Source organism: Arachis hypogaea, chromosome 12, assembly GCF_003086295.3.
Source record: "Arachis hypogaea cultivar Tifrunner chromosome 12, arahy.Tifrunner.gnm2.J5K5, whole genome shotgun sequence".
In the NCBI taxonomy this organism is placed as follows: Eukaryota; Viridiplantae; Streptophyta; class Magnoliopsida; order Fabales; family Fabaceae; genus Arachis; species Arachis hypogaea.
In genome coordinates, this window is record NC_092047.1 from 4,083,703 (window position 1) to 4,144,650 (window position 60,948).

A 60,948-nucleotide genomic window follows, 5' to 3' on the forward strand; every position below is an offset into this window, starting at 1 on the left:
GGAGAATGAAAGGCAGTTAGCCAACTCAGTCTTCAATTATCTTAGTTAGCTCACACACACAGAGTTAGTTAGTCTAATCAGTTAGATTTCTATTGGCTCAGTTAGTTAAGCACGTATGGTTCACAATAAGTGACAGTTGTGCTATAAAGTGCTCCTACTAAAGACTTTGTGAATCTCTTTAATTTTACCATTCTTAAAAGTCAATAAAAAACAAAATTCTCTGCTCTCATTTCTTCTTCAACCTTCAATCCTTCTCTCCTTAATCTTCTTCTTTAAATCTGATAACTTTACATTTATATAGTAAATAAATAGACATAAAAAAAACTAGGACTTAATTGCAATTAATATATGTTACTATAGTACTATAGTCAAATTAATTTCTTTAACCATTTGATATATTTTTTCTATTTCTTTCAAACTTAAATTCGAAATTTTTGTCTGGTAAACAGTTCTTTTTAAATTGACCTAACCAAATTATTGGTTGCAACCGACTATTAATTAATATTCACAAGTAACTATTGGAATTTATTCCACTTGATTATTTCTTAATATATATATATATATATATATATATATAAAATATAATTAATTAATTAAACATATGTACAACTAAGTTGATCCTTCACCAAATGTACTTATGTTTGTTGGTGCCTTAATTATTAATATAATGTATAAGATTATTAATTAATGTATTAATGTAGGGATAGGATTAGACAAACCTCTCAACAAAGGTTTGTAGGCATGTGCGCAACTGTAACTGCAATTCTGTTACTTATTCCTTCTTTATATAATTTGTTATTTAATTTCTTCTAAATAATTTATAACGAACAAAAGTTCACATGATTACCATTTAATTGATTAATGCAATAATAATTGTTTTAGAAAAAATACTCTTTATATATTAAAATTCAGTCACAAAATTAGTTAATATATTTGTATATATTTATAAATATCAAATTATATATTTTTAAATTAAATAATTAATTATTAGAATAATTAAATTTATAATTGAAAAATAAGCAAATTATTTAAAAAAGTATAACAATTTTTTAAGAAATATTAAATATATACGTATTTGTGTACATTTATAAATTAGTCAAGTTTTAATAATAAAAGTTGTAATTTCATGAAAAAAGCCTCACATAAAATTGATTCTCAATTGAAAAAAAAAAATACTAATATTAAAGTTTTATTATTGAATATTCAACTAATTTAATTAAAACCGAATGAAAAATTTAATTGAATATAACTTTTTTGTTAATAATTTTTTTTCTATTAATTTGCAAAAGTTTAAACTTGAGATTCTAATATTTAGATATATTATACATAATGATAATTCTTTTAATCGGTTTAAATTTTTTAGACAAATAGTTTCAAAAGATAATATCGTTGTTATTAAAAAAAAATTAAAATTTGATTTTTATCATTTTAAAATAAAAAATTCGCATAAGATAAAAGAAAAAAAAAAGAAAAATTCAAATTAAAAGACATTTAAAGTTTAAAAAAAAGACACATATGAAGTCAATTTTTTTAGATAAGTGACTTTAATTAGAAGAATTATAATCTATCTAGACTCTTGTAGGTCACACAAACTTGGTTCTTGTTATATAATAAATTAATAAACTTAGTCATTGTTATTTTATTCTTCAACTTGTCTATTATATTTATGTATCGTAATGTTAAAAAAAGGTCGCCATTCTAGGCACCTGCTTCCCTGTTTATCATCCTATACTAAACCTAGCTACACCCTTCAAACTACGAACCATGGATTTTATTTATTAATTAATTGCATTTTTCAATATTTGTTTATTTATTAATTTATTGTGAAGTTCTTAGCAAGTTGTGCTTAAATTTAATTGTGAAAGCTAAGCATGCCACCCCCTCCCTTTAGTTTATACTTTATCAATAAAGTAATATAACATGTCACTTTCATGAGATGGAAAAAATTATTAGTTTAGTATAAATAGAAAACTACTATATATTGTGTGTGTACATATAATATTAGAATAATATTTAAAAAATAATAAAAAAATTACTTTAAATAATTTAAAGTTAATATTTACTAATTATTATTAAAATAATTATTTAATTTTAAATGTAATAAATATATAATTATAAATGTTATATACATAAATTTATGAATAGATATATCAAATAAAATAATTTCAGGTATTATTTTTTTAGTATTACTGTATAATTATCAATGGAAATTATATTATACATATTTAAATTTTCATAAACTTATCATGTGGTCCAGTGATAACTTTTGCTTCTTTTTCTTATATACTTGAAATCCAGCTTCCTATTAAAATATCTATATATATTATTCTATGATGATCATATAATGAAGATAAGAGAATTAAATAATTAAATGCAGTTGGGAATAATTATCTAAACAGAACAAAAAGTGAGTTTATAATTCTTATTTTATCTTGTGGTCTAATATCTTGACATGAACAGTGATTTTTCTTATTGTTTATTCTTCTTTGCTTTTTTTTTTTCTTTCTTTTTTCTTTTCCGATAATCTTATTTAATTTGTGCATAAACTATTGTTCTCTCTCTCTTTCTCTCCCTCCTTTTTTCTTAGCTTGTTTGTATTGCAAAAATGTAAATATGATTATTAATTATTTATACACACCCCATTTTTGGCTAAACACATTTATCTTCATCTTGTTTGAACGTAAATTAATATTGCATAGTACAAAAATGTACATTTGATATTGCTTAGTGGAAAAATGTGCATTTATTTTGTACGCACTATTTTTACTTACACACATTCAAGGTTCATATACGTGTGTCTAAGTTCTAATGATATCTTTTAATAATATCTCTCAAAATGTAGAGATATAACTATTTATATCTATTTATTTATTTATTAATTTAATTTTTTTAAGATAATTAATATCATAATATAATATCAGAATTTTAATAACTAAAAAAAAATTATAATCCCAAAAAGAAAATTTTTAACATAAGACATAACTTTTTTATATGTATTTTTTGTTTCCGGATGCTACACAACACATCCATGTAATCATGTAATAAAGTTGGCCCAACACCAAAAAAATTCATACCATTAAATAAAATGTGAAATACACGCGCCCAACACACACGAAATCGTTCTTGCCCAACGCTTCTTCTCTTCTTCTTCTATTCTCCCCCACGCTTCTTCTTCTTCTCTTCCGCGCTTCTTCTCACGCTTGTTTACTCACGGAGCGTCTTCATCTTCTTCGCCTTCTTCTTCGCGTTCCTCTTCCTCCTCCTCATTCTCCTCCTTCTTTTTTGTGTTCCTTCTTCTTCTCGTGTTTTCTCCGTATCGTCATTCTTTTGTTGTTGTTGCTGCTGTATTTTTTTGTCTTTTTCTCCTTCTCTCTTTGGTGAAGAAGCAGTAGAAGGTGAGGAATGAGAATTTTGAATAGTGCAGAATAAACCGAACACAGTACTCATGGTGAATCGAACACAGTACTCATGGTGAACCGAACACCGTACTCATGGTGAACCGAACACTGTACTCATGGTGAAACAATTGTATAAAATCAAATTCAAACAACTTTCTGCAGAATGAACCGAACACAGTACTTATGGTGAATCGAACACAATACTCATGGTGAACCGAACACAATACTCATGGTGAAACAATTGTATAGTAACTGAGTGAACGAAACATAATCCATTATATAAAATCAAATTCAAACAGCTTTCTACAGAATGAACCGAACACAGTACTCATGGTGAAACAATTGTATAGTACTGAGTGAACGAAACATAATCCATTATATCAAATTAAATTCAAATAACTCTGCCTACAATTTACATATTATCAATTCAATTCAATTCAATTCAATTCAATTCAGTATACCTCCGTTCATTTTGATTCGTTTCAGAACAGTAATCCATATCGCTCTCCATTCAACTGATTTGAAGTTGAGTCATTCATTGTTTCGATTCAGAAGTGTAGATCGAAGAAGAAAATGAAGAATAATAGGAAGAAGATAAATGCAATGTAACCAGATCGAAATAAGAAAACGAGAAGATGAACGCAACCAGAGGAGAACGACGAAGGCAATGCAGATCAATAAGAAAGAAGGCGAACATATGAGAAGAAGAAGAAAAAGAAGAAGAAGAATGTTTATGTTGCAGCAGAAGGTTTACGTTGAGCAAAGCTTTAGGTTGCAGCACGTTATATGTAGCACGTATATGACAAACGAGTGAGGGATGGGAGATGCGCGTGTGAAAGAAATTACTTGATTAACAACCATATAAAAAATACATGGATGCTGAGCTTTTTCGTTTTTGTAAAAAAATTACTTGGTTATCAATTTAACCTTTTGTAATAAATAGTATCAGTAATTCATTATATGAATCATCAAGTTGATAAGTGTTTTAAGAAATACGATTAGAAATTTAGATGGAGATAATATAATTTAGTTTAGGTAGAATGTGAAAACAAGAGAAATTAAATATTCAAGGATTTAGATATTAGCTAGAAAAAAAAAAAGAGATAATAAATAAGTCCTTGACCAATCATGAGTTAAAATAAGTTGCAAAACATAATATTCTCAAAAGTTAAAAGGGTTAATTTTAAAATTTCAAAAATTAAAATCATACTTCAGTCCAAGTTTTCTCCACCTCTTAAGAACACATTCACAATTCATGTATGTGTCTAACTAACCGTCCTAAATGACGCCTTTAATTAATAACAATATTTCAATTAATATTAAAAAGATAATTATTTATATATTCTTATTCATTATTTTAAATTTGTAGAATAAATAAATTTATAATATATAATACTAAAATTTTGATAACCAGAAGATTTAAAATTGATCTTTATTAATCCAAAAATAAAATAAAAGCCTGCAAAATTTACGTAAATGCAAAGATAAACAAAACAAATAACCAATTGGGGGAGTATAAATTAAATACGTGAAGTGAGTTGCTAATTAACTGATCAAGAGACAACATAAGAATTTATTTATTTTTACTGAAAAATAATTATTAAATATTAATAATAGTTTTTTTCATTTCCTTACTTCTTTCTGGGTTTCTAGATATTGATTTTTTTTTAATTACTAATGTTTACTTTACTAATAACTCTTTTATGGTTATTGTTAAAATTTTTTCATGTTATTTTCTAAATAATTTCTTCCAGTCATATTAATTATTACACCTATTGCATATGCATTGACAACCAAATCTCAATAAGTGTGAAAAATGCTAGAGAGGAAAAAAAAAATCAAGTTCTAAAACATAAATTATGTTTTTTTATTTGGGATTTAATTTGTGATGTAATTTCTTTTATCTATTTCCTTATTGTGTAGAGTGAAAGCTAATATAATTCGATCAGATTTAGGAAATAATTTTTAGTTAATTTGAATTGAATGAAATATATTTTGTTGTTAAATAGGCTAAAATTGTATTAATTTGTATTAGATATATAACTATTTATATATTTTTATTTAGTAGTTTAAACTTTTGAAATGTGTAATTTTTTATATAGTATCGGAGTACTATAAATTAAAAGGTTTAAAATTTAATTCTCGTTATAAATTTTGTTTATCATAAATAAAAAATAATTTAAACTTTAAATAAATAATTTTATGATAGGATGAATAAAACAATGGTTCATATAATTGGATTTTTTGTTTATTTATTCATCATCATCATCATCATCATCATATAAATCTAAATCCTTGACAAAATGTTTAATTGGAAATTATATATGAATTATTTTTTGCTATGTTATATGACCATGTTTTTTATATGAGGATATTGGTTATCTTTATTTTAAATTTTTAATGAAGACAGTGATATTGATATCTTTGAATACCTTTAAATATTTAGTGGTTATTTAATTTTTGCCACACATAATGATCCGATCATATTTTTCGGAAAGATATATTTTTAGTTTCATTAGATAACATATATATTGGACTCAGAGGCATCTAGAAATGAGTGGCATCAAAAAATAAAATGAAATTGGTATTATTGATAATTTAGCAAAATATTAGAATAATTTTTTTGGCCATTAAATATTTCGATACACTATATTGGCCATTTGAACATCGTCCAGTTGTGTTTTGGGCCAAAAAAAAAAAAATCAATAAATTTGTTTTAAATCAAAGTTTAGGATTTTTAATTAAATATTTAAATAATATTAATACCTTTATTTTGTTTTTTGGGTAAAGCTATACGTATTTTTTACTAGAAATAATCTTATTTGAGAAATTACAATTACACATAGGAATTAACGTCTTTTGGAAACTATATCCGCCCAAAATATCCTTTTCCAAAAAGAGTGACATTGATTAGGAAAATGAAAATATTTACACTGATTTGGATTTCTTAGCGAAAATTCTCCAATTATGATTATTTGGTCCAAAAAGCAAAAGAAGAAAGAAATTTTTTGTTATAACTTTTTTTTGTTAAATATCATATTTTAAGATTTTCTTTCTAAAAATTTAAAAACATACTATTAAATCTTATTAAGTTTTAAAAATATTTATTTTATATTTATTAAAAGAAAAAATATTAATTTAATCTTCCACAATAATAAATGGTGGAGACTACGTTATGTCATTATATCAATTTATCACGTAAAACTTAACTGTGGTGTTAATATGTATCATTAACTACTATGAGTTGGTCGAGTAGTTAGCTCACTCGTCCGCTTAAGCAAGTGTCAGGAGTTTGAATCTCGCTTTATGCATGCAACAATAAATGTTTTATTGTCTAAAATTATATTGTTTTCATACTTATTTGACAGCAATAAGACAGACCATTGTATATAATTAAATATATAGACAATTCTATTTCGTTTTGTGGAGGACTTAATTGATACTTTTTTTCTTCTTCAAAGACTAATTAGTTTTAGGTGAAAATTTTCGAAAATCTAATTGTCACTTTACTCAACTCTTTATTATACTATTTTTAAAAATTATTAATCAAAATATATAGGATAAAAAAATTAATATAAATTAAAAAATTTATTTATTCCAATCAAATCAAATAATTAATATAATTTATTCGTTATAATTAATTTGGTCAAATAAAATATTAAATGATTTGATCTTTATCTTAATTAGATTAAATAATTAATTAATTAATTAATTAATATATATAAATAAATAAAATAAAATAAATTAACAAATACTTTCAAAAATATATATACCAAGTCAACTATGCTTGAAAAAAAATTCAATTTTAATAATTAATAATATATATATATATATATATATATATATAATAGATATATTTTTTATTTTATACTAAAAATGTTATTTATACATTAAAAAATCAGTCACTAAAATTAATTATTAATGTATTTATGTATAAATATATGTGTGGTTTAATTTATTTTTAATATATATTTATATTCTAATTTCAATATATATCTTATATTGGTGGCTGATTTTAGTGTACTCGGAAACATAGTATAGTATATTATATATTATATATATAGAGGCATACCCACTATGAGAATCTTGAGCTAATCACACACTATAACTGCCTCTCTGCCAAGTAACAGAATACACCATTTCTATCTTCAGATTCACTTTCCCTCTCTCTCCTTCTTCAGATCCATCCTTCACTCTCTTTAGGTATGTTAACTAACTTTGTGTGTTTCATCATCATCTCCTGCTTCTTCTCTCTCATAAAGTTCCTGACACAAACACACACTTACCACACTCTTCCTCAATTTGAGGAAGATTATCTCATCACATATTCATTCTATGTATATATGTTCTGTTTTTTCACAAAAAAGCATAAAAAAAACAATTTTTTCATCTGGGTTTTGCTCATGGAGTCATGGGTATTCATTAGATGAAATTCTAGTACTAGTAGTAGTACCACATCATAAGTTTTTTTCTTCCCCTAATTTTTCCACTCTTTAGTACTATTATTTATATTTATGGCTACTTTTCCAGAACCAAACAAGACATGCTTTCGTTGACTTTTTTCTGTTTTAATCTTTTTCATTAAAATCTTTCAAAAAAAATAAAAATTTTATTGTAATTTTTCTTGTTTCTGAAACAAGTAAACAACCCTTTGAGTTTAAGACACTGAAACAGAATTCTGAATTTTCCAGCTGTCTATGATTCTCTCTCTCTCTCTCTCTTCTCACTAAAGTCTAAATCAGTTTCTGTTAGTTTTCAAAAATCTTATCTTTATGGATTATGGAACACTACTTTTTAGTCTTTTCCCTTCTACCTCAGCAACAAGGACTATCTTGGATTTTCCTTTGACTTTATCTTGTTACAGTTTATCTGTCACTCAAAATTACAGTTCTAATAATTAATATCTGTCACTGAAAATTACAGTTCTAATAAATTTTTTTTTTTGGTTGGTATTCATATAATGAATTTTCTTTTTTCAATATACCTGAAATGATGAACTTGATTTGATCTTTGAAAGAATTTTAAGTGTTAGTGCTTGACAGAACTTTTATTTATTTATTTATTGATTTATTTTTTTGTTGTGTGACTTCATCACTAGACAACTTGGTTGTTTCCTTTCATTTTCTTATATTCATTTTCTAATATTATTCCAAATTTCTCAATCTATTTTTGTTCTTTCCTAAATGGTTCAAATTACCACAGTGTTCATTTTGTCATGATTATGAAAAAAAGAAAAAGAGAATATGCAACATTAAATAACGACCATAAAATTTTAAAGAATTCAAAAAAAAAAAAAAACTAATTAAGAAAAAAGATATAATATGAAATTGGTGCAATTTGGCCCTATCTAAATGTTTTTCCCATAATAACATAGATTCACAAAATGTATGTTTTTTTTGTTTTTTTGGTTTTGTTGTGTCTATTCACAAAATGTGTGACTCATAGTTTGGCTTTTTCTATGTTATCTATTTGCCCACTTCTCTTTAAATATTTATAACTAAATAATTTAAAAAATTAATAAAATTTTATATATTATTTGTCTTTTTCACATAATTGAGTGCTCCTCTCTCTTTCTCTCTCTTTATTCAGGGACTATACAATACTTATAGTAGAAAAATGTTAGAGAAAGTTGAAGGTTTCAACATGGAGAAAGTAATAGAGGAATTTGAGGAAGTTACTAAGGATGCTGGTAGAGTTCAAATTGAAACTCTTAGGAAGATTCTTGAAGATAATTCAGAAGCTGAATACCTTCAGAATTTAGGACTTAATGGAAGAACTGATCCTCAGAGTTTCAAGAACTGTGTCCCACTTGTTACTCATAAAGAGCTTGAACCTTACATCAATAGAATGATTGATGGTGATCTTTCTTCAATCCTCACTTCAAAACCAATCACAACTATGTCTCTAAGGTATATATATCTTGATTCTTTATTCATTCATTCATTCATTCTCCCTCTATCTTTTAGTTTTCTTTTATTATTCGTGTTCCAGAAATATTTACAATTGCCCGGTTTAGGCTTTAGAAGCAGTTGCAGATATTTCTGGAGCACGAATACGGCTCGTACTAGAATTTAATTTATTCTTGAAAAGGCTGAATTTGGGTGTTAAATTCTGAGTTTGAAAAGGGTTATTATGATGATGATTTTGCAGCTCTGGAACTACTCAGGGGAAGCCAAAGTTTGTGCCATGGAATGATGAGCTTTTTGAGACCACAGTTCAGATATATAAAACCTCTTTTGCCTTTAGAAACAAGTAATCAATACTCTCATTCCTCTTTAATTTAAAACCCTAAATTCAATAAAATATCACACATATTACGTGTATACAAAAAATTAGCTACTAAATCAGTTAGTATGTATCTGTGCATATAAACATTTTTTTCACGCATTTTTATTATATATTTTTATTTTAATATATATTATATACGGATAGTACCATAAAAAAAAGACAACAAGATATATAAGTATCCTATAATTGCCTAACCTAATAATTATATTAATGACTGATTTCATGACTTGAACCTATAACTTTAAAGTTACACAGAAACAACTCAACCGTTGAATTTAGTTGATACAATTTATTATGATCATATTATTAATTATTGTCTCTATTTGGTATTGAAATTTGGAAATGACTATGAATTATTATTATTATTTATGAAGAGAATTTCCAATCACAAGTGGAAAGGCCTTAAGCTTCATATACAGCAGCAAGCAATTCAAGACCAAAGGAGGGTTAGCAGCAGGAACAGCAACAACAAATGTTTTCAGAAATTCAAGATACACTGTTGCAATGCAAGCACTAAAATCACAATGTTGCAGCCCTGAAGAAGTGATATTTGGTCCTGATTTTCACCAATCACTCTATTGCCACCTACTTTGTGGCCTAATCTTCTGTGATGAGGTTCAATTTGTGTCCTCAACTTTTGCACACAGCATTGTCCATTCTTTTAGGACATTTGAGCAAGTTTGGGAGGATCTTGTTGCTGATATAAGGGATGGTGTCCTTACCGAAAGGGTCACTGTCCCTTCCTTGAGGAATGCTATGTCCAAAATTCTCAAGCCTGATCCCAATTTGGCTAACATCATCCAAACAAAAATCATGGGGTTAAGCAATTGGTACGAATTTTATTCGCAAAATTTTTTCGTAAAATTTAGGTTTAATTATTCTGTGGATCTCTATAGTTTTACCGGATTTTCAATTAAGTTCTTATAATTTTTTTCTTTTCGGTTAGTTCCCTATACCATATCAAATTTTGTAATTAAGTTCGTATCGACAAAAACGCGAAAATTAACAGAATATTCCGTTAAACAAAACGAATATATCTAACACTTGACGGAATATTCTGTATAGTTTAACAGAATACTATATTAATTTCAATATTTTTATCATAGTAGGGACTTAGTTACAAAATTTAATATAGTATAAATACCTAATTAAAAATATGATAAAACTATAGGACATAAAATTTATGTATTTGATATAAAACTTACATTACTATTTATTTATTTTTTTTTTGTGATTTTTAACTTATTTTTTAAAAAAAATCTCATATTTAATATTTTTAGTAATATTTGTGCAACATAGTTGACTAATTTTTTTTTTATAAATTTATGTATTTGTGCAACACAGGTATGGATTAATTCAAGAGCTATTTCCAAATGCAAAGTATGTGTATGGAATAATGACAGGGTCAATGGAGCCATATTTGAAGAAGTTAAGGCACTATGCTGGTGACCTACCACTGTTGACTTCTGATTATGGATCTTCAGAAGGTTGGATTGCTACAAATGTGAATCCAACATTGCCACCTGAGTCTGCCTTGTACACTGTTCTTCCTCAAATTGGATACTTTGAATTTATACCTCAAAATAAGGCAGACTCTGATTTCATTGATGTGGAACCTCAGCCTGTTGGACTCACTCAAGTTAAGGTTGGTCAAGAATATGAAATTGTTATCACCACTCCAGCAGGTACTTAATTAATTCTTCTCTACCTTAGCTTTTATTATTATTATTATTATTATTATTATTATTATTATTATTATTATTATTTTAGTCCTAACATTTGTGTTTAGTTTTAATTTATTGTCTAACGTTTAAACTGTCTTATTTTTGTTCTAAATATTTTATTTTATGATATTTTTGTTTGTTGATCAATTTTTTAAATATTTTATTATTATTTTTTTTTTCCTCTTTTTTTTTTATCAATTTCATTCTTAAATCACTGGTCCAGAGTAAACAACTTAATTAAGTTACTTTTGAAGAAATAATTTAAATAATAAATGCTTATATTAAAAGTAGCTTATAAATAAGTTATTTTGTGTTTGATTTTTTAGTTCTAAAAGTATTTATTTTATGATAAAAGTGATAAAAAGTTTTTTATTATGAGAGAAGTCATTTTTTTTTAACTTCTCCTTAAGCACCAAAATAGCTTTTTAGAAAATTACAATTTTGCTTTAAAAATTGTACCAAACATTAATACTACACCTTTTCATAAGTTAAAAGTTAAAAAAAGTCACTTATGAACCTATCCAAACGGGCCCATATATAACTACCATTATAACTATTACAATTATGATTGTTATAGTTATGTAAAAGACGATAATAACAAACGAAAAAAATTGCTTTTGAAAAAAAAAATAAATAAATAAAAATAAGATATTTGAGATAAAAATATAATATTTTAGCTTTCAAATAACATCTTATCCTAAATTATTATTATTATTGAATTTTTGGGTTTCTAAGTTCTAATTATTGAGATTTGACTTTCTGACAATGCTTTTTATCTAAGATGCTTTGGTGGTTTTTGTTTTTTAACTTTTCTTGTGATATGCTTTAATACTTGATTCTAATTTCTAAATATGGATATGACCAACAGAATATGAAATCATGTCCTTCTGATATAGTAAGAAACAATCAACATAAGAGTACATACCTAAAACCTAATCATATTAATGTAACCTAGGTAGCATAGCTTTTAGCTTTGGTTGTTGGCAACTAACTAATTTTGAATTTTATTGTCCTTTGTTTTTCATAAATCATGCGTACTAATTTCTCCAATTTTTTTAGCATTATCTTGGATTTAAAGTAATAAATTGTTTTGCCATTTTAAGTAAATTTATAAATCAATATACTTAAAATTGAATTCGGATAATTTACCAAACAGAGTCAAAACGACAATAGTTATTGTGAACCAAACAAAAATTAACTAATTAATCTTAAAAAAAAAACTTTTCACATAACATTCATATGGCAAATATATGCCTAATTATGCTTATTACTAATGTTTATTTATGTCACGTATTCTCTTGGTGGGAAAAAAATTGAAAATTTTCACCTTAGTCTAATATCTTAACCTAGAATTATGCATGATTTTAAACGAATACGCAAAATTTATGCAAATTAACATAAAATAAATTAATTCTTAGTCTGTCGAGTTAAAAAGTACTGTAGAAAAAAAAAAAATCATTTTAACAAGTTATTAATCTTGAAATCTTTGCTTGATTTTTCAGGCTTGTACAGGTATCGACTCGGCGATATTGTTAAGGTTATGGGATTCTACAACTCATCGCCGCAACTAAAATTCGTCCGGCGGAGCAGCCTTCTACTTACAATCAACATAGACAAGAACACAGAGAAGGATCTTCAATTAGCTGTGGAAGAAGCATCAAAGTTTCTAGCTGAAGAAAAATTAGAAGTTGTTGATTACACAAGTTATGTTGATGTGTCCAAAGATCCAGGGCACTATGTTATAGTTTGGGAAATTAGTGGCGAAGCAAGTGAAGAAGTTCTTAGTGAATGTTGCAATTGCTTGGACAAATCCTTTGTTGATGCAGGGTATACTAGCTCTAGGAAGGTCAATTGCATCGGCGCCCTCGAACTCCGAGTCGTCCGGCACGGAACATTCCAGAAGATTCTAGAACATTATATAGGGTTAGGATCTGCTGTTAGTCAGTTCAAGACACCAAGGTGTGTAGGGTCTAACAATGCCAAAGTGTTGCAAATATTGAATGAGAATGTTGTGAACAAGTACTTTAGTTCTGCTTTCAATAATTGAAATCAATGAATGAAATATATTTGGGAAAATATCAATAGCTATAGCAATCAAAATTATGAAATAATAATATTAATAATGAAAATATATTATTCTTATAGTTTTCTTACTTTATTGTGTGATTTTTTTCTTAATTTCTTATATTACTTTTGTCACATTTTTAATTTTAAAAAAAAATTATTTGTCGTTGGTATCTTTTGAAGTTTTTTCGGTTAGTAATATAAATGTTTGAATACTATTTTAGTAATTTATTTTTTTATTATTTTTTAAACTTAGCTCCAATTAACAAACCAAACAATTTACAATAACTTATAGAATATTTTCTGCCACATTAATTTATCAACTTTGTTATGGTCTCTATAATACAAGCAATGGTTGACAATTTGACATAATGCATTGAAATACACATGCAAGGTTGGCATGATTAAATCAGAAATACTTTAATAATATTAGACCAAAAGTCATATTGTTGGGAACAAGGGTGAATGATCATATGAATATGGACCCTATATGCATGCTAGACTTCCAAACCAACCAAAAAAATAAAATAAAAATAGCAATAGAAATTATTTAACAAGATCAATGTGATAATAGATAAAAGATAAAATATATTTTTTGTCTTTAAAATTTGTTAAAAATTTTAAAAATATTTTAAAGTTTTATTTTGTTTTGATTTTGTTTCATAAGTTTTTAATTTACATCAAATATATTTTCGATGGTTAATTTTTTAAAAAATTTAAGATTAATTCAACAATAATCTCACAAGAACAATTTTTAATACAAGAAATCAAATATAATTATCATATATTATTGTTGAATTGGTCCTAAATTTTTTTAAAATTAGTTATCAAGAATATATTTAATACAAATAAAAAATTTTAAAGATCAAATAAAAATAAAATAAAATTTAAAAATATTTTTAACAAACTTCAAAAATAAAAGATATACTTTATTCATAGATAAACTTTGGTCATATGAGACACCAAAAAACCTTGATCATATGAGCTAAATGATCTGTTTTCCCTCCTTAGATTAGACTATTAACATTCAGATCTTATTATTAAGATTTTGATGAATATAATTGGCTTAATTAGTCTCATAAAAAAATAAAAGATTCTCTTAATAATATATTTTTTTATTCTCAATTATCTATGTTTTATTTTTTGATCAATCCCATATTGGTTCATTTGAACTATATGACTCTAGGACAATAAAAAAAAATTAAAAATAAAGGTACTACATACTAGAATCTTCATATTCATTACATAAGATGACTTTTTTTTTTTTTTTTTTCAAAATGAATACACTTTTTTGCATTATAATTAGTAGTGGTCTTTCCAAGTAACATCTGATTTTGATGTGTGGATATGTCACTCTCCACTAAAGAATAATGCATTTGGTATTTGCCCTCAAAAATTGGGTAAGTCCAAAAGAAAATTGGATAAATTAAGGAAGATATATATTTTTTTTAAAATAAATGTCCAAATGCTTCATTGTTCACTTGTTCCTCTCATCAACCAAAGCAAATATTGGAGGATGAAAAAGTGGAAAGAGGAGACAAACAAGCTTGCTTAGACAAAGTTTATTATTATAATATTAATTAAACGGATTTTCAAATTTCTTTCTCCTTTAATTATTGTGGATTAAACACTTGAACTAGACTTGTGAATTGTGATTAACCAATAAGGTCCACCCCACAATTACACGTGTCACCTGATCCCAACAAAGTACAAATAAATTTTGTATTATATTATTATTATATTCTCAATGTACCTTTCATTGATTGAGACATTTTTACTTTGATTAGAAGGTGGAAAGTGTTGAGAACATTAGTGATGAAAAGCATTGAAGTGGATCTTATAACAAAGAAGATAAAATGGTGGAACTGTGAAGTAGGCAACAATAGTGGCGCTTATTATTTTTTCTATATTGTAGGGGTGTGTGTGTCACAAAATTATGTGAGGAGAGATGTGATTTATACTGTTGTGTACCTCTGTTTTTTTTATATTGTTTAACTTTTTTTAATAAATCGGTACCTCTGTATTTTTAATATTAAAAGATTTTTTAATATTAAAATCAAACCGTTTAATTTATATTTTTGAAAATTAAAAAAATTACATTAAAATTGGATTTAGTTTTCAAAAATAAAAAAATTTAAAGTTATAAATCGAATCTTCTAATTTGTAATTTATTTTTCCTCTTTAAACAAAGAATAAAAATGATTATGAATTCATTATGATATATATACATATACCGTTATATAAATATAATTTCGACGTATTTTTTTATAGATTTTATAACTAAAATTAATATGAATATCATTGTATCTATATTAATTTATATATATATATTCCATATATCATATGAGATGCTCGAAAGATACTATTCCATTAATTGAGTCACAGGTATCTAACATATTGATATCTAACCATTTTTTGTAAAGTGGTGATGGAGGATATAACTTGTACAAATCTTTTCATTTTTTAATTTGATTTGATCCATTTATTCATAGAGCTATTTACTCTATCGCAGACATCCGGAAACACCTCTAACAGAGAAACAAAAATACTTGTATAAACCATCAAAGTAATTTCATCCCCAACAGTAAAAAGATTATTTGGAATCCCCTGATTGATTAGAAGATCTTTTCAATTGGCTAGAATCCGTTACTTGAATGAAATTAGATCTTTATTTGAATCTTTCTTTTTTTCAAACGGAACGAACAGAGATAGAATTGGAGCAATTCTCTAAATGCCTCTTTGAATATTCTTCAATGTGTCGACTATTCATGAAACGTGAGATGCAGATGAATCAGATTGTCCGATTTGATTAAAATTAATTTAAAAATTAACCACAGTAGTATTGTTTCAAAGTGTACTGTATGTTGTCCTTATCATAAGGATATTTATTTTCTTTTTCTAAAAAGGAAAAATATTTGGGATATTGGCCAAGGCAAAAAGTTTGTTGCAATAACCTTTGAAATTGGCTTTTTAGTCATATAAAAGATTATTTTGATGATGAACAATTTAGGGTTCTCTAGATATATATCATGTAGTTTCTAGCAATTTTAGAATTCCTCCTCCTTTTTTTCTAAGAGATAGGATTGTATGTGCTGCTACATGATTATGTTTGAAATAAAGCAACTTTTTGAGGATATTCTTTCCAATCACGTTTTATATGACTACCAATATTAACGTGACATCAGGTGGAAATTAAAAAGAAAAAAGAAAAAAAAAGAGAGAGAAACATAAAATATTCATAAGTATAAATAATGGATTGGTCCAGTAGTAAAAAAGTAGAAGTTATAATAGTTGCAATTTTTTTTTATAAAAATATAATCGGTGACAAAGATAAAAATTATATGAATATGAAAAAGAAAGATATATTTTATACATGGAATATTTTCCATTATAAAAATGATAATTAGAGATTGTGATTATGAATAATCATACTTCACTACATTATTTTGGTTGATGTGATTAGTGTACATATGAGTCCTTATATATTTGATAAAAACAAAATATATATAGCTGTTTATTATTTAATTTTTACTTAATTTTTGTATATCCCAATATTCAAATAAGTGGATTTGTCATTTTTTGGGACAAACTTGAGGCAATTATTAGCATTTGTATAGTATATGTACTGGATGCCTCCGATACGGGTTGAGAGATGGATCAGAAATTTGTGGGTCGAGGCGGATGTCAGATTATTTGACTGGAGCAATGAGAGATGGTACTTGCAAAGATACTCCGACACTCAAGTCAGAATGGACTTAAGAGGTATAAGGTGTGTAGAGTGAATGACATACCTGAGGGGGCAGGGGCTCCCCTCTATATAGGTGATGGTGATTGTATTATCTTATTTTATTTGGTTAAGATAAGAAAAATATTTGAATTTGATTGTTGGTTAGAAGCTCTAGTGAGCCGGTTCTGGACTTTTCAGAAAGGCGAAGCGGGTCGAACTCATGTAACCGGGTTCGGAGATTGTTCTGGGTGTGGAATCTGTGGGTCGGATCCGTATCAGTATATATATATAATACTAGACCCCTTTTAGATGTAGATGATACCTCTATGATTATGATCCCTAATAGTATTAATTTGTATAATAATAATAATAATAATAATAATAATAATAATAATAATAATAATAATAATAATAAAACCCCCTTTTAGATGTAGATAGATGATGCCTCTATGATTATGATCCTAATCATGCACATGTTATAAGAATCTAAAAGTGGTTATATATATAAATTAAAATTTTTCCCAAACTAAACCATATGGTATGATGTATTTTACTATTTTATTTTGTTTGTCCCGTGACACCCATTATATATATATATATATATATAACTTTGGTGTTGATTGGAGGAATCAATCTCCAATTATTAAGATGAGCAAAGCATTGATGAAGAATTCTGAAGAAGAGAAAGAAGAAGAAGAAGAAGTTGTTATTGGAGGAGTAGTAGCTTCTCCATTATGGGATTGTGGAAGCCCTTTATATGATTCATTTGAATTGGCAACACTTTCTCATATTATTGATAGGCATACGGTTGTTTTGCCACATCTTAGTGGATCAAAGAAGGCAATTAGCCACGGTTTTGATGAAAGTCATCATCACCATGATGAAGTGAAGAAGATTTCAATTGAAGATTCCAAAGGTTCTTCTTCTCTCAAGTCAACAAGCTTTAGTGAAATTTTGGACAAGATCATGGGGAAGAGAAAAGTGATTAGAGGAGGGAAGAAGAAGGGAAATAATAATAATTATTATTATAATAATAGTAAGCCCAAGAAAACCAAAAATGGTTTTTTTGGCTTATACAATAAATTTGTTTCTAAGTAGAATAAATATGAGAATATGTGTTGTTAATCTTCATTCTTAATGTACTTTATCTTTGAATTTGTACTATATAAATCATATAAGTAATACATATATATAGGTTTCTTTTAAGTCTAATTTTGTTCTTAGAGGCCTTTGTATGATGATATATTCACCATTCTTATTATTAAGAAGATTCAAGTAAATGTGTCATTTTTTGCAATCAAACATCTATTATTATTATTATTATTATTATTATTATTATTATTATTATTATTATTATTATTATTATTATTATTATTAGAGTAAAGGATTAAATTGATTTTTTACGTTTGGGTGTAATCCTGTTTGGTCCTTAAACTTTAAAGTGTCCTATTTCAATCCAAAAAAGTTTTATTTAGCTTCAATGTAGTCCCATCATGGGGTCAAAGTTAAATAATTAACGGAATGTCCTACATAACAGAAATACAAGAACAAGGTCGATAATCTGGAAAACAAGTACAACCTCTAGAGGCACAAAATTAACCGTAGATGCATCAATACATTTATTTATCATTCTCTTTAGTTCTATAAATATTTCATTTAAATTATAAGAAGAATGATAAATAAATATATTGATGCATCTACGGTTGATTTTGTGCCTCTAGGACTTGTACTTATTTTTAAAATTATCGACTTTGTTCTTATACTGCTGTCATGTAGGACATCCGTTAATTATTTAATTTTGACCTCATAGTAGGACTACATTGAAGTTAAATGAAACTTTTTTGGATTCAAATAGAATACTTTAAACCTTAAGGAATAAAACAGGATTACGCCAAAACATAGGAGACAAATTTAGTACTTTATTATTATTATTATTATTATTATTATTATTATTATTATTATTATTATTATTATTATTATTGTCAAAATTCTACTAATAAATTTAGATACTACCAAAATAACTAATAAAGAAAAAGAAAAGAGGAAATGCACTCTCCCTTATCTTCTTCCTCTTCTTTTATCTAGACCTATCCAATGGGTATGAGCATGCTTATTCTATCAATATATACACATGATGATCATGAGTGTCTCTTTCACACAACATTGTGGGATGCACATTTTGTTCATCAACTTGGTTATATCTATCATCCCTGGCCGGTATATGTATCCAGAATAATTCAGATTTCAGAGTGTATATGAAAAGTCAAATCAAATTTTTTAAAAAAGTAGTATTGTTATTTTGTGATAGACATCTATTTGAATATAAAAATGTGAGAACTTTGGTCACCAAAAAAAAAAACGTGAGAAATTTAGATGCTTTATTAGTACAATAGTTAGAATTTTGAGTTAACTTATAAAAACTTTTATATTATGATGATTTTAAATAATTTAACTAATTTAAAATTTTTTTATTAAAATAAATAATTTTATAATTTAAATCTTATTACAATTTTATGTTTTATGTATTTAATTAATTTTTTTTATTTACGTAATATCTCAATTTTCACTACTATTATTAAAAAAAATGTTGTAGGTGGGAAATAATAATTTAGGATAATTAATTCAAAAATTTCCCATTTATTTATTTAAAATAATGTATTTAAGAGAAAAATGAGTGTCTAAGAAACATTTTTCAGAATTAATTAGAAAAATATTTCAATAATTATTGAACCAAGTTGTTTTTATTTGTTTCATGCTTAATTTGTGTTTTTTGCAATATGGAAAAAGTGATCACTATTTAGGAGCAGTGGGTGGAAGTCACTATTTAAATGGTGGGCGACAATGGACTCATCATCATATGTCCCATAATTATAATGCCAGAAGCAGAAAAAAACATACCCAAATTACATTTATATTCCTGTCACATTCCTAGTACATGTTTTCATTTCAGTTGTAGATATTTTTGGAAAATGTATAAAGAATTAATTTTTATATTAGCTAATAATATTAATTAAACTTTTTTAGTTTAAATGACTTTTAAGTTTTAACTTCTCATTTTTTGGAGGGTTAAGATTTAAGATATGGTTGATACCGAAAAATAAAGTTGTGATAATGGTATTTAAAGTGATGTTAAAAGGAAGAAAAAAAATATAAGAATAGAGATTGTAATTTAAAGATATTTTAAAAAAACTTGGTTAAAGTTGATTTTCAATAATTTTTTTTAATTGAACTCTAAACAATTTGTTCCGGCCCGGTCCAGTAGGAATTAGGCCCCGACCCGGGCAGCCGATCCAACGAGCCTATTGGATTCGAACCAGGGAGCCGACCCAACACCTCCACCCCTCCAGCATAGCACCTCAATTGGGGGGAAGGAAACTTTTTAGAAGGCGAGTCTGCTCCTGTGGGACCTGTCCTAGATACGGAGTATATAGGGGGAGGGCCCTACTCCTCCCCAAGGTACGTCATTACCCCTTCACTTTTATTGCTATCTGTACGAACTCCGACTTGGACGTCGGAGTCTCTTTGCAGGTGGCTCCTCCTTCACCCTGGCAGCTCGAGAGGTCGCACGGCTGTTCCACTCGCCCTCCGGAGTTAGACCAAGAGTCCCAACCACGTTCTAGCATCTCGGATCTCAGTCCCCCACCTTCCCTACATGCATTCGATATACCCGACCCGTTCGACAACCGACAACACGAGCACAATTCAATGTTTTTATTCAAAGAAAGAAAAATCAATGTCATTTTCCAAAATTTAAAAATTCTCTTTTTCTCAATAAATTATTATTATTATTATTATTATTATTATTATTATTATTATTATTATTATTATTATTTCATCCATTTTAACACAAAGGTGATAGAAAGTCTTTTTTTAGAAACTTTTTATAAATCATCATCACCCTAATTAATTTACAATCAATCCTCTTCCCATAAAACTAGACATCCTTAATTTAAGAACAAAAGAAGGAAAAAGAAAGCATTGGGTTGCATGCTTTGTTTTTTCCACCCTCAAAGCCAGTAAAAAAACTATTAATAGGGACTATATAAATTAAAACACTGAAAAACAGGAAAATAATACATACATGCACCTTTGGCATGAAAGTTGAAACCTATGGCTAACAAACAAAACATGGAACATGATGAAGCCTAACTCATAACCTATCATGTGTATCTTCTACTATTGGACCACACAACACGATTTTTTACCCCAACCTTCATATTAGATTTTAATGCTCACTCACCAAAACTTATGTTTTGGCATATATGGAAATTACAATTCTTCTTTAAACACTCCTTATAAGTATGAAATGTTTTGAAGTCTTTAATTTGTTAATTAAATAAATTTTAATTTTTTATTTATTATATTTTATATCAATAATTTAAATTTAAGATTTATAATTTAAAAAGTATTTTATTTTCTATTTTTTTACTTTTAATAACAAGTTAATTTTAAAAAGCATTGTACCAGTTATTTTTCTCCAAATTATATTAATATTCGCCGAAATTGTATTATATTTATGTTTTTGAGTAAAGTGATAACTTAAAATAAGAGGTTAATTATCATTGATTTTGTAATTTTCATAAAATATGTATCTCACTATCTTAATTTAGTTTTGATAGGTCCATAAGTAACTTTTTTTTTTTTTTACTTTTAACTTATAAAAAATTATAGCATTAATGTTTGGTATAATTTTCAAAATCAAATGGTAACTTTTTAAAAAATTATTTAAGTGCTTATGGATAATTAAAAAAAAATCTTCTCTTATAATAAAAAAAACTTTCACTTTTTTTTAATAAGTATTTTTAAAACTAAAAAACCAAATACAAAATAACTTATTTATAAACTAATTTTAATATAAATATTTATTTTTTTAAACTTTTTTTTAAAAGAGATTATTAAATTATTTACCCAAACTGAATCAAAATAAATAATTTTTCACTTTATCAATTTACCAACTTTATTTTTAGAGAATCTATCTTAATCCTATTTTAATAGATCCTCACTTAATTTAATTATATGTAAGTTCAAGGTAAAACACTATTCAATAATCTAATAATAAAAACAACTCATCAAATACTTGATCATCACAACCTATTATTTAACATGTATATATATAAGGCGACAATAATAGAGATTTAATTTTTTTTTAAAAATCAGATTATTAGGAAAACCTATAATAAATTAATTTAACCAGAGATAAATAATAAAAAACAAGTTAAAGATCAAGTCCTTAGTCCACATGCAATGTTTGATTATTTCTAGTTTTTAATTATTTAATTTCTGTATGTATAGCATCCTAAGAACTTAAGTTACAAATATAGAGAACAGCATGCTGCATGCATATATGGATTGACACGCATGAAACTCATTTACTTACCCTACTTGTAGTTGAATCATGTCACCTTTTTTTTTAAAACTTTTTGTATCCCACTTTTTAATTTACTATAATGATAAATAGTTTTTGAACATTTTCCTCAACAAACTTAAGAGTTATGATCAGCCATTAATTTGCATTATTTTATTTTAGATAAAAACTAAAATTTTGAGTTAACCATGTCACAGTTAAATATTTTTTAACTCTAATTTACTTAAATCTATTTAAAATTCATTCTAATTTAAACATCGAAGACTTCAGACGACTTTGTCTCATTGAAAAACGTCAAAACCCTTATTAAAAAGAGTTTGAATCTTACGTCTAGGCTCAAATCACATTAGTCTTCGGTAACTCTATTTTCGGTTCAAATTTTAGAATTAACAAATAAAAAATATATATCTCGTTCTTATAATTATATATAATAAAACATATTTTAGAAAAGAAATTAAAATTATGCATAATTATCAGTATTCCCATTATATATTGCTATTGTATAGATATGAATGAATATTGTATAGATACTATATGATGATTATGGATGGCTATAACTTGATGAGTGATAAATGAACAAAATGCATAGAATTTTGTGACTTTTATAAGAATCTCCACCAAGAAGAAATTAAAATCAAAGGATTTAGAAGAAGTAGAGATAAGAGAGAAGATGAACACATCAAACATGATGATGAGAAAAGAAAATGAGAAAGAAGAAAAACAAGAAAAGGCATTGAAGAAGAATGAAGAAAAAGCATTTGAAGATGATCACAAAGAAGAAATTTTGTCTACTACTATGTGGGATTGTGGAAGCCCATTATATGATTCATATGAATTGGAATCATTGATAGGAACCTTATGAAATTCTCATCATCATCATCATCATGGATCATCAAATAAACTCCAATATCAAAATATTCACCAACATGGTCTATGATGTTGAACATGATGTTAATATTGTGTCCCAAGAGAATTATTCCAAAGGATCTTTCAATGTCACAAGATTGGGAAAATTCTTTATGAAGATGATGAAGAAGAAAAATAAGAACAAGAAGAACAAAAAAATTAAGAGGGCTAGTTGAAATTGTGGCAAATTTTCTTTGTGGAGGAAAAAGAAAACATGCATGCTTATTTAAATTTTAATTTGATTGTTTAAAGGTGTGATTAACACTTGAAATTAATGAATTAGCAATAATGCAATTTTTTTAAGCTATAGTAATATTTTATTAGATTTTGCATACAATGTTTATATAAAAAATAAGAAATAAGATATTTAAATCTTAGGAATTTAATTTTAACTGTAATATTGTATTTTAAAAATATATCAAATTTCAACCAACAAATATGACTTTCAGCATGCAAATAAGTGAATATACGAATTTTAAAGGACATTTAATAATTCTAGAATTGAATAATTAACTTTTAAGATATATGTTACAAATTAAGAAAAAATCATCTTAAATTTAATAGAAAAAAAAATCTGAAATTTATTTATAAAACCATAAAATCCTAGTTCTAGAAATCTAGTAAGGTTTTGGGTACATAAAATTTGGGAATCTCTTTGCCAAAACATATGAAACACTCATACAGCTCATTTTAGTTGTCACTTATAATGAAACATGCATCTGAGGAATATATTAGAATTCAATCTGAACCTTGACTTAAAGAAATAAAATAAAATTATATGAGATATGTGTGATAACTGATAAATAACCTTTGAAAAGTGATAGTTGCGCTAGATTAGCATATATTTTATGAGTTTAATTTTTATGCACTGATAGTGTAATACATTTTATATAGTCGTGCAATCATAACTATTTTTGTGGATGATCATTTACGTGATCAATAAAAAAATGATTATTTTTACTAATGTGACTTTATGTAATTAAATACACATATAAAACAGTTTTAATAATGCATCAAAACTAAATTCATATTTTATAAGATGAACATTATTTAATTTCTTCATTGAAGGGGACTTAGATAACATACACAGATATACAGCCTTGCATATATATTATTTTTATAAATCTTTCATAAAAAAACTAAGGGAAAAAAAATCATAAAACAAGACTAATACAATTGGAAGAATTTTAAGTGTACCAGCTACATCGATATTCTAATAATTTTAATCATTAATTTTAATTATAAAAAATATATATAATATATATTAATAAAATCAACAGTTAAAATTACTGAAACGCTAGTATTCCAAATACATTTGAAGGGAAATTTTTATACCGCACAAAAGTAAGGAAATTTTGTTTTCTTTCAAATGAATTAGATAATACTCAATTTTAAATATTATATCACAATCTCACACACTCACCTCCTTATAAATACACACATAATTATAGAATTTCTATAAGAAAAACAATCATTTATACCCATAAACTTCATCAAATAAAAAACTAACGTTATATCTATACAAAATGAATTCTGTATAACAAAAGTATGTTCATCCAGATCCCAAGAGAGAAAAACTTCCTGGCTCATTCAGTCGCAAAGCTTAAAGCAGAGGAGTCTATTCCAGTTAATTGGTGCTTAAGACAAGTGAACAGCTTATTGCCATTATCAATGTAGAAAGCACCCGGATTGGAGGTCTCAACAAATCTCCTCCTTCTTTTTTGCACCAAAGAAATAATAAAGAGATATAGGTGAATTTTGCACCAAATCAACCCACTAAGAATGCAATTGGATTTGTTTACTGTATAAATATGTCATTATAAATTAATTTGCTTCCTAAAAGTGTCACATAGGTTCCAATCTCTCTCAATGAAAAAATAGAATATCTAATGGATGTGTGAGTAGAGTGGGTGTGTGAAGTATTGGCCCCCCAAAAAAAAAAAAAAAATTTACTTTTATTTTTTAATGGACATAAACAACAACCAAATACATTATGGAAGAGTACTTGCAAGGTGTCTACCAAACTAATTCTCATAAGAAAAATTCAAACCTTGTAATTTAGAAGTCAAGAGAACTAGATAAGTTTATTGTTTCTAATTTATATTAGCATAACACTGGATTAGCTAATTGCTTTTTCAAGTGATGATATTGCTTATACAACAATTTCTAATCAAACGGTATCAACAAGTGATTTTATTCTCTAGTGGCGAAGGAGAGTGCGAGAAAAAAGAGTGAAAAATGATCCAAACTCTCAGCTTAAAAGTTTCATGTTAATAATAAGAAAATGACGAAGAAAATTAAGAACAATAAATAATCCTTTCTTTCCCTTCAAAACTAAGCTAAGACTACAAGTAGCATATACATTGGATAGTTCATGATCATGTCACATTTAAGAAGCTTCAACAACATATTTTCCGTCCGAAAAAAAAACTATCGTATTTATATATATAATTATTCCATTCGTAACTAGATACATAAAAAAATGAGTTATTTTTGGACGAAATTAACTGTGTCTATGTTGTTATTATTAAACCATGATATGGTAATATCTTATTCTCTAGGTCTTTGTGTAAAACCAATAAGAACTTAATTTGTTACAATCCAATCACAATGAGTTAAACATCTTCACCAGTTTTTGCTGTCATTGGCGAAGTCTTCAAACCCCACAAAGCTCGCAGAGTGCAAACAAATTCATGTAAAGCTTTTAGTCACCTAATGCATCTCGCAGACGCATTTGGCAAATAACCTTTTGAGCCTTTATTCAAAATGTGGCCAATTCAGCTATACCCACCACCTGTTCGACCAAATGCCCCACAAGAACGTTATCACTTGGACAACCTTAATTTCTGCAAATCTTAGAAATGGGTATCTCCCAAAAGCCTTTGACATGTTCAATCACATGCGTGAGGTTGGTGAGAGTCCCAATGAGTACACGTTATCTGCACTGCTCCATGCTTGTGCTGATCCTGGTTTGAGGGATGTTGGTTTGCAGCTTCATGGTGTGTTGGTTCGGTGTGGCCTTGAGAGGGACAAGTTTGCTGGGAGCTCTCTTGTGTATATGTACTTTAACAGTGACAGCGATCTTAAAAGTGCTTCTTGTGTCTTTCATGAATTGTTGGAGAGGGACCTTGTTGCTTGGAATGTCAGGGTTTCTGGATTTGCTCAAGTTGGTAAATTTGGTGTGGTGAAGAGGTTGTTTAGTGAAATGAGGAGGTTCATTTCTTAAGACCTGATCACAGTACTTTTATTGGCTTGTTCAAGTGTTATTCGTTGTTGGACTAGGTTAGGGGAGTTCATGGGCTGGTGTTTAAGTTTGGTGCCGAAGTTGATATGGTGGTTGGCACTTGGCAGAACTCTGGTTGACTTGTATGCTGAATTTAGGGACATAGATTCTTGCAGGAAAATCTTTGACTACATGGAGGAAAAGGATAGTTTATTAGTAAAAACATACCTAATATACAACACATTTAAGATTCGGAATATGAAATCAAAGTTTCAAATTGTTGCACCTCTTGAAGCTCCCTTTTAACATTCTCCAGACCTCCAATATCATCATAGGAAACATTTGGAACCTCCATCATGGTTCACGTAAACAATTGCCACATTAAAGGTCAACATAATAATAACAGAACATTTTCATTCAATTTTGTAACTGAAATAATAACAGAACTTAATAAATACAAGGAAATACAAAGGATAAGACATTAATATGCATTGTATATATTTGCAAGAGTAGTGTCTTTCTTTTCCAAAGTTTATGCAATCAAAAAAGATTAATCATGCTTAGAATCATTCAGGTTGAGAATTCAGCAAGGGAACTCACTTTTGCACACAACACAGATGGGTTTGAAGAAGCCCAAGCAGTTTGGAAGTGCTCATTGGTGACAACCATAGAATTCAAAATTTCAATATCACTCGATTCATCCTCCAAGTCAATCACATCCATCTTCTCTCTTATACACTGCAGAATAAAATCTCTTATTCAAGGTCTGCTCCTATATAACCATGAGTGTCCCTTACAACTCTTTCAAGATCAACCTGAAAAAACACAGAAAAACAATTTAGAATTGTTAAGCATAACATTTACAATTTAGATTTAAAGTGAGGAACTTGAACTTTTAATCTTTCTTTTCACTTTTCTTGAACCAATCAACTACATATCAAAACAATAGATTACAAGTTCAAGTTCCTCACTTCAAATCACAACTGTAACATATATTATGCATGTCAATTTTCCTCTTTATTATCTTGATTTCTAGATACCTATTATAAACACAACATTTCACAGCTAGATCAAAGAATTATTGCTATCAGAAGTCCATTTCCTATTTTATGAATAAAGCTAGCACTAGAAACACATAACTAGACTTTCTTATCACATTGAATTAATAACAACAGTAGTATTGAGAGAGATAAACTCACTGATCAGAAGATGAGGATTGACCCTTTTGAGGAGCAGGTGAGGTTGGATCAGCCATGACCTTTATCAGAACTTATTCTTGGTCTACGATGTTTAGCAGCTTAGCTATATATGCAAAAGTTTGGGCTGTGTTAATTCATAATACACATTAACTATCACACGAAAGTGTGTGTGAAAAAATAGTAAAAAAGAATTAAATAAATTAATATATTTGACTAAATTATTTAAAGTAATACATGTTGAGATCTTAATTATCATTTTACATGAATAATCATCTCTTTTTATTAAATATTTTAATAAATAATTATTCATGTAAATCAATCCTGTCAATGCTATTTCAATTTAACAACAATGGAGCAACCACTAAGCTCCCATATCAACTGCAAAAAATTGCACCACCTCTTATGCAACAAAAATTTTCTCATTGACAGCCTCATACATGCAATTTTGGAAGCTTAAAAGGCCAAAGAGCCCAAGTCTGGATTAAACTGACTGCAACCAGGTACCTTCCGCACAGAATTTCCTCATTGACAGCTTCATATATGCAATTTTGGAAGCTTAAAAGGCCAAAGAGCCCAAGTCTGGATTAAACTGACTGCAACCAGGTACCTTTCGCACCCTACTGTTCCTCATCTTCGTTCTTACAAGGGAAACATCTATCCAACGATCCGCTGCTGCATAGATGTTAGACAACAGCACATAGTTAGCAGCATTTTGAGGTTCAATCTCAAAAAGTTGATTAGCAGCAATCTCTCCTAACTCTGAATCACCGTATGCTTTACATGCCCCAAGAAGTGCACCCCAGGCAGCAGCATGAGATTCCACCGGCATTACTTTTATAAGCTCATAAGCATCCCGTAAATGCCCTGATCGACTTAGAAGGTCAACCATACATGCATAGTGATCAGGTGAAGGACTAACACAGTACTTTTCCTTCATAGAGCGAAAGTAGTTCCAGCCCTCATCAACAAGTCCAGCATGACTACAAGCTGTTAGAATGATTTTGAAGGCCACCTCATCCGGAGTTAGCCCATCCTTCACCATCCTGTTAAAGAACTTCAGTGCATCTTCCTCGAATCCATGAATTGACAACCCTTGTATCATCGAACAATATGAGACTAGATCACGGTTAGGCATTTCTTCAAATAATTTTAATGCCCTTTCCATGTTTCCACATTTAGCATTCATATCCAGAAGCGCTGCAATCACGTGGTCCTGTTTCATATCAATAGAGCTCTTGTTTACATAAGAATCAACCCATCGAGCCAGTTCTAAATTACCCAACTGAGAAGAAGCCGACATCAAGCTAACCAATATGAATTCATCAGGTTTCACATTCATTGACTCCATCTCAAGAAATACTCTCAAGGCCCTGTTAGGTTGACCATTCTGTACATACCCTGATATCAAAGTAGACCATGCAACAATATCCTTTTCCGGAGCTTGGTCGAACAAGAACCTTGAGGTAGCCATGTCACCAGCCTTTGCATAGCCATCAATCATGATCGTGAAAGAAACAACACTCTTTTTCGGCATAGCATCAAACACTACCCTAGCATTGCCCAAATCCCCCACCTTCACAAAACCCCATATCATCACATTCCATGATGTCACATTCCTTTGAGGCATTTCATCAAACAGCCTCTTTGCCTCCACCATATCCCCATCCTTCACATAGCCAACCACTATAGCCGTCCATGAAACTACATTCTTCTCACACATTCCATCAAACACCTTGCGAGCGTCACCAATCTTTCCACATTTCCCATACATATCGACCAAACAGGTTCCAACAAACATATTACCTTCAACCCCACACCTCAATGCCGAGCCATGGAGCAATTTTCCTTCCCAGGACCTAGACATGCTTGAACAGGCCTTAATCACAGAAGAGTAAGTGTACCTATCGGGAAGAGACCCATGTGCCTTCATGCGAATAAAAGTAGAGAAGGTGTCAAAAAAAAAACTTCCTTTGGTGTGGGCTCCGATGAGGGAGTTCCAGAGGAAAGGGGAAGGGCTAAGGACGCAGTCAAAGACGGCGGTGTAATATGAAGCAGTGGTGGCAAAGGAGGCGGAAATGGAAATGAAGCAGGAGATGATATGGTGATCTTGCTCTAGGCCTCGTTGAATGATGGAGGCGTGGACTTGGTAGAGGTGATGAATGGTCTTGCAGGCCTTGAGAAGGGTGGTAATGGTGGCAGTGGAACGTGGCGGAGAAGAAGAGTGTTGAAATATTGAATTCATTGGAAAGAGCTGCTTTTTGCTCTCCGTGATTTCTCTGCTTAAGTCATTCACTTTGATACATTCTTGATAAATCTACACACCAAAAAAGATTGAAATGATGATAAGAAAGTGGCAATATGACGCTTCAATACATAGTTATCAAAACCGAACCGGTTATTGACTCAGTCATACGACTGGATCACCGGTTCAACCGATGGGTCACTGATTCACCCGATTGACCCGGTCATAATTAAATAAAATATAAAATTATAAAAATAAAATTAACATCAAAAGCAAGATTCTAAAAACCGGACCAGCCATCAAACCGTTTTGGTCACTAATTCACTGGTTCATTAGTCTAACCGGTTCAACCGTGGTCTAACTGGAAAAACCGTTTTATAATAAAATAATAAATAAATTATGAATAAATACTCTGAAACATAATTATAGTCTAATATAAATTTTAAAATGTCTTCCAAATATAAAGTAATACATCAACCAAAATCTAATATAACCTTTGATTTCATAATTATTAATAATTTATCATTTATTAGTCATTACATCACTATTGAACTCATTAAGATAGTAAAAAAAAAATCATTGAATTAACCAAACTAATAACAAATATTCAATTATCTAGAACTTTTTGAATCAAACTCTTTGACCTTGATGTATTTTCAGAAGGTGGATCAACAGTTGACTGTCTCGCTTGATAAAAAATATCATCCACATTGGTACCTTTGGTAGGATCTTGGACAAGCATGCTACTATAACCATGAAAACAATATGTCACTCACTTTCAGCTCCACATACACGATTGTTTTTAAATTCTTTTTAGTGATACGGGTGCCAAAAACAGCAATCTCCTCTTAAATAATACCAAATACCATTAGCTGTGCATGCAATTGGTCAAGGCCAAAAAGAATTGGAAATAAGTAATATCAGAGAAAGTTCATAGAATGAAAGCAAAGGAGATAATCATGCAACCAGCAAAGAGGCATTCAACATCATATTAAACACACAACGAAATTAGAAGACAAGCAAAAAGAACTAAGTCGAAAAAGAGATGCCAAAACAGCAAAAGTAGTTCAAACTCTGTCAAATATATGTCGAATTGATCAAATAATAATGAACACATACAATACAACTAATATTTTGAGAAAACCAGCATTTTGGCCACCCAAAGTTTTGGTTTCCAACAAAATTGCCCCCCAAAAGAAAAAAATAACATCATGCCCCCCAAAGAATAGCACTCTCCAACAAAATGCACCAACAGTTGCTAATCTTTGACGTGCCACATAGGCAAAATGGTGCATCAATGGAGGTTGCAAATTTCAGCGACATACGCACAATGACAGAGAACCCGACTAATACAACAGCACGTCGTAACTCAAGTTGCACAAAGTAACCAAAGGTGCTTGAACTCAGATATACACACAGCAAAATTCTTGGCACAGTGTGCTAACTAACTAAGTCAACTATAGCAGATGCAAACAAAGCCAATTCTTGATTGAATCCTAAATCCTTAATAAAAAATAATATGGCGGATTCCCAATTCTTGGCACCGTTTCTGGAGGTAATCTAACTGCCATGGTGTTTAATCACATCAGTAAAGAACCTGAGCTAATCACAAAACATTCATTAATCAATAAAATCGCAACACACAAAACCAGAGCTAATCACAAAAACAGAGCATAAAAAAGTAGAAAAAAAACGAAGAACAACTGAACAACTGAAGAACAAGCGAGCAAGACATTCACTGACCTTCGAAGACGACGCCGACCAGACGACGGCGAGAAGATGCAAAGAGTAGGGGATGGGGCGAGCTCGTGGAAGAAGAGAGCAGGGGGGATGGAGACTTGGGGGCAGTGGCTACACGGATGGACGGCGGCCGAGCTCAACGGATGGATGCAGCAGTGGCCCAACGGAAAGGCGGCAGTGGGTCGAAAAGAGTAGCTAGGGTTGGATAAGGGAGAGTGAATGATTCGGGGCAAGCAGAACATAGGCTGAGAGGAGGGAGAAGCAAGGTTCTGAGAACCGGACCGGTCATCGAACCGTTTTACTCACTGGTTTACTGGTCCAACCGGTCCAACCGTAATTCAACCGAAAAAATCGTTTCAAAATAAAATAATAAATAAATTATAGAACAACTCTCATCAACACAATAAAAAACAATCAATAAATCATCAACACAATAAAAATTATAGAATATGTGTATTGCTATAATATAAAATTACAGAACATGTCTACTGGCATGTTACTTATTATTATGACTGCCTCTATCACCAGTTCATTGTGCTGATGGTTTTCAATGCTGCAAGCTACTCCACTCCTAACTTTGAGCTGCTCCCTAATAAAGTTTCAAGTAGAAATTTCAAAACATTTTAATACTATGGCTCAAAACATATTCAAGCTTGAGGTGTATGCATGTATTCAATGAAATCAAAGCAAAACTAACTGTGAGAAGAACATTAAACTTAATCGTGGTTTTCATAGAAAGCATTCCATCTGTTTTACAAGCTTCAAATATAAACAGCTCAAATGCTCATCAATAAAATAGGAAAATTATGTAGATGTTTTTCCTCTCTAAAATAAATAGTCCAATTGTTAAGTTATTCCAGTTGTCAGTATCAATGTTACAAGAAAATCTCAGCTTGAAATCAACCTATTATACATCACACTCCAAAAGATTATCAATTTTAACCCAATTTTATCAAGATCAGCACAATGATTAACAACAAAAAAAAGCACTGAGTGAGGTAATGAGCACAAAATCAAGAAACTTTAATAAAATTTAACATCAGAAAAAAAGCAAGAACAAGCCAATAACAGTTTATCAGTACCAATTTAGCATCAATCAATAAGCCAGTAACAGAGTTCATTAATCAAGAACAGGCTAGAACAAGCCAGAGTAGTGAGCAAAGCCAATCAAGTTTTTAACAGAGTTTTCACAAGGTTAACACAAAAATTAACATGCTTTAACAAAGATTAACAAAGTTTTTAACCCAATTTTAACAAGCTCAGCACAATGATTAACAACAAAAAAAGTCCTAAATGAGGTAATGAGCACAAAATCAAGAAACTTTAACAAAATTTAACAACAGATAAAAAAAAGCCAAGAACAAGCCAGTAACAGTTTATCAGTACCAATTTAGCATCAATCAATAAGCCAATGATTAACAAGCTCAGCACAATGATTAACAACAAAAAAAAAAGTACTGCATGAGGTAATGAGCACAAAATCAAGAAACTTTAACAAAATTTAACAACAGACAAAAAAGCCAAGAACAAGCCGGTAACAGTTTATCCGTACCAATTTAGCATCAATCAATAAGCCAGTAACAGAGTTAATTAATCAAGAATAGGCTAGAACAAGCCAGAGTAGTGAGCAAAGCCAATCAGCCAAGAACAAGCACTAAGCACTGACAGAGCATCCAATTAACTCAAGCACAAAGTAAAAAAACAAAACAGCAACACAACACTTAATCAATAATCATCAATCAGTGAAAAACAAAACACCAACAGTGAGTATTAAAAACGACGATCACTAACCATCGAAGAACAAGCATGAAGAGGGTTTGGTTTCTGAACAGACAATTAAAAAAAACACGAAGAACAAGCACTAGCAGCGAGCATTGACCTTCGACGGACGACGGAGAGCGGTTGAGCGCAACGGACCACGGCGAACAGGCGACTGATGAGAGCGAACAGGGGATGGTGAGAGCGAAGTAACGAACGCCGATAGCACGAAGATGGAAGTTCTTGAGTGCGACGGAGGCGGCAGCAGCAGTCTCTCACTCCAACAGACGGCGACAAGATTGGTGGACGCTAGGGTTTGATTTCTTTGGTGGAGGCTAGGGCATTTTGCTGATGACTAAGGAAGGAGTTGGAGAAGGGAGTCAAACGCGTGCAATCCCTTTTTTTCCTTTCAACAAAGGAAATGGCCTCGTTTCCTGTAAACCGGCCGGGTCCCTGTCCGGTTTGACCGAACCGCCTAAGCTATCGGTTCGCGGTCAGACGGGTTCGACCGACCAGTTCGGTCCGGTTTTTTCAGAACATTGGGGAGAAGTGAAGTGGTTCAGTTAAGCAATTAGTAGGCCAAAGTTGCAAATGACGTCGTTTCCTTCGAACCAGCCAGTTCATGGTCTAGTCCAACTGCTGGTTCTCGGCCGATTCAGTGATTTTTACCGGATTTGCTTTCAGCGGTTTTTCATACCTAACCGATTTGGTCTGATTTTCAGAACATTAATCAAAAGTTAAAACTTAAAATGATGTCTTCACAAACATATTAATAACAATCAAGTATCAATTCTTAGATATAACTAATGATGCAAAAAGAAATAAAAACTAATCACTAATACAAAATACTTTCTAAATTTAAATCAAGAGAAGGAAAAAGACAACACAATCAGTAAATAAAATCCAAAAAATAATCTAAAAATCGACATCTATATCTTTATAAAACAAATTTAAAGTTTGACGACATTTCCTTCATTTTAATTTGTATCTATATTTATATTTGTGTATTTTTCACAAATCAATACTAAGAATAATTCATAATAATACAAAAAGAAAGCATGGAAACAACAATTTAACTGAATAATTTTTTATTTCAGAGAATATGAACCTCATTTTCAACGACAAATTCAACTATAATAATTATCAGCAACAAAAGATTTAGCTCAAAAGATGATTTACAAACATCAACATAAAATTTAGCCAAGTGATTATTTCACCAAGACAACAATAACTTCAATCGTGATAATAAATTGAAACAAATTTAAGTGAGTGATTATTACGACAACAAAGTCAACGTTCAATCATAAACGAATTCATTTAGCAATGAGTAAATTGAAGTTAAGTAGGGGTGAGCACGGGTTGGTTTGGTTCGGATTTATGGTAAAATTAGAACCGAACCGATCAAAATGTAATTGGTTCAGTTTGGTTCGAATTTGTATTTTTTTGTACATGTACCCGAACCAAACCAAACCGATTAAGAACGGATTGGTTTGGTTCGGGTAATTGGGTACCCGATGACTTTGAAATTCATAAAAAAAAACCAAATTTTTATCTTAAAAATTCAACAAGTACAATAAACATGTAACATCAATAGAAATAATCCAAATATGTTAAACACCAAATACATTAAAAACTAAACTCATTAAAATCCAAACATATTAATAATGAATAATCATTGTCTAATGGAAAAGCCATATATATATTTTTTATTTAATTAATATATGATCGAGTTTGCGGGTTGGTTCGGGTTCCGCACCCCCAAAACCGATACCCGAACCAATCACTAACAAAAACTATCGGTTTGATTCGAATTGGACCCGATTACCCGTTTGTTTCAGAACCAATTTAATTGGTTCGGTTCGGGTTCGGACGGATAATCGGATACCCGCTACCCGTGCTCACCCCTAAAGTTAAGTGATTATTTTCTCAAGTTCTTTCCTCCATGAACTTGCTTCAGCGTTCTTGCTGAATGGAGAAGGAAGAAAGGGTTTTATTTAAGTGGGTGTGACTTGTGGGTTGGGCCTTGGGCCCATACGGGCCCGGTTCGTTCGGTTCGGTCCGCTCGGCCTAATCTTAAGCCAAATTCTTTAAAATTAGTGTCAAAATTCTTATTTTAATTTTTTCTACTCAATTAAACTATAAAATTTTATTTTTTTAATTTCTTAGATTAATAATTAGTTTATTAGCTAATTATTCACTAATTACTCCGGGTTTACATTCTACCCCCTAACAGAAATTTTCGTTCTCGAAAATTTGCTCTCAATTTTCCATATACGCTCCCTCAGATTCAACAAATCTCTTACCATTCATTTTGTCATTCTCCAACATTAGTCTAACACCCTATTCCCATTTCAAGCCTGAGTTAAACCCGTCTATTTCATTCTTAGTTTCGTCAAACTCTTTTTTATTGACTACTAACTCCCTTATCCTCCAAGAATCCTATCCAAACCAAATCGATCTCTAATCCTTTTCAACTATCTCAAACACTAATCAATTTTCCAATCTCTTAGTCTAATTCAGTCCGTTATAGCCTAAATCACACACACGTTTCACTCCTCGATCCTACATTGATTCCTCAAGACACCCTCATATCCTAAAACTCCTTTATCACATCGATACAATTTTAGAGCCACCAAAATTGCCATGCTTCCGTAGCGTCACTCTGATTATAAGCCACTAAGATTTTAATCATTCACATACTCTACCAGAACACTCCTTGAATCTCTTTATCTCTCTAACTAAGCGCTATTGACCTTTACTCCAGCTGCACGAGTTCTAATCTTTCGGTTTCTTTCATCACCAGGTCCATCACCGCCTTTATCACTGTTTCAAGCTTGTTGTCTCATCACGTCAGCAATTATCTGTGCAGTCGCCCTATCGTCAATCGTATCACTTCACTCGTACCCACGAGACGCCATTTGAGTCTTGTCCACACTGAACAATTGATATTAAGGTGATCAGTCTTAATATCTAAAGTCTAGTGCTTCGAATCTCCAAAGGTAATGCTCATGAACATTTATGCTATATATGTCAAGCAAACATCCTAAATAGCACGTACACACAACCAAAGTATGCTCAGAAGCATATTTAGTCTATTCCCCAGGCTCTACGGGAATGAACTACTCTGATACCATAATGTAACACCCTACCACACAGAGTCTTATGCTTAAGTTATAAAACTGAGGTGGCGAGGTATTACGACCTCTAAAAAAATATGTATATATAATAATAGTTGAAAGGAATTTTAACTAGAAGCTTGTGAATAAAAGTTTAGAACAAAAGTCGTAACGCTCACATGAACGATAGACGTAAACTGGGTAGGTTAAGAGTAAGACGCCAAAGGTATATATATACACACTAGAAGATTTTCAAGGATACAGATAACAAAGCTCTTGACTCGGCTTGCGAATTTTAAACCGGCCAGAGTATATACATATACATATATACAAATAAATCCAAAAGTAAGCCAAAACATAAAACTGACAACCTGTTTCTCTGAGCCAACCTTTAAGAGGGACAAACATAAAATACAAGATGGAGAATCTAAATACATATATAGATATAAGTAAAAATACAACCCTGAGTCCCAAGAGTTCTTCACTTCATCGGAGTCTCTAGAATACAGAGTGGTGCTTCTCAACCTGCATCTGAAAAACAACAATATTGTATGGGATGAGAATCGGGGATTCTCAGTATGGTCAAGGTGCCCACATATATAATAAATAAGGTCCCGAAAAAGCCAGAGGCAATCCTAGAACGCCGACATTCAGATTATAAAACCTAAAGGAATAAACTGAACCATAAATTTGGTAAAACTCTCTAAGGTACCTAAATAACGATATATCTCTAACCCTGCAGAATACTTCCTGTCTCATTTGACTCGAACCCTGCAGAATACTTCATGTCTCATTTGACTCTAACCTTTACCAATGACCCAACCAATCACGGCCTATGGCCCAAAACAAACCAGTTCGGCCTCTGGCCCAAATAAACTCAATCCAACCTCTGGCCCATTTCAAATCAAATCAACATTATCACCTGTCCACCACCAAGGTACTCAAAACAGAAAGACAATCACAAACACAAGCAAATACAAGGCAAACACAATTAAAGAGCAGTTATCAGTTAAATAGAATTTATCAGATAGGCAAACCAAAACAATTATGCACACCCAAACAAAGCAAACAAATGCAACATGATGCATGCCTGTTCTACTGGCCGTGAGCTCACGCGTCGGTTACTTTGCCAGAACCCAACACATCTGGTAGCTAATCCAGACATTTGTCTCTAGGTTGCGCATCTCCAGGAGGATCATAAACGAAGGAGAGTACCTTTCCACATCGAATGAGCGTGCCTTTCCACCTTCTCCTGGAGGTTATACGAAGGAGAGTGCCTTTCCACATCGAAGGAGTATGCCTTTCTACCTTCTAACCAGAGAAGAATGTGAGAAAAACAATACGAAGGAGAGTGCCTTTCCACGTTCCCCACATCCCCATCACGACAAGAGAGGAAATCCTACATCCTCAACTTGCCATTCGAACACATTTTCAAGTTAACACGCAAGCGGGTTCGCACCTAGACCTTGCCATCTCGACCATTTCAGCCATACTCAGCCACATCACAAGTCAAACGTTACCATCACATGCAAATACCTAATTCTTAGCGGTTTCATCATATACAATTTTACAAACCAATGCAATACAATTCACAAGTCATCCTACTATCATTATCATTATTTAATATCCTCATCAATTACCACAAACAACATATTCTCACAGACAACTCAACATTCAACACCTCATAATCCACTTAACCAATTCCATAACACCAATTCAACAATTATCCTCAACGCATCCCAATCAACAATTTAATTCAACCAACAATCAATTCAACTTATCCTATGGGTCAACTAGCCTAAATTTTCATGACACATTACATATTATATATGAGAAACCAAAACCATACCTTGGCCGATTTTTCGATAAACCCGGAACATCACCATTTGTCACCGTTCCTCAATAGTCCAAGGCTCCAAGACCTCACCAAACATATTTTTCCGACCTCCAAATCCAACTTCAAGTCTCCAATACCACCAATTTATTTCCAAAAATACACAATTCAATCTAATTTCACCAAACAACACTAAAATTACCATAGGGTTCACTAATTAGATAACTTGACACGGATTAAATATTCCTCACCTTACCGACGGAAGTTTGGGACAGAACTCAGCAAATCCACAAAGCTAATTTGCTCCTAAACACCAAAATTCAACAAATTCTCAACAACTTTCGAAACTAAGATGAGAAGATCTGGGTGAGAAAACTCAAGTTTCTTACCAAACTGTTGGGTAGGTTTTGTAGAGGATTCTGAAACGAATGCGTGGCCGCTGACAGCTTGTCAATCGGAGCTCCAGATCAAAAGTTATATGAAGTTGAAATCTAGTAGAGGGTTAGGTTATTTTCTCAAGTTCTTTCCTCCATGAACTTGCTTCAGCGTTCTTGCTGAATGGGGAAGAAAGAAAGGGTTTTATTTAAGTGGGTGTGACTTGTGGGTTGGGCCTTGGACCCAATATAGATCTGGTTCGTCCAGTTCAGTTTGTTCGGTTTAATTTTGGACCAAATTCTTTAAAATTAGTGTCAAAATTCTTATTTTAATATTCTCTACTCCATTAAACTATAAAATTTTATTTTTCAATTTCTTAGATTAATAAGTTATTTATTAACTAATTATTCACTAAATACTCGAAATTTACATATTGTCCCTTTCAAACATTTTTCATTTTCACCTACAATGTGATAAAATTTCCATTGGCTCTATATCTGATAAATTATGATAATGCCAGTGAATGTTATTAGACGTCTTATATAGTTTTCGTTCTATGATTGCAATAGAATTCTTGATGTGATTTACTTAAGGAGAGCACGAATTTAATTATAGGTGAGGCTCCATTGATCAAATTGGAAGAATAAAACTATGACAAAAGAAAGACTAATGCATAAAGATTTTATTATAAAAATTTCTGGAAATACTTTTACCATTAAAAGAAATATGCAGCAACTGTTCATGCTACTGGTGTATGATATTTTCACATGATAATCCTGAGCAGGTGCTCATTTTTGTTGATTTTTTCCACAGAAATTGATATTGATGCACTGCTTCAAAAACACTTAAAGAATAGGTACAATGTTTTCATAGTTATGACTCTATTATTGAAGGTGGTAATTTTGATACACTGAAATTTTGACTACCTTGTGTCATTGCTGTTGAACCATTGTTGAATAATTTTAGACTATTTTTTCACACACACTTTTATGTGATAGTTAACGTGTATTATGAATTAACACAAAGCACAAACTTTTGCATATATAACTAAGCTGCTAAACATCGTGTAAGCTTGGAGTATGATATTGAAAGATCAAGAACAAGTTCTGATAAAGGTCTTGGATGATCTAATCTCACTTGCTCCTCAAAAGGGTCAATCCTCTTCTTCTCATCAGTGATTGACAAGTCTTATTAAATATAATTTTTATATGAAGATATTATCATTTAAAGTATCTAGAGAAAAGGACAAATAGGTCCCTGACCTTTTGTCCTGTGGACATTTTCGTCCCTGACCATTGAAAAATACTTTTAAGTCCCTGACCTTCACAAAACTTGGACGGATCAGTCCCTGACGGAGGCATTTGGACGGATCAGTCCTTGACGGATGTATTTGGACGGAGGGACTGATCCATCCAAGTTTTGTGAAGGTCAGGGGTTTAAAAATATTATTCAATGGTCAAGAAAAAAAATATCCGCGAGACAAAAGGTCAGGGACCTATTTGTCCTTTTCTCAAGTATCTATCACTTCTAATTTATATTAGCATAACATTGGATTAGCTAATTGCTTATTCAAGTGATGATATATTGCTTATACAACAATTTCTAATCAAACTTAATGGTATCAACAAGTGTAAAAAGAGTGAAAAATGATCCAAACTCCCTTACCTTAAAAGTTTCATGTTAATAATAAGAAAGTGATGAAGATAATTAAGAACAATGCATAACCCTTTCTTTTCCTTCAAAACTAAGCTAAAGCTATAAGTAGCATAATTGCATTGGATAGTTCATGATCATGTCAAAAACCATGGAATCAAAACCATCATATTCAAGTAAAACAAATTTAAGAGAAGTTTCAACAGCATATTTTTCGTCCGAAAAAAAACTATCGTATTTTTAAACCATAAAAGCCGACAGTTATTTTCGGACGAAATTAACTATGTCTATGTTATTATTAAACCATGATATGGTAATATCTTGTTGTCTAGGTTTTTGTGTAAAACCAATAAGAAATTCATTTGTTACAATCCAATGACAATGAGTTGAACATCTTCTATAATCCCTATTGTATCTATAAAGATCATAGACTATTGATCCATTGTTCCATGTTATACCACAAAAGAACAATGTTGTCCCAAGATAGTTGCTATGGAATTTCCAATGGTATTGGCCATTGCTTTCAACTACATGAACACCAAGATCATCATCTCTTGATTTACAATGAATTGTGAAGCTCAATCCATTTTGCAAAAGATTTGTTACTTGAACGGTTGTTATAGGAATTGGAATTGGAAATTTGAATTTCTCTCCATGATGATGATGATGATGATGATGATGATGACCCTCTTGAAATGAAAATGCTTCTTCCCTAATTGAAATAAAAAATAATTGTAGCAAAAAGAAAATGTGCTTCATTCCAAGTATCATTTTGTAGGGAAAATGTTGGAATGGATTAGTGAACTTGCAAATGAAAAAGTTTATGTATATGGGTTTATTTATATACATGTATGATTAATTAATAATTAATTAATCCGTTTTGAGGAATGTAAAATTTGTCATAATAATAATGTAATATGTAAAGGCTTTGAACCATGAAACGGTTTTAGGGTTTTATGGTGAATAATTAAAAAAAAAACGTTTGTATTCTTGCATAAACGTTTTTGGGATACTTAAACCCTCATTAATATTTAGTTTATATTATTGAAGCCACAATTATAAAAATAATATTGATACAATTTTATTTGCCATTTTGACTTATTATTTAAATAGTGTATACTTTATTTATTATTATTTTTTTGTTATCCACGATAGGTCAAAAACTAATTCGTCGCAGATTTAAGTTCCATTAAGGGTGTGTTGCTGACCAATAGATTGCTGCATATAGTAGGCTATATAAAAGAAACGTTCTATTGATAATTAAAATAAGGTTTAATTACTTTATTAGTTCCTATAGTTTTAGCAAATTTTCAGTTAAGTCTTTATATTTTTTTTTCTTTTTAATTAGGTCCCTAAATTATTTTTAATTTTGTAATTAAATCTTTCTTAGCATAAAAGAATATTAGAATTAACTAAATATTTTTCGTAAATTGAATATATTCACAATTAAGAACCTAACTAGATTTTTAACCACATATTTTTTTAGAAGAATATTTTTTAATTTTAACATTTTTAACATAAAAATAATCTACTTATAAAATTAAAAGTAATGTAAAAACTCGATTATATATATATATCTAAAATGATAGAGACCAACAAAAAAATTAAACTTTAAAATAACTTAACTAACAAATATATCCAACTACTATATCCAGAATAATAATATATATAATACTGTATAAAACTAAATAAATTAATCATGCTTATTAATATCAAATCATTTTAAATAATTGATGGTTCAAACATTATTAGTACAGCTACTGAAAACTTTTAATTAATTGAGAGGATCCATTCCCCTTTGTTGATGACTCCATTGACATACATGATAAAGTAGAAGAAGCAATCTACCAAACTTTAAAACTTCCATTCAAATTATTAAATGTGGCCACCATTGATGAGTGTTCATGATGGAATACATAATTAACGGGTTGATTATTCTTATCTCTATCTATGCGTTACAATTAAACACTTACTTAGATCGATACATTTAAAATTACTAATTTGTAATAATCACTTATACACGACCTTAAATTTAACTTGGTGAATAGAAAAGTAGTCATGTTTGGAATCATGTACTAAATGCTAGAATATGGTTAGTCAAAATAGTAAATATATATTTTTAATTTAACGATTTCTGTTAGGAATCATGTTTGTTATAGTCTTTAATATAATTTAATAAAATAATTATCATCGCTAATAAGATAATATCTTTCGTCCTTTTAAAAAAATATAATCGAATAATAATTATAGGATAAACTTTGATATCATATGTTATAATAAATATAATTAACTCAGCTATAAAAATTAACTTATTACAAACTAACAAATGTTATGAATTTTTATATAATTAAAAACTAAAAAAAAAATATGAATACTTATATCATGTCTCTAACATATTTTCTCATACAATAATTTTTTTTTTTGGATTCATGAATCTTATTTGTTTTGCTTTATATATATTGTTTTTCTTTTGTATAATATAAATCTAAATGATTTTTGGATAAAAACCACTCTGATACTATATCTTAAAATTAGGTATATAGTAAAAACTTAAATTGATAAAAATTAAATTATAAATAATTATCTTTCTAATAAATTCTTCCCTACATAAAGCTCTAATTAATCAGAAAATCTCAAAAACTTTAGATACAACATACAAGCAAATTAATCTAATAAGTTATATCTTGTTCAAGATAATATATATAAGGCCGTTTGCATTATTAGATCTTACATATAATTAGTGGCGTTTTTTTTAAATAAAAGTAAAATAGTAATATATCTTAACATTGTAATTTTTGGTGTTTTTAAAAAATATAGAAGATACACAAATTGAAGAGTCCAATTTTTGTATATCAAATCTTTTAATTTTTTAATAGAAATTTCTCGATCCGATTCCTGTGCCTCTCACAAATCGAACGGTCTGGTTTCTGTATTTCTCACAAATCGAACGGTTTGATTTCTATACTTGTCACAAATCAGAGATCTAATTTCTGTACTTCTCACAAATCGAACTCAAACGGCCCAATTTTTGTTTTCTAATTAAACAATTCCACACTTAAAAATAACAATCTAATCAACTCACATTTCGAAAAAATACTATTGCTAACTTTTACCTAAAAAAGTAGTATAATTAATTAAAAACATTTGCCCAACTAAGCTAGAAATCCCAGCACATGAAATACTGGCAAAAGTCAAAGACAATAAGACATGTCGGTAACACTGTATGGAAAACGAAATCTTCATTTGGGTTGGTTTCTCTCCCTCTCCTTCTTATATTTTTGGCCCTTTGGGTGGTATAAAAAAACACACTAAAATTCCAAAAAGGACAAACAAAAATTAAATAACTATACAGGATAGTTGCATTGGGACCATGTACAGTATCCAGTATTGTGGGGACCTATATAGGGCCCACCTAATACATATCTATATATAGATACAGATTTATGAATATTATTTATCTTATGAAAAATGAAAGAAAAAGAAAAGAAGCAAGAATATAATTGTCTTTCTATTTTATCATCTAAAATATTTTTTAATTACTATTTTTTATCTTAAATAAATATTTTTATATATCTAATTAAGGATAAAATAAATTAAACTAATTGTTCAAAACTATATCACTTATTAACTATTCATTATATATATATATATATATATATATCAACTATCCCTTTTTTAATAATTTATTATTATTTTTCAAATATTACTATTTTCAATAAAAATAATTTTCCTATTATAAATACTTAAATAGTACATTCTCTTTTATGTAACTTTTTTTTAGTTGTTTTCTAACTAGGACTCACAATATATATTTTATCTGCAGGTACTCAATTCGAATCAACCCATTTGGATAGAGTTATCTACCTAACCCATTGTGAATAGGATAGGATATGGTGCGAATTTGCCTGCAAGCAGGGTAGAGCACGAGTTCAGTGTATACCCTATCCTATTCTACCTGCATCTTTAATATATAATATAATATATATGTAAAAAAGTTATGTATGTAGTGAAGAAAGTGAATGTTAAACTTACAATATTCTTTTTATAAAACTTGAAATAACCACTAAGTTATTTGATAATTATATTATTTATAATTTTATGTTGAATTTCTTTAAGATTTTATTGTTTTTAATTTTAATTTGAACTTAATTTTTTATTTTCAATTTTATTAATATGTATAAAATTTAGAATGGTTGAATTTTATATTTACTTAAAAAAAATTTATTTTTTTGCAGGTAGAGTCGGGTAGAGTAGAGTTTAGAATTATAATGTGCGGGTAGGGTTAGGGTTGAGAGATTCTCAACCCGCAGGTAGGGTAGGGTAGAATTTTAAGAAAGTTTTCAACCCGCGGATAAGATTAGGGTAAAGTCTAAATCCTACTCTACCCATTGTCAGTCCTATTTCTAAATTTTTTTTATTATTTGACTGTGATTATTTAAATAATTTATAAGTGTTAAAAATTTGAATTTATTTTTTACATGCTACGATTTATTTATTAACAAAAATTTTTTAAATAAAATTTTAATTGTTAACAAATTAATTCTAAATATGTCGAATTATAATATATCATATGCAACCAAAATAATACATTAATTATATAAATTCTTTTTTAATTACTTTGTTACTTTTGAGATATATCATCTTTCATAGTCATAGACTTAGTGATCTCTTTCACATTAGAGATTGAGAAAGATAGAAGAGCCAAGTGATAATAAGACCTGTCAGAATAAATTGACTTGTCAGAATTCACTACTTTAACGTAACTACTAACTACGCCTCTTAGCTTCTCTCTCTTCCTCTTTCATTCATTCATTTATTTCTCTCCCAAACCAAAACTCATTCTTACTAATTATTATGACCAAATCCAAAATCAAATCTATATCTATATTTTTATTATTTTAATGAAATTATTCTTACTATCTTTCATAATCAATAATTTTTTTGAAATATTTATAATAAGTGCAATAATTATTTGGTTAAAGAAATAATACAATGAAAATTTTAATGTTTTTATATAAGTTATGTTTTATAATATTCTTGGAACCACTCAAATTGTTTTTCTTCATGAAATCCCTTGAATTTTATAAAAACATGTGGTTTAAGGGCACGTTGACTTTTCTTTATTTATTTGTTACTTGTTAGTATGAGAATTTTGTTTTTATTTTTTCCTAAAGAAGTGTGTTTTTTTCATATTTAATATTCTATTTTCAAGGGCTAGACGTGTGGTTAGTGACAGAGTATTTGTTGTTAGAAACAGGAATGCAAGCTGGATATTGATTTTATTTTATTTTATTTTATTTTATTTTATTTTCTTGTAAGAATAAGATTATGCTTCTAGTCTTGGTTTGACATCAACATAAAAAGCATATTGACCATAATTAAATATTTTGTACAATTGTTTCATTTAATTGAAATTATAATAATTATATTTTAAAATATAAAAAAGCTATATAATAAATTATTGAAATAAAATACTATTTTAGTCTCTAATATTTAAACAAAATTTTAATTTAGTCCTTAACATTTTAAACGTTTTATTTCTGTTCCAAAAAATTTTAAACGAGTTCAATGTTTTCTTATCGCTAAATTTACAAAAATAGTTAAGACAGTAAGTGATGCGGACGTTAACAATCTTATTATTAAGTTATGTATTTTTTTTTGTGTTAGAGAAATATAATAAAACCTTCTTATAATATTTTTTCTTCTCAATCTCTTTCTTGTAAAATAAAAAAAAAATCTTAAAATCCTATCAATCAATCATCAATGCTCTAGAATAAAAAAAAATTTAAGTTGGCTATCATTAGTGAGTCGATGTTACTTATATACTAAAATAAGACATTAGGATAATATTAAATTTGTTTAAAAAATTTTAGAATTTAAATAAGATATTTAAAAAATTTTAAAACTAAATAAGACATTTAAAACATTAAAAATTGAATTAAGACTTAGTCCAAATATTAGAAAGCAAAATAATACTTTAATCTGAATGATTGAGACTAAGTAAAACTCTAATTAAATTGCCCCTAAAAACAACTCTAATTAAATGATATCCGTTGAATAGTTGTTAGCCTAACAAACCGAGTAATATTGGAGCTCTTCTAAACTCAATTTGAAAGACCATTTCCAATTGAATTCATCAAATAGACCTAATCTAAAACATTAATAAGCAGTGTTAATTAGAACCTTCTCTTTTCCAATTCCATGTGAAATCAATTGATATGGATTCCTTCAAAAGTCTTTGATTCATTCCTTTGACATAGAGGATGATTTTGTTACCCTTTGGCCCTTCATTTTATATTATATTTCATTTTGACATTTAAGAATTGGAATTGGTGAAGTTATGTATAAGTAAGTAAAAATAATTGTCTTTAGAACTTTGTTTTAATAAATCTATTATATAAATTATTTTATACTATTAATACAGTAAAATTAATAGTTTTTTTTATGTATATAAATTATGAGAAAAGTACAAATAGATCCCTGATCTTTTATCCCGCGAATATTTTCGTTTCTGACTATTGAAAAATACTTTTAAGTCCCTGACCTTCACAAAACTTGGACGGATCAGTCCCTGTCCAAATGCCTCCGTCAGGGACTGATCTGTCCAAATGTCTCCGTCAGGGACTGATCCGTCCAAGTTTTGTGAAGGTCAGAAACTTAAAAGTATTTTTCAATGGTCAGGAACGAAAATGTCCGCGAGACAAAAGGTTAGGGACCTATTTGTCCTTTTCTCATAAATTATTTAATGATAGATATAAAACTATTTTACTGAAGATAAATAAAATGAATTTATGAATTTATAAATCCTTTTATATTTGTCTTATTTAAAAAATATAATCACCAATAAATAATTTCCATATAGTACCTCAATTATCCAAATCCTAGACTTAAACATAATAATATTAATTAATAATTAATAACATGAATATAAAAGTACTCTTTGTCTTTGGTTTTGGATTTTTCTCTCGTTTTTGCCAACAAACACTGCCATTGATCCGTACAACCATGAACAAAACCATTTCAACATGACTATTTTACTCTCTCTCTCTTTCTTTCTCTCTCTCTCTCTCTCTCCCCAAAACCCAACACAGCACACATAAAGTTGCCATTTTTAACTAATTATGTGGAATGGAATTGGAATTGAACGAAATGAACCAATGAATTTTATTTTATTTTAATTAAAAAAGAGCTCAATTTTGCATAGTTCTAAGATTCCCATAGGAAATTTTGTCCCCACTTTTGTGCTTCTCAAATTACCCCCTTTTCCTCCTTAGTTTTGCTCTTTTTGCTGTTTAGATTCTAAGAGGAAAGAAAACAAGACCAAACATTATAAAAGAGCAATCTTTGTTTCTCTCTCTCTTTCTCGGTGTGAAAAATTCCACCTTTCTATTTTTATTTTATTTTATTGTAATTTTGGTGCCACCCCACAAGTTTGGTCACTTCACTTTCAAACATTTTTGTTGTTTTTGAGAGCCAAGTTTTCACTTTTTGCTGAAATGGTGAAGCTTCTACCATAAAGTCTTGCTTTTTTTAGTTTGTTTGGTTATGGTGGTGGTGTTTGGTTAGAGAGCTTAGAACCCTCCTTTGTTGTGTCTCTGACAATGGAGGATTCTTCAAAAATGCGGTTGGTGAGGTGCCCCAAGTGCCAGAATCTGCTTCCTGAGCTTGCTGATTACTCTGTTTATCAATGTGGTGGTTGTGGTGCTGTTCTTAGAGGTAAACCCTTTTTCTTTGATTCCTCTTTTTCTTATGCTTTGTTTAATTCTTGGATTGTTTTGGTGTTCTAGTTCATGTAGGTTATGATTATGATTTATAGGTCATTTTGGTAAGACATGTTTATGATGCAAAATTTTGGATTAAAATTTGGTTATGTTTTTAAGCAATTCAACTAAATTAAAGGGTTTTTAAGTTACTGCAAAATATAGCAATCAGGCATGTGAATTAGTGGAGTTATGATCTTTTGAACTTGAAGAACATTACAAAAGCATGGAAAAGGGGTTGGATGTTTTGATTTCTTATTATGGATTTTGTTTGCAGCAAAGCATAATAAGGGTTATGGAAGTGGTGCCTTATCGGAGATATCAGACGAAGAAATAGTTGGAAGAGATGGAGCTAAATTGGGAAATTCAAGGGGGAAAGGTGTGGTTGACTTGAGTAATAATTCGGATATTGATGTTAAGTCGAATGGTGGCTCCTCGAGGTATGGTCAAATAGATTTGGAGAAAGTGAAAAATGGATACGAGAGTGAGATTTCGAAGAATGGTTTTGATTCGAATGTAAACAAGGATGAAGGGGATAGTAAATCAATAAGAAGAGGGCAGCCGGAACAAAATTCGCATGAAAAAGGGCCCGAATTATTCGAGAGCATGTCTAATTGGCGAAATGGGGAAAGAAATGAGATGGAATTTTGGAGAAAGCCACCTGTTGATATAGAAGGTGTGAGGTTTTCCACTTTGAACTATCCTGATGAGGGAACTTCAAGCAGCTATTCTAGTTTCCCTTACAATTATGGGAAGCAATGGAGGAGTGAGAAAGACATGGATGGTGCAAGCAGGGTTCAGCACCTCGAGCAAGATCGCGCCGAGCTTCTAAGGAAGCTGGACGAGTTAACAAATCAGTTGAACCGGTCTCCTGAAGTGGGTAATAGTTCTAAAGAGCAGTTTCGTCCCGAAGGAAGGACAGTTTCGCCAGATCCTTATGGCAGCCGGGACACTTGGTCTTCGGACAGGTCGAACAGGACTATTTCAAGGCAGTTATTTGGCCCTAACAAACATGCACCTGGGCCACCTTATTTCGATTATCATCGTGATCCGTATGGTTATACAAGTAGTCATGAAATGGCTATGTCAAACTTCCATCCTTCAATGCATAATCCAAATTACATTCCTCGATTCGGGGATCCTTTCGCTGCCCAAATGAGGAGAGGTCCAAATCAGCTTTACCATCAGTTCCCACAACAACCAATGCATCCTTACTTTCCCGGCCGGTATTTTGATACTAGTTCAGATTCATATGAACTCTATGCACATAATGCAATGCTTCATCCACCTTCCTGCGCTTGCTTTTTTTGCTACGACAACAAACGCAGAGGTTCATTGCCGACACAACCAAATCCTGCATTTGTTAATAGTAGATTCCTTGATACCCCGAATGATCCCATGTTGTACCATCATGAGGTTCCGGGGACATTTGATCCTCATGTTCATGGTTCAAGAACTGCCATTCCTCCTGTTCATGAAACTCAATTACGTGCTAGAAGGCCTACTGGTGACTATAACTCTAACATGGCTAAGTCTGTCCGAACCCTTCCTCGAAAAGTAATGCCAGGAAGTGGTGCTCGGTATATCCATCCTATAGCTGGTGGTTCTCCGTTCATCACATGTTATAATTGCTTTGAGTTGCTACAACTTCCTATCAAAGCATTGGTTGTGGTGAAAAAACGGCGGCAAAAAGTGAGGTGTGGGGCTTGTTCTTCAGAAATAAGCTTTGCTATCAGCAATAAGAAGCTAATTATCTCTCTTAATTCGGAAGTGAAGGAAACTACTACAGCGATCAAAGATACTGCCAATGAGGCTGTGAACACAAGTGGTGTTAACTTCTCTTCAGATGATTATGCTGGCTATGATTTTCACTCGGTGGATAGAGAGTCTCCTGTGCCAGTTGTGGAGTCAAGAATGAACTCTAGAAAGCCCCAAGAGACACAAAGTTTCCCCTCTTCGTCTCTAGGTACCTCAGAGGATGAAAACAGTCCAGAAATTATGATTGCCGAAGGTGAAGCCGAAAAGTCCATTGCTCCCCTGAATAAAGCAGTGATATCTCCCCCACCTGCTGGATTTCCTCTTCAAGAGCATTTTGATTTCAGTGATAATAACCGTGTGATTAACCGGTTTGGTAAAGGCAACCTAAGTAGTCGGTCGGAACAAGAAAAAGGCAAAATAGTAGACAAGGTTCCCTCATCAAGGCAAACTTCTTTGAAAGAGGTGGTGCTTGCAACCGAAATGGTTGTCCATGACTATTCGAACTCCGGAGCCTCCCAGGATACCGGCTATGCAAGCCAAGAACATGATCATCTCAGATCTAACAAGGGTGGTGAATCATTTTTCGCAAGCTTTATCAAGAAAGGTTTCAGGGATTCTTCTCAAACTAATGGAACCGATGATCATGGCAAATGCAAAGTTTCCATAAATGGACAGCCCTTGTCGGATCGTGCAATCAAGAAGGCGGAAAAGCTAGCTGGATCCATTCGTCCCGGAAATTACTGGTTCGTATGCTTTAGATTCCACCTATTCGTTCATTTGCAACTTTGATGTTAGATTGATATGTATCAAAGGACTCAAATGAAAAATGCTAAAAGTATCAAAATGAGTTAAGCTTTGAAATTTAAACTAACAATTTTGCTGGTAAATGATGAATTTTCTACTGATTGCTTATGAATTGTAGTGACTGATTTGTTTTATTGCTTCATTAGGTATGATTCTCGGGCCGGATTCTGGGGCGTCATGGGTGGACCTTGTCTTGGAATAATTCCAGTAAGTTGTAATATTCTGTCACACTTTCATTTATGATATTGCTGATCTTGTGGTCAATATAAGTGAATAAATTGGAATCTCTTGCAGCCATTTATAGAAGAGTTCAATTATCCTATGTCGGAAAAATGTGCTGGTGGAAATACCGGCATTTTTGTGAATGGTAGGGAGCTTCACCAAAGAGATTTGGACTTGCTTTCTGGAAGAGGACTTCCCCGTGACAGCGACAGATCTTACATCGTCGAAATCTCCGGGAGAATCCTAGATGAAGACACTGGAGAAGAGCTAGAGTGCCTTGGCAGACTTGCGCCGACGTAAGTCCTTGGTTTATGATGATTCTGCTCCATTGATTTAATAATAATAGTAATAATTATTGATATGCTGAAACCATGGTTTTTCAATCATTTGTTTGTTCTTGTCACTATTCTTTAAGATGTTACTTAAAGCTTTACACAATTCTGATGTTAGTACCATATTTCTCTAGTGCTTGAATATGATAATTTGATGAGAAATGTTTGTTGTATGTTTTACATGGGACGTTGCGCCGTCTCATCCATAATCGACACCATTGAAATCCAATCCAATGGTGGATCAAGGATGAGTCAGTACGATGTCCAATGTAAAACGAGTACACGAATTCGGTGCATGATTTTTCCTTCACACAAACTTTTAAATATATATAACAAACATCAGTTAGGGACTTAGGGTTAGTTGCTAACTCTCTTGTCTTTGACCATTTCAGAGTGGAGAAAGCAAAACATGGATTTGGCATGAAAGTACCAAGAACAGATGCATAAAAAAAATATATAAAAAAAGAAGGTTTTGATAAGGCTTCTTGTTCCATCTTCATGCAGATTTGTAAACATTATTGGAATCACATCATGGAAATTTTATTTGAACTGGTAGCAAAGTTACTTGCATTTATTTTATTCTATATATATATATTTCCTGCATAGAGATTATACAATACTACATGTAAAATTTTCATTCTTCTATAGTTGAAGAAAAAATTTTGAGCTTGATTTAATCAAGTAGATTTAGCAAAGTTAAAAATTGAGGATTGAGTGTTCCATTTATTCTAGATTTCATGTAGCATACTATATGTAACTATATTCCTTGATCTGTTTACAAGGCATATAGTTTTGCATTTATAATGAATAATGAAAGATATATTATTTGGGATTCTTTGAAGATAGGTGATATTAAATTACTTAAATAAACCACATATTAGGAAGATTTTATCAAAATTTTGAGAGTTTTGTTGTTATTGGTGAATTTGTTCTTCAAATTCAAAAGATCATTCAACTTGTTCATAAGAAACTGGAAAAGAGTTCATGCATTAGAGAAATTTACATGAAATGAATATACAACCAATAGATTTGTGAGCTTAGATGTTTGTATATTTAGACTCACACTCCTTGCTTTATGCCATTATTATATATTCAACGGGTAAGACATCATATAATAATTATATTTGGCACTATCATTTTTAATTGTAGAAATCTTTTGTCAAAATTTAGAATATGTCAAGTATTTCATATTAAAAGTAAGGGAAAATTTAGTAGCACATTCTTTAATAAAATTAGCTTTTACTATACTAAATATTATGTGAGTGAAATATGTAATTTAGTCCATTTAGATATCTTGGATCTTTTGATTAATTAATACTACCCTTTCCTTTCAAAAAAATTGGATAATAAATACCCTTCTTGTTACTTACATTGGCACATTGCACATAAAAAAGAGTGTGTATATATTTTCTTGTCATTTCCATTTTCCAAATTTTATTTGTTTAGTTTTAGAGGGAAAAAAAATTCCTATATTTTGTTACCCAAAGTTTGATAAGATATCTATTGAGTTTGTAATTAAAAATTTAGAATTAAGTTTTTCTAAAGTGAAAATATTGGCAAAATGAAAAAATAATAGCTTAAATCATTCTTGAATTAAGATGATAGAATTTACACATGATAAAAATTACAAATTCAAGAGTGATTATATCACTTTACAATATCTTTTGTCTTGTAATTGAGTGCTTTGTGTCCTCAAACTAAAACCCTCTAATCCCAAGAGATGCTTTATTTCTTCACAGAAAGTAAGAGTTTGAGTATTATAATAAGGAACACACTAAATCTAATGGACCTAAAAGAAAATTAAAAAATGTCACAAAAAGAATACTTATCCATATATAATAAATGAAATGGAACTAAAAAAAGGTGAGGGTTCATTTCTTTGAATGAAGTTGGTGAAACAATTAATAAGATGCACAATCAACAAATGCCTTTGATGTTACTCAACTACTCAAAGAGATTCACCATTCTTCACCCAAACACAAAAAGGCAAAATTGGTGTCCAACACCTTCAAGGTACTTCTATCTTTGTCCATGTGAAATAGAGTGAGTGAGAGTGTTATTATTATAGTTGCAAAAACTTGTATTGTTCAAGTGATTCCAATTTTCAAACCTTTTTTTTTCCCTTTATTTTTTACTTTATGATTTTAGATTCTATCTTTATTAATTGACAAAAAATTGATAGTAACTCAACTTATTTTAACAAAAATAGTTAGAGTCATTTAGGTGAAAATAAGACAAATAGGATCTAATAGTTTACTTGATTTATAGATCTATGAACATTACACTAGCTTTTTCAAAAAAAAAAAAAAAAAAAAATTACACAAGCACATGCTGAGAACAAAAGGAATAAAAAAGAAAAGAAAAGAAAAAAGAACAATGTTGGAGGACCAAAATCAAATGACACACATTCTTCCCTGCCAAGGAAGGTTCACTGCTAGGGACATTACCCACAATTCCACAAAATTATTCGTTTTTTTTATATAATTAATTTTGAATTTTCATAAAAAAAAATATTTCTTTTTTTCTTTAGCCCCATTTATAGCACTCACATGGTACATGTCACCATATATAATTATATGCTATTTTTTTTTATTTTTATATTTTGCACTACCAACAAACAGAACCTAAATTAAATACAAACGTTACTATCACAACAACAAGAATTATGCTGAAAACAAGTTCCTTTTTTTATTGCAAACAATGACACCCATTTCCCTCTTATATAACAATAATTGCTTAATTTCACCGTTTAGTTTGTTACATTAAAGGAACTAAGCTTCCTTTTAATTTTTCTCTTTACTTCCTCTGTTTTTTAAGCTCCTCTGTTTTTTCATGGTGAAGAAGATTATGAGGTCTGATCCAAAGCAATTTTCAACAATGCAAATGCAGAACAATGTTTGTGTTAAGATTGCAGTGTCATTCCTCTGTTTAGGTCTTGCTTTTCGGCTTCTATTGCCGGATTCATTCAGCTTTTCATCATCATCATCATCATCATCATCATCATCATCATCATCAATGGTGATGGAAGAAACTCCTCCTCCAATGGCAGAGGAAAAAACAGAGTCCCCTGTTTTTCATCTTCCTCTTGAAGCATCATCTGATTCTGTTGATTTTTCATCAAACAACAACAAAAGCCAAAGCTCTCAAAATGGTAAGAGTTTTTGTTTTTTAGTTTATTTTTTGTGATCTTCTTGTTCATTAGGATTGGAAACATGCATGGATTTCCAAAGCTTTCTAAACCATCTTTAAGGTTTGTTTTGGAAGAGGATCTTCTAGTGTTTGATGATCCGTTCTCACATAAAAACTTTAGATAAAAAAAACATATGAATAATTTTACATGTAGAAATAGAATATAATTTAGTTATGTTTAAATCTTCTTAAAAAAGTGAGATAAATCTTAAGTTATTTACTTGATCTAGTGATTATATGCACACTAGAGGATTTGTTCAAACTTCTAAGTTCTTTAATTAATTAATTATTACTTGTTTCCACTTTTCCTTTTTTGGGTCATTTCTTTGTAGTATGACATCAAAAACAACTTGCTAGTGTGACTGTGTGAGCTAAAGTGGGGGTTTTAAGAAGCCAAATAAAGTAAAATAAACCAACTAGTTTATGGAAAGTTCAAATGTTTATGTCTCTAAATTACTATTAGTTTATGATTATAGGTTTTTTTTTGGGGTGAAGTTTTCAAGCATTGAAATGTTAAACAAAATGAAGGAAAAAAACTACTTAAAAGCTTTTGTCGTTTTTGCATTATGTGCATTGTCACCTTCCACTTTTAGCTCTATTTCCTCTATCATGTTCTTTTGCAACAAAACATGTTTCCTCCTCAACACTACTGTTTTTTCATGTGTTCTTTTCCTTCTTCTTTTAACCAATAACCTAGTAAGTACAATAATAATATGAGATAACCTATAAGTGATTGTTTTCTTGTTGAAATGAAATGTGACCTTATGCAAATGTTAATTTTGATGTTAGAACTTCAAACCTTGGTCTAAAATAATATAAACACTTAGATTAAACCATCAATTTAGCCTCTAAAAAACTCCTAAAAAGTAAGAAATGTTTTAGAATCTTAAAAAAAATCAATTTTTTTAATAATCAAGAGAAAATCTAAAATGGGCTAATTTATTCATTGCCATCTACATAAAAACATTTTACGTATTAATTTGTTATCAATTTGTTCTTTTAGTAGAATTTAATTTTGGTGCACTGATAGTAGAAAACAGTTTCATACACCACAAATAGTTATTCAAAAAAAATAGATATGATTGAATAATTATATAAAACGTTTTATTCTGTTAGTATATGTGATTCTAACTTGTTATGTATTAATGGTTCTAGACAAGTGCTTGTTTTAACTAACTAGTTATGCAAAAATCTGATTTAGGAGCAGAAAAATGTGATCTATTTGTGGGAGAATGGGTGGCAGATAAATCTGGTCCAATGTACACAAATGAGAGTTGCAATTTGATTGAGCATCATCAAAATTGCATGAAAAATGGAAGGTCTGATTCAGGGTACCTTTATTGGAGGTGGAGTCCAAGAGGGTGTGAACTACCAAAGTTTAATCCAAGAAAGTTTCTTGATTTCATGAGAAATAAATCATTTGCTTTCATTGGTGATTCCATCTCACGCAACCATGTGCAATCCCTTCTTTGCATTCTATCTCAGGTACTTTCACTTCCTTTAGTTATCTTAACTCATTTAGTAATTGTTAGGTTAAAGATCAAAATGATACTTGAAAAAATTATGTAATTTTTAAATTAATTCTTAAAAGATCAATACAACAGTAAATCAAGTTGGTTCTTTTGTTAATTAGATGATAATGTGTTACAAAATTATTTACGTCAAGTGTTATTATTTAACTGACCAAATTGAAATCTAATTCGCCACAGTATTTTTAGATGCCTAATTTTTTAAAAATTTAATTAATGCATATGTGATTTTTTAGTAACTATTTTGACTATTAATTCTATTTTAAAACATAAAAGATATAGATGTTAAGAAAAATGTGGCCCATATTTTATCCTTAATTAAATTTATGTGAGTTAATATTTTTTTTAATCCTATATCAACTCCCAAATACAACTTTAATTCTCTCATTTAACTTTGCATCCTCTAATATATTTCTTATTGTATAATGTGTACCAAATTCTCTAGAAAAAAAATTGTTATACATAACATTTTATATTTAGATAAATTCACAATAAAATAGGTAAATTCTAAGTCAGTTGACCAAAGATAATAAGGTCTTAATTTATTATAAATATACTTTAGCATGGAGTATTAAGCTAGTCTCAATGCAACAAACTCAGTTTTATTTATGATTAGTAGTTCCTAATGAGAATATTATTCATTTGGAGACACACAATCGATTTTGAAAAAATCAGTATAGGAATATATTCCTTGATTTCTCTCTATTTTTAAATGGGTGGAAACTCAGGTGCAGTCAACTTCACGTGAAGTTGATAACTGAGAGCTGTTAGATAAAAATTTAGTCTAATAATTCAAATTATTTAACGATTCTCAGTTATCAACTTCACGTGAAATTGACTTCACCTGAATTTTCACCATTTAAACATAAAGAATAATATAAACTAAAGCCATGTGAATTTGTCTCAAATAATGTTTGTATTAGTCACACATAAAATTAGTTGAACATATAGTTTAGTAGTTAGATCAAGATCTGGAAGAATGGTCCAAATCAATTATATAATAGTGGTTTTTCATAATGTGAATTATGAGCACTATGGTGTAACAGCTTGCACTATGTGACATTTTATGATAATCCTTGTCAATTTGTTAATGAAGCTGTTTTTGGATCACATGTTGTGGGAGACAGCTGGTGCTTATATTAAATGGTTGGTCCAATGCTGCCTTCTAAAAAGTTCAAATAGAAGTGTCTTTTATTAAGTAGGTTCATCCATTAGAAAAAAATTTAAATGTTTTTGGAATTCTGGTATTTCAGTAATTTTAATCAATGATTTTAGTTAACTATTAATCATCCTTTAAGATTAGTCTTGTGATAGTTTGTACTTTGTAATATGAAAATAATGAAATTTAAGGGTGAATTTGATTTGAGATTTCATTTTCTGTTTTTATTTTTAGAATTTTATAAAAAATAATAGTAAAAAAAATCTTTTTTTTTTTGTTTATATCAACTTACTTTTCATGAGTGGAACACTTGAAGTGCTTGTAATAATACACTTGAGAGTATCTTCCTTGATGTCACAATGAATCATACCATGTTAATGATTATTAATCCTTTTTAGTTATTGTGGTTAAGCTTAGCTTCAATCACATGTTTTACCAATACAAATTATCAATTTTTAAGAGTTATGTTAAATAATATAGGTCTTGTAATTAAATCATGATACTCATATCTTTATAAAAACAAAAATACTAAAAAAAAAAATCCCTTATTTTATAAACATGATTCATAAATTATAACAGAATTAAAATCTCAGTTTAAACTATGTAGCAGACTCCATTACAATAAAAAGAAAAGGAAAAAAAAAAAAAAGAGATTAATAGTTAGTAGGTGTAAGATTACATCATTTCTTTTATGAATTGTCATGAATTGCCTTGTCCCTACAAATTATGTACCTACCAAGATCAAAACTCCAATGGTCTTATTCTTTTGTAGGTAGAACCAGCTGTTGAGATCTACCATGACAAAGAATACAGATCAAAGATATGGAAATTCCCATCTCACAACTTCACACTCTCAGTAATATGGACTCCTTTTCTCATCAAAGCAACAATTTTTGAGGACATGGATGGAGTTTCCTCTTCAGAGACACAGCTTCATCTTGACACTCTTGACACCCTTTGGACTAAACAATATGAAACTTTTGATTTTGTTTTGATTGGTGGCGGGAAATGGTTCCTCAAGACCGCGATTTACCACGAAAACAATACAATTGTTGGATGTCATTACTGTCCTGGAAAGAACCTAACTGATTTCGGATTTGACTATGCATACAGAAAGGCGATCGGGCTAGTTTTAGACTTCTTTGTGAAATCAAGTCACAAGGCGACAATTTTCTTCAGAACGACGACACCTGATCACTTTGAGAATGGCGAGTGGTTCAGTGGAGGGTATTGTAATAGAACAGTTCCTTTCAAAGAGGGTCAAATAGAAATGATTGATGTAGATTCCACCATGAGAGGTATTGAACTTGAAGAATTCGCGAAAGCAGTATCGTCAGGATCGGATAAAGCTGCGAAATTGAAACTTCTGGACACAACTTTTCTATCATTGTTGAGACCAGATGGTCATCCAGGACCATACAGACAGTACCAACCCTTTGCCAAAGATAAGAATGCAAAAGTTCAAAATGATTGCTTACATTGGTGTTTGCCAGGACCAATTGATTCTTGGAATGACATAATAATGGAAATGTTAGTGAATCCTTAATCTATGATCAGGTACAATTACAAATTCTTTTCATACATGGGAGTTTTATCTCAAAAGTTCTTATAGTTTAAACCATATACAATTAGGAAGAGCTTCATATATTGTACATTGAACTGTAAAGTGAAATCAAAGTTTGCAATGCACAAATGAGGTTTGGACTTGATTTATTTTGTATGGAACCTTGGTTTAAACATTCACACTTAGTGTCATTGTCAAATTTTCATCAATAGAAATGTTTATGTACTTAATAATTCGAAAGGGAAAAGATCTCCTAAAACGATTCATTAATAATTGTTGAATTTGTAAATTCTGTTATGTGTGAACCCCTACTACCTTGATTCAAAGGTGATTAAACTCTCACTCTTTCGCTTTATCAATTTCTTCACTTTAGAAGAGTCTGACCCAGTCCTAAATGGTAAGCATTTCAAAGTAAATTGATAAGGATAAATAAAAAGAGCACGGTTGATTAGTGGATTAACCACCACAATGCAGAATGACACTTGACAATATACATGGATGAAAGAAAAAATCTTTGAAATATGAACCAATTTTCTAGAACTTGTGATTTTGATCTAGATATGGTCAACACTTCACTCAAAATCTCAGTATTTATTAACTAAAGAGAGCACCATAATGTTTTGAAACAGCATACAAAGCTCAAGAAACAAACTTTAGTTCACATCCATTAATGAAAACTTCTGTGACATTTTTTTCTCCTACTTGGATGCAGATTGGTTTTCATACTTCTTCTGATCTGGTTTGATGAATGGATCCTGAAAGGTTACAATACACAAAGTCAATAACAGTCACCCTATTAACAGTTAAATGGTTTAAAACAAAAGAAGTGGGCATGGGAGACATAACTAAAAACTAAAACACTAGGAATTTAGAATAACCAACAAAAAATTAGATATTCATAAATGTTTTATACACAAAATTTCGCAAACTTGGTAGGTTGATCCATGCAAGTTACCTCACCTATTAGGACATGACTCGACCATCGACTCAACCGTTGTTACAACCGTGAATGGAATAGCCAGCCAATTGCACGGCAAAACATAAATATGTTTGAGTGAAATTGATTCTACCCAAGTAACAATGTAACATTATGTTTGAATCTTACAAGTTAAAAATTGATTCTACCTTCTCAAATTGATTATGATAGAAGTAAATTCCTTTTACTTTCCATCAAAAATCACTTATAGAGGAACTACAAAAACTTGCATCACTTGCCACAAAATCAATCCGGGTAGAACTAATACTACTTAGAATCAATTCTACAGAAGTAGAACCAAACATTTGGGTAGCTTAATTTAACACTTGTTTTTGCTTGAAAAAAACCAGCAGATTTAAAGTTTTATCCTTGTAGTGAGCTAACCCAACTTGTCCATGTTAGGTATGTAACTTTTTTCGCTATGTCAGACTAGAATAGATTCCGGATATTGGTGGTTAAGAGTTAAAAAAAAGATGCTCATGTTATAAACGCTATGTTTGAACAAAGTTTCTATTGTATTCTTAAAATCCCAATATGTTTTTCATTTTTGTGAAGCAACTTATCTGAATTAACTGATAATACAACTAATGCATAAATTATAAATGATCTTCCTATAAATTCTTAACCAAACAATATGAAACAGATTCTCTATCTCAGATATGATAATCATTATCAACATATATTCCTTAATTTTCACTATAGGAATCCCTAATCTTCAGGTGAAAAATGATAACTTCCCGAAATCCACAAGACAATGTGAACAACACAAAATCAAATCGTAAGAACCAAAAATTTCAGTTCAATTCACAAAACCATACAAGATCATAGTTAACAGCAGATTGCACAATAGAAGCTAGCCCTAATTACGCAAACAAAATCTCACAAACTGCCACGAACAAAACCAAAAAATTGAAAAAAAATTCTATGAACCCAAATCATGATTCAGCTTCGGATTCCATAGAAACGAATCAAAATCGATCCTTTCGAATAAGGAAAATCTAAAACGACCGAAAATCACTAAATGAAAAAAAGAGGGAATTAAT

At 30.0% G+C, this 60,948-nt stretch overlaps 4 protein-coding genes and 1 long non-coding RNA gene across 22 annotated transcripts; 3 read left to right on the plus strand and 2 right to left on the minus strand.

The window, feature by feature from the left end:
* Positions 1-7,418: 7,418 nt before the first annotated feature.
* Positions 7,419-13,486, plus strand: LOC112726459 (jasmonoyl--L-amino acid synthetase JAR6). Its single transcript, XM_025775850.2, has 6 exons — positions 7,419-7,601; positions 8,988-9,307; positions 9,549-9,650; positions 10,061-10,516; positions 11,031-11,371; positions 12,913-13,486. Exons 2-6 carry the CDS (start codon positions 9,015-9,017, stop codon positions 13,455-13,457), a joined length of 1,737 nt encoding a protein of 578 aa, XP_025631635.1. The 5' UTR covers positions 7,419-7,601; positions 8,988-9,014; the 3' UTR covers positions 13,458-13,486.
* A 12,393-nt stretch (positions 13,487-25,879) lies between these two features.
* LOC112726460 (putative pentatricopeptide repeat-containing protein At5g37570) lies at positions 25,880-34,037 on the minus strand. 18 transcript variants are annotated; one of them, XM_072208546.1, is made up of 9 exons: positions 33,668-34,037; positions 31,880-32,465; positions 30,781-30,882; positions 28,653-30,208; positions 28,399-28,566; positions 27,895-27,997; positions 27,296-27,510; positions 26,982-27,044; positions 25,880-26,883 (listed from the first exon to the last, which is right to left on the minus strand). In XM_072208546.1, the coding sequence occupies exons 4-5, from the start codon at positions 30,134-30,136 to the stop codon at positions 28,512-28,514; spliced, it is 1,539 nt and encodes a 512-aa protein (XP_072064647.1). In that variant the 5' UTR covers positions 30,137-30,208; positions 30,781-30,882; positions 31,880-32,465; positions 33,668-34,037; the 3' UTR covers positions 25,880-26,883; positions 26,982-27,044; positions 27,296-27,510; positions 27,895-27,997; positions 28,399-28,511. The 18 variants fall into 18 exon arrangements, with proteins under 18 accessions (XP_072064647.1, XP_072064648.1, XP_072064646.1 ...); XM_072208547.1 differs by having other exon boundaries at positions 30,781-30,879; positions 33,756-34,026; XM_072208545.1 differs by having other exon boundaries at positions 33,756-34,005.
* Positions 34,038-36,956: 2,919 nt separating this feature from the next.
* LOC140177257 (uncharacterized) lies at positions 36,957-39,137 on the minus strand. Its single transcript, XR_011869083.1, has 4 exons — positions 38,974-39,137; positions 38,836-38,890; positions 38,600-38,757; positions 36,957-37,281 (listed from the first exon to the last, which is right to left on the minus strand). It is a non-coding gene; the product is annotated as an uncharacterized lncRNA (long non-coding RNA).
* Positions 39,138-47,547: 8,410 nt separating this feature from the next.
* LOC112726463 (uncharacterized) lies at positions 47,548-52,191 on the plus strand. The gene is made up of 5 exons (XM_025775862.3): positions 47,548-48,328; positions 48,650-50,873; positions 51,081-51,141; positions 51,229-51,452; positions 51,881-52,191. Exons 1-5 carry the CDS (start codon positions 48,214-48,216, stop codon positions 51,933-51,935), a joined length of 2,679 nt encoding a protein of 892 aa, XP_025631647.1. The 5' UTR covers positions 47,548-48,213; the 3' UTR covers positions 51,936-52,191.
* A 1,282-nt stretch (positions 52,192-53,473) lies between these two features.
* On the plus strand, positions 53,474-59,218 carry LOC112726464 (protein trichome birefringence-like 25). The gene is made up of 3 exons (XM_025775863.3): positions 53,474-54,639; positions 55,879-56,162; positions 58,138-59,218. Exons 1-3 carry the CDS (start codon positions 54,321-54,323, stop codon positions 58,909-58,911), a joined length of 1,377 nt encoding a protein of 458 aa, XP_025631648.1. The 5' UTR covers positions 53,474-54,320; the 3' UTR covers positions 58,912-59,218.
* The last annotated feature ends 1,730 nt before the right edge of the window (positions 59,219-60,948 follow it).

Coding starts and splice junctions, on each gene's coding strand:
- LOC112726459 (XM_025775850.2), top strand. CDS start 9,015: ATGTTAGAGAAAGTTGAAGGTTTCAACATGGAGAAAGTAATAGAGGAA. Junction 9,651..10,060: donor TCTTTTGCCTTTAGAAACAA/GTAATCAATACT, acceptor TTATTTATGAAG/AGAATTTCCAATCACAAGTG. Junction 10,517..11,030: donor ATCATGGGGTTAAGCAATTG/GTACGAATTTTA, acceptor TGTGCAACACAG/GTATGGATTAATTCAAGAGC.
- LOC112726460 (XM_072208542.1), bottom strand. CDS start 30,136: ATGAATTCAATATTTCAACACTCTTCTTCTCCGCCACGTTCCACTGCC.
- LOC112726463 (XM_025775862.3), top strand. CDS start 48,214: ATGGAGGATTCTTCAAAAATGCGGTTGGTGAGGTGCCCCAAGTGCCAG. Junction 51,142..51,228: donor CTTGTCTTGGAATAATTCCA/GTAAGTTGTAAT, acceptor AATCTCTTGCAG/CCATTTATAGAAGAGTTCAA. Junction 51,453..51,880: donor CTTGGCAGACTTGCGCCGAC/GTAAGTCCTTGG, acceptor TGACCATTTCAG/AGTGGAGAAAGCAAAACATG.
- LOC112726464 (XM_025775863.3), top strand. CDS start 54,321: ATGGTGAAGAAGATTATGAGGTCTGATCCAAAGCAATTTTCAACAATG. Junction 54,640..55,878: donor AAGCCAAAGCTCTCAAAATG/GTAAGAGTTTTT, acceptor AATCTGATTTAG/GAGCAGAAAAATGTGATCTA. Junction 56,163..58,137: donor TTCTTTGCATTCTATCTCAG/GTACTTTCACTT, acceptor ATTCTTTTGTAG/GTAGAACCAGCTGTTGAGAT.